The 72,089-nt window shown below is 47.1% G+C and overlaps 1 protein-coding gene and 1 long non-coding RNA gene across 2 annotated transcripts; both read left to right on the top strand.

Moving 5' to 3' along the window:
* The first annotated feature begins 15,259 nt into the window (after window positions 1–15,259).
* LOC144148003 (3-[(3aS,4S,7aS)-7a-methyl-1,5-dioxo-octahydro-1H-inden-4-yl]propanoyl:CoA ligase-like) lies at window positions 15,260–50,566 on the top strand. The gene is made up of 8 exons (XM_077679605.1): window positions 15,260–15,374; window positions 28,072–28,197; window positions 37,990–38,191; window positions 40,788–40,891; window positions 42,586–42,773; window positions 45,519–45,687; window positions 49,830–50,114; window positions 50,459–50,566. Exons 1-8 carry the CDS (start codon window positions 15,351–15,353, stop codon window positions 50,564–50,566), a joined length of 1,206 nt encoding a protein of 401 aa, XP_077535731.1. The 5' UTR covers window positions 15,260–15,350.
* Window positions 50,567–57,345: 6,779 nt separating this feature from the next.
* LOC144148006 (uncharacterized) lies at window positions 57,346–65,901 on the top strand. The gene is made up of 3 exons (XR_013317947.1): window positions 57,346–57,594; window positions 60,222–60,298; window positions 63,210–65,901. It is a non-coding gene; the product is annotated as an uncharacterized LOC144148006 (long non-coding RNA).
* Window positions 65,902–72,089: the final 6,188 nt, after the last annotated feature.

The raw sequence follows: 72,089 nt of genomic DNA, 5'->3' as shown, positions 1-72,089 counted from the left end.
GCGACCCAGGTGTAAATTGACAGACAGCAGAGAAGTATCGTACGGCCTCTTCGGTTGGCACGGCTGCCTGTACCGTAGATAACACGTGTGCGGTGAACATGATACAGTCACGTCTTCCCCTGCTCGGCTTTCGCGTTCCACTCTTATGCACAAAAGAAGAAGTCGTGGCTGTAGATGAATCAAAGGAGCGTCTAATTATCTGTCTCATGCGCATCTGCAGCCGACGTAGCGACAAGGCCGTGCGCACCCGGTGCAGCCAACCCAACAGGCTGTGGCCCACTGTGTGGTTATTCTTCTGTCTTTGACCTTCCAGGAAGCATGTTCTGCGGAAGGGCGGCCAATTGGGCAGCTTATAGGAAGAAAAACACATTAGCGGCCTGTGGATTTTTGTCCTAGCTTCAGCGCCGCAAAGCCTTGGCATTAAAAATAGCCAAATCCTAGCGATGGAACGTTTCCAGAAGGAACGCACTTCCCTCTGCCATTCCTTCGTAAACATAACGAGTCACCGTTACAGCTCCAGTCACTCTTAATGGAACGGTGGCGTTCCTCCGTTCCTCACAAAAGGAACTAGTTCCAGGAACCTTGGAACGCCGTTGCGTACAACACTGACTAAATGCGACTCATGGCGCACACAAAGCTGGAGATGCGAGGAAGGAGGCAATGATGGGATGGCAAATTCCATTAGCAATTGTCATCTTCACCACTTGTGAGAGCGGCAATCGAATAACCACCGCAGTGTTAAGCTTAACATCCGTAGGCGGACATGTAGGTAGACGGGCCGGCTGCTCCCAACTAGCGTCGCTCCACCAACTTCCTCGAGCGTCGCGCGTAGTTCTCTAGCCACGGAAGAAATTTGCACTCGCGGCGTTTGCATAACGTCCACGGTCGCTTTTTAACTAAGCGGCTGACGAGATCAGTACGCAGGGACATTAGCAGAAACTGCCGCCGACGGGGAATCGGCACTGCTAAGGCAGCTCTGCTCTGTGACATCCGTCCGATAGTCACGTGGACAGCTTTGTCTATAGAAAATAAAGCATTTCGCTGCACCCGCTCAAACTGAAACTGCGATCGGCCGCATTAAAAACGTCTCTAATTGAACTACCCTGCGCACTGAAGAAGCACGTAAGGTTTTCACACGTGATAAATAGGTCATTAGCTACTTCTCACAACAACAACAACAAAAAACAAGTTGCGGAAGTTTTGTGCCGGTGCATCTTTAAGCGTCTAGGACTTCAACAGGAAGCGAGTCGAATCTTTCTCGGGGGACAGCATGCCCATAAAAGCATTCTTTACGAGAAGGTTCTATATGAAATAAAATCCGATAATGCTGTGAAAAGCGCGAACATTACTTACACAAGGAAGAATACAGGATGGATCGCTACTAGCAACTGAAAAGTTTATTCGCGAACACACACGCATATGCATACAATCAAAGCCACCGTAAATTTCAGTGTAAATTACAATCTCCCATGCGGCCTGATAGCGGGAAAACCAAAAAACCTTTATGTAATCACACTACCCGTGTACAAAAAGAAGCATAAGTGGGCAGACGCATTTCCGAGTGCACTCATACACCCCCACTCATGAGTGAGTGGTGAGTGAGCCTCTCCATCGATTTGGAACGGCGAGTGTGAGTGCGAGTGAGTGCTATCCCCACGTGCAGTGATCCCCTTTCATCACTTGGGAGTGTGAGCGCCACATCTCGTCGAGCCCCACTTACCACTCGCGAGTGCAAGAGCAACTCGCGGGGAGCCCCGCTCACCACTCGCGAGTGCGAGAGCAACTCGCGGGGAGCCCCGCTCACCACTCGCGAGTGCGAGAGCAACTCGCGGGGAGCCCCGCTCACCACTCGCGGGTGCGGGAGCAACTCGAGGGGAGCCCCGCTCACTACTCGCAAGTGCGGGAGCAACTCGCGGGGAGCCCCGCTCACCACTCGCGAGTGCGAGAGCAACTCGCGGGGAGCCCCGCTCACCACTCGCGAGTGCACTCACGATACTCGTGCCATTCGCGGGGCTTACCGCGGTGAGCGCCACTATTGCGCTTGTACTGGCGGTTGGCTATTCGTCGCAGGAGCCGCTCGCTGTGATGGTTGTTAATGGCGGGATTGCTTTTAGCTTCGGAAATATGTTGTCACTGAGCTCCGGTTATGGGTCACCCTAGAATTAATTCTCTGGTGGCGTGTTAATTTAGGAATATGCATTGAATGGCCTTCTGACGCCATAATGCACTAACACTGTTCGGTTTCTTGAACATGCAAAGTCTACTGCACACACTGGCGTGCGAGAGGAGACGACGAGTCGTGAGTGCGAGCGCGAGTGAGTGCCAGTGGTGACGGCGATTGGAGAGCGTGAGTGTGTGCAAGAGGTTACGAAGAGAGGTGAGCCTGAGCGAGATGAGTGCGAGTGGTGAGGGCGACTGGCGAGTGTGAGTGTGAGTGAGTGCGTGAGGAAAACTATATTTTTCTGTGTGAGTGCGAGTTGGTGGGGTTCAGTTTTGTCGAGGTATGCAGAGAAGCGAACGCAGCGCACACTCCATCAGCCTTTTTCCAACAAAGGAAAAACAGCGTATGATGACATGACAGACGGTTCACATACACATGTATCTCCTTCATTCCTAATGCAAAACTCCTTCATAATCTCTCTTGCGGCTCTCTTTTCCTGTTTGTCCAGAATGAGTGTCTGCGGCAACTCCGGACGGCACGTGGAGTCCTCACGCTTGTTATGGGGCTTATCGTCACTGTGCGTGTGCGCCAGCTCTGCACGGCCCGTGCACTCACTGCAATGCATGGCTGAATTCCAATATGGTACCCCTTTCAACGAGCTCTGATGTTCGCGAAGGCGAAGGTAAAGGCAGCGGCCTGTCTCTCCTGTTTATTTTTTCCTACGCTTGAGGGTGTTGCTGTAAGCAACGACTTCATGGCACCCATCAGATTTTGTACCGTGTTTTACTCCGCAGCCCTCGATCCTTTTACTGCGAAGCAGTGTATGTGCAAACCAGCGGTGCAAAGTTTAGTGGACAAATAAGAAAAATGGACGAAATAATGCGGAGTAAAACTCGGTACAAAGTTTATGGGTGCATTAAGACGCTGTTGATAACCTCCCTCTCAAGTGTAGTAAGAAATACATAGGACAGACTGGCCGATTTTTTAACGTTCACCTTCGCGAACCTCTGAGCTCGTTAAAATGGGTACCATGTTCGCATTTAGCCCTGCATTGCAGAGAGTGCACGGGCCATGCAGAGCTGGCGCACACGCAAATTGATGGTAAGCCCAATCACAAACCACGAGGACTTCACGTGCTATACGGAGCTGCCACAGACACTCATTATTGACGCACATGAAAAGCGAGCCACAAGAGACATTCTGGAAGCGTTTAGTATTAAGAAGGAGAGATATGCGTAAGTCAGCCGCCTGTCATGTTATCGGACGCGGAATTTGCATTTTTGGAAAAAGGCTGATGGAGTGCGCGCTGCGTTTGCTTGTGTGTGGTATGAGTGCATATGCACGCGTGTGTGTGAAGCATAAAGCTTTTTTGTTTCGCCGCTGTCTTGCTGCGTCGTAGATTGTAATTGACACCATGTGTTGACTGAGGTTTTGTATGTATGTATATATGCATTTTTGTTTGCGATTGAACTTTCCACTTTCTGGTAGCGCTATGTCCTGTCTTCTTCCTTGTCCAAGTATTGTTCGCGCTGTTCTCAACGTGAACCTTTGCCAACACGCCCAACTCGCAGTTGGGTGTGTTGGCAACAAGGCCTACAAGAGAGAGAGAGAGATAGTAAACTTCATTAAAGAAAAAGAGCCAAGTGGTCGGTTTCCTCAGTCCAAGACCCCGTTGGAGCGTCCAGCCGTCTCAGCCCGATTATTCAGCCGAAGCTGTTCTTCGGCGCTCGAGATGGCCAGTTCTCCTTCCCACTGCTCAACCGGGGGGTTAGAAATCGCGGAAACTTAGGGGTTGAGCTGGCACTCCCACACCATGTGGTATAGAGTGCAGGGTGCTTTGCAGAATCGACACTGCGGGTGGTATTGCGTAGGCCAGATAAAGTGCAGCTTGGTAGGATGGGGAAAGGTGTTCGTTTGCAGGAGACGCCAGTAGCGCTCCTCTTTCTTGCTGAGAGAGGGGTGTGCAGGGGGAAGCGTAAGCCGGGCTAGCCTGTAGTATTGCGTCACCTCCTGGAATGATGTCAAGGGGATGGCCGTCTCTAGCCAACTCTCTCGCGGCGCTCGGCTGGTTAGAACTCGAGCAGCCTCGTGGGCAAAGACATTGCCACGGAGAGAAGTGTAAGCCGGTGTCCAGACAACTGATACCCTTTTCTTTGGAGGGTTCTGGCTCAAGATCGTCATTGCGGTGTGTGAATTGCGGCCTTCGAGGTAGCTCCTACACGCTGACTGAGAATCCGTGATGACTACTTCCGCAGGTGTTTGCGTTATCGCCAGTGCTATAGCTACCTCTTCGGCCTGCAGCGTCGTTACTTTCGTGAGAGTGAGGCTCGTGACGTGGCTATCTTCGTTACGGTCGCCACCATGACTCCGCGTCTTGCATAATCTGCAGCGTCCGTGTAAAAAACATTTTCGTTGGAGCCACATTTTTTCTCCAGGGCTCTAACTCGCGCCTCTTTCCGTCCCTCGTAGAACTGCGGATGCATGTTTCTTGGCAAGGGGGCCACTGTGATGTTACGGCGTAGTTCACCAGGGATATTGCCTTGTTTTCTCTCCTCGCAATACGCTATTAGACAATGGGGGTTGGACGGCTTTGCATTTCGTTTTACCCTTTCTTGCTCGTTTTTTTTTTGTTATAGTGGGACACGTTTTAGCGCCGTTAGGTGCACTCCTAAGGTCCCATATTATCAACAGCTTCGGGCTTTTCTTTGAACACTTGGAACGCACGTGCAGTGCATTCGCATGTGTGACCAACTGTATACGCTCAGAGATTTTCATTCTTTTACGAGTGCTAGCCTATGCTTTCTTTTTAGCGGTAGTCATGCGTTCCTTAAGGAGAATGAGGCAAGTTTAATGCTTCAAGCGCACTTGACGTGATTACGGTGCATGGGGTTTGGGCTTGCCGTTAGGTGAAGAAGTCCCACGGGGTGCCCTTAGCAGGTTAATACCGGCTTTAATTCCTCAACCCGAGAATAGAAAAAGCTGTGCTGGCGACAAAACCACAAGCCAAAGCAAAGGCGGAAGAAAAAGTAAAAGAAATGAATAAATATGTTTTTGATTTCAAAAGCATGAGCGTCAACTCGCCGAGCGCGTCTGTCATTACGATCATCTTGATGATGATAATCATGTTCTATCTTCCTTCACCCTTGTCGTCTTTGTCGTCTTTTCTCGATACCGTGACCGGATACATATTCGAATTTCCAACCCCAAGAAAAAGACTGCTTTATTCGAGACCAAGTGGAACCCCGCTGATACGTCCCCAGGATTTACGACGACCCGCTTCTTACGACGGATCACCGCGGTACCGGCAAGCTCCCCATAAAAACAATGCATTAAAAACCCCGATGATATGACGCTCGGGTGCACGTGGTCTGCTTCATACGGCGGAACCTGGCGCGGATAAACCGGCGCTTTTCCCGTATTTTACACCGCCTCGCCGCCTCGTCCAGACCTTCTTTATTCTTGACCCCCGCTTGACGCTGCTTGATGTGCAAAGGTCCGCAGGCGGCCCAGGCCACTTACTGAACAGACTCAAGTAAGCAGGTGGGTACTCGTGAGCGGGAGTTAACCTGCGACGGCCCCACGCGGCAGCAGTACGCCAACGCGCCAACCGCCAGGTGTCGAAATTCAGGTGGCAGGTGGAGCGTGAATTCGAAGCTCTCGTTAATTGAGGCGCCGACGAACGCAAAAACACATACGACGCAACCCCTGGCAACCCCACGGCGATGACCGACAGCCGCTTTCCCCGCCCGCTCTATCGAAGTTCCTTCCTTTCGCTCTCTCTTCCTCGCACAACTGCTTTTAAAAACAGCTTTTTCCCACGCACAGTGTCAGAGTGGAACTCATTGCCGCCAGGTGTGTTTGAATCCGGCAAATTTTTAGAAGAACTGGAGCGTCTTTTCTTGTTTGCTTAGGGCTGCACTGAGTTATGAAGTGATTGCTGTCTGTTCTTGTATTGTATGAAGTTTTTTGATGTATTTTATGTACCTCCTACATTGTCTGTGACGATGCTAGAGCTGTTTTGCTTAGTATTTTTGTACTGTTGCCACTCCTGCCTGGGCCTAAATATTGGCCTGCAGTACTAATAAATAATAAATAAATAATAAAAAATATCTCTGCTCTCTGCTTATCAGTGTCTTTCAAAGCCGCGTTGTCACTCCGCTCTTTTATTTGCTAGAGTGCCTCAATTCAGGCGCGTCCGCCGCAAGGGTGGAGCAAAATACATTAGATGATGGGTAGACACGTACCCGTCGCCACCGCCATTTTGGGTCACTCGCTGGCCACCGCAGCAAGTCACTATAGCAAAACCATGCTACAATTTTCGCCGAAACACGATTTACCTTCGGGTGTTCAATTATCTTATCTATTTCGCGTTGCTGGGTTTTGTGGGAAACGAAAACAGCTGTGTAGTGAGCCCTATATGACCCGATAGTGATGGCACGGGACCGTTCAAAGGGTGTCTCCACCATGTACGGCAATGCCGTTTTTGTTCATCTCCGCCCTTGTACTATCGTTCGTTTCGCTTGGCCTTTGCAGTTTCACAGTCGCCGTTTCCCCTCTCAATTTGCTCGACCACACCAACCTTATATCGCGTAATGCGCGGCGTTTGGCTGGTGGGCTAGCTGGCTGGTGGGCTAGCTGGTGGGCTAGCTGCCCCACTCCTTAAACCGGAGTGGGGCACAACATAAGCGTTGGTTTTTTTTTACTTGGGAAATTTGAGGTAATTCTCCGAAAATCACGCCAGAACGTGCTAAATATAGTAGTTTAAATAGGTTCTTAGCCCACCTGTCGCGTGACACCACCTACTAGGTGGGCATGTACCCGCAACCCGGTCGTACGACACCCTGGTCATACGATTCTTTCTCGCGGTCCCTTGAAAGTCGTATTATCAGGGTTCCACTGTAGCAAAATTGCAAAGTATGAAACTACCGTGGCCAGATTATTTACGAGTCCCCTGTACATGCATCTAATACATGTTGATAAGTGAGGGGTCCCAATTCACATTTTATGTCTGCTCTCCTACTTTTATGGGTCGTTTGATTCTCTCTGTTATCACGACTCGGTCCGTGCCCAGTTGGCATAGCCAAGCAAGAAGCACATTTAGCGGGACCATACTTTGCTACTTGCCTAACTGCTACTTTGTACATAGCGTTCTAAAATTACTCAGCCTCATCCCCCGTACATGTGTCTACCCGAATTTGACAACTCGAAGGCGAAAACGCATTTTTTAAAACCACCTCACGTCAACTGGGCTTGCCCACCCTCGGTTGTGTAGGCTGACGCGTGCAGGTCTGCATTCATGAGATTCCTGGTTCATGCGCCTCCCAGACACAAATTTGGTTTACTACTTTTCAACCCAATCACTTATTAGTTGTGTGAGTCCTCGACCAACTTCTGGGCTGCCTTTGTGTAAGAGACGCTTGGTTTTTGGACCTACCGAGTTAAATGCCGCTTTCGCATGGAAAGTAAGGGGGAAGATAGACAGCAATGGTGTTTACGATTCTCCGCATGTATCATGCCACCGTTCTCAAACCAAGTGTTATCATTAAATATCGCGCGTGTAGTCTGGAGCACATCTTTCGAGCGTCATAGTCAAGCGCATTGGCCTCGGATTCGTTGCAAACAAACCTATTGGGAATGGATGGCTTCCGTAATACGCACCTACATGGGCATCGGTACTCGCATAAATAAGTGCCCTGATAGTATCCTTGAGTTTGTCGTGGACGCTCCTGAACGTTTGTTTTTCGCGCATGTGGCAATAAGTTCATTACCATAAAACAGTAAAAACCATGTTCTTAGAGTGCATTGTATATGAACATTTTGCTGCATGAAAATAAAACTAATTTAGTTCCCAAATGTTGAAAAGTTCTGAAATAAAAAAATTATTAGGATTGAATTACCCTGAAAACATTTATCGGCGGGAAATCCCGAGCTAGGTATGAAGGCAAATTTACAATCTGCGCGAAGCAGTGGAGGAGCTTGGACAGCTCCGTACTGTAATCCAGTAGGGTGAAACTGAATTTTGACATTTTGTTGATAGTAACAGGATATGTTATGCGTTTCGCATTCCTCCCATATACAAATGTGGCCTTTCCGTCCTCGACATTACCTACGAAGGACGCAGCCAATGTTTGCTGCCGACTTTCCAAAGATAGTTCGAAACACATGCGAACACTGTACGCGTAAAGAATACAGTGATCGCGAGGGCATCGTTACGAGAGGTATTCACGTTGAATTTCTTTTGGAGCCAACATTGCGATAGGGAAAATTAACACTTGCAAAGACTATAGGTGTAGCACGAATTATATCGTGAGGAATAGCAGCTCCTTTCCTAGTAGCAACTGTGAACCGCCTGTCTTCTTTGTGTTTTTTTTTTGTACCGCTAGATGGCGCTACTGTCCGACAGAAGGGACCCAAGCCTCCTAGTGAGCATCCTCAGCCTTGCATACTCACCACACAGATTTAAACGTGAGTGCGAATTACACGAATGCTTTTAAGATAATTTTATAGAGGCATTGCAAAACTGGTAAGCATAATCATTTAGGACTTCTGGTTTATGAAGCGTGTACAGTACTTTCGCACAGGGCGGCCCCTAATGGATCCCATATCCTTGAAGCATAACAGGAACCCATCGAGCAGCTATAGTATAGCAGAATTCTAGGCACTCAACATTAGGAAGATGAGTCGTGGAAGATGTGCTACCGTAAGAAATGGTGCGTTTGAGCAAAGCGATTATATTCACTGGGCATCTCATTAGCGCATGTCGTACACGATAAACGGTGCTGCCTGGTGAACAAGATTGAATGCGGAAATACTCTCTCACCGATTGAATCTATTCTCTGAGAAAACAGGCAGTCAGGTAGGGCCCGTTGGTGCTGCGGAAGCGCAGGAGGTCTCCCGGAATGTCCTCGCAGATATGCGTGTCGCCCCCACGGGCTCCAGGGTTGCTACCTGGAGAACGCGTAAGGATAATTCTTGTAACGTCGCCCCCGGCCGGTCTTCCTACTCGGCTTCGGCTGCCATTGCGCGCCGCGCAGCTCCGTCGCCTCCAGAGCTCTTCTGCTTCGTCTTCATCGGCGTTTATGTACACAGAAAGAAGATTGACCGGGTGTTCATTTGTTTAGTGCTGGTGACACAACCCCTAAAAACGCACTGCAACTGCCGTACGTCAGGTGCTGTCACGTAGTAACTATCAGCGCGAAGAGAGCTACCTAATTATTTGCAAAAATAAGCCTGCTATACAGTGTCCTGTTAGGGAGGTACAATTGCCGATTTGCCCGTTGAGATTTGACATGGGTAAGCTTGGGGGCGATACATAAAATTTCTTCCTGTTTTCCTAGGGTGCATTTTTGCCGATTACCGTCAAGTGAATTAGCTGTATTTGTTTTTATTAGATTGCTCTAATAGTCATGTAACTGATAAAGGCACCTGAATTAGGATGCTGTTCTCCATACCCATAAATGTTAAGCAGAAAAAGAACAATGCATTTTACGTAGGTATAATGTATAAGTATGGCTCTAACGTGCCCCCGATTGCGACGCCCGGGTAAGTTTACTGATGAAAATTCTGGGAAGAAAATTTGACGCCGATTTTACCACGCAGATGTGCAAAAAATGACATCAGTTGCGTAACACAAGAAATTTTAGTTGACTCACGCAATTGAGGCAGCACAAATTCCTTGTGCTTGGTAACCTTGCTTATCCAGCGCCTGCTTGCATTAAGACTAAATCTGGGAGCATTAAAAGCTGGGGCAGAGTTCTCTAACACACGGGCGTCGTTTTAAAGCAGCGTGGTAGTGGAATACATTCCTAAATTACATTCCTAGATTGCAGTTAATTCCCCCGGGATACATTCTTATATTTCGCGCCCCGGTCTAAAATTGACGTCGTTGTAGTTTGGAACTGTTTTACGCATTGAGTGAGCTGACAGGCAGACCGCGTTTCGGGTGTGGCGGCTGCTCTTTCTGGATGACGCGCTAGTCTGCCGTCGGAGGCCTTCAGCTACAGTACTTCAGCGAGGTGCTTTTGGTGGTGTAAGCCTCGCGCAGGCAGCCAACCGGTCGACTGCAGCGCCTTTACAGTAAAGTGGCCCTTTCTGCTACTGAGACATTTTTCTAAAAATTAAATTGTTGTTTCGGTGTTTTCTCCTGGAAATATTATTTCTTCTCATACTTTTTCGGGTTTGAATAAACTTATTCAGAAATTTTTCAACCATGAACAGTACTGTTGTTGTAGGGGACCCATACAGCTTTATAATAATAATAATAATAATAATTTGTTAATTGATCCATAGTGATAATACAGTTATTGTCGGGTCAGTCCAAGCCAGATAGGCTTGTCGGGCTGTACCCGGCAGTCAGAGGCAGAAACAGAAGGCGTATACATCAGTGCACTGAAACCTGCCGGTAACTAGAAAAAAAATAAAACTGAACTAACACGTAGCAAAGGAAGCATTTCACATTTCAAAACAGGTTTCACGGATAAATAATTTCAAAGATCGTTTTGATTGCACAGCAAATATGGCATCAGGAAGTGAATTGAAAGTGGCGGGAACATAATATTTTCTAACGAAGCGTCCAAATCGGGTGAAGCATCTGGGTACATCGAAGCGCATATGGTGTCGTAATGGCCTTGCAGGTACATGATTAACAAGGAAATCACTGTTCCAGAAATTAGCACAAACCACTGTTTGTAAAAATAAGTTGTCAAAGGAAGGCAAGTGTAACGCTGAAAAGGGATTACTGTCATTTGGAAGATTGATATTATAGGCGACACTACGAAGCATGCTTTTCAAAATGTAGTTGACCTTTAAACGCCACATAGTTGAACAATGATAGTAAACAGTAATGGCATATCATAAACAACTGTAAACAAGGACATGAAGAATCATTTTGCGAGTCTGGAATGTCATAAGATGTCGGCAGTTATAAAAAATGCACGATAATCCCCTGAGCTTACTACAGATATTAGTCAAATGCGTATTCCATGTCATATCATAGTCAAAAGAGATCCCTAAATATTTTACACTGTCGGAATACAAGATCGGGGCACAAGTGCAGGAAACACATGATGAAGGGTGTAGAAAAAGGGGTAGATTGAGTGAAATTTGCTTGTGCGGATTTTAAAAACATACGAGCTTTGTTTTTTGTGAGTTTACCGTGATGGAATTAACATCAAACCAGTTCATAACAGAAGGCACATCTTTTTGAAGTACATTAATTGATTCACAGTAAGCGAGGCGTGTCGACAAAAGGACAGTATCATCAGCGTATTGAAAAATACGGCAATATGTACCACCAAAGGCAGATCATTTGTGTAAAGATTAAACAAAAGGGGCGATAAAACGGAACCTTGAGGCAAGCCAGATTTTAACAATAATTTAGAACTAGAGTAATCACCCACACAAACAATCTGCGTTCTGTAGTCCAAGTAGTCCCTTAACAGTGCATTAAAAGGACCCCGGAACCCCAGAAGATTTAATTTTTCTAGCAAGAGATTATGGTGTACGGAATTGAATGCTTTGCTTACGTCAAGAAAGAGGCCACATTAAAGCTCGTTATTTTCGAACGCCGAATACAGCAAATCAGAAAAGTCTTCCAAAAGTGCAGTTGTGCATTTTCCCGGAGTGAAGCCATATTTTTCTCGCGATAGGACATCAAACTTTTCCAGAAAACTGGTCACGGTTATGAGAATATGTTTTTCAAGAATCTGGACAACGGTAGACACAATGGAAATAGGCCTGTAATTTTCAATTTTTTTGAATGAACCTTCTTTATGTAAAGGCTTTACGAGAGCAGTTTTTAGTTCCTTCGGTATATAAGAGTGTTCTGTGAAACTATTTATCATTTGCAGAAGTACTTCTTCCAACACCAAAAAAATTACGCTGCAGTTCGTGAACACGCACTTTATCGCTAAGGCTAAACAAGATGTCACGAAGGTTTGCTGCCGTATAGTAATATATACCAGAGGGAGATCTGGCCATCTGGCGCTGCAACCAGGGGCTGCCGTTAGTGCACCATTCCAACTAGCGACGTTCCTCGCCTACTTGGCTTGGCTAGCCATGTGGCTTCTTCTTTGTCTGAAGCGAAAATCCGTAAAAAAGGTAAAGTTTTTTTTCTTATTCAACGTGCATGAAGCTTCTAACTAATCACGATGATAATTCTTTTTCGAGGTTCAATTTTAAAATAACGAAACAACTTTGTATAATCTTTTACCTCGATATTGTTAGTTTTTTGCAGCCACAGCCCACTTTTCAGCCTGTTCTGGAACCTCGCCAAGAACAAGTGCAATGTGCCTGCTCGCTGCATGACAGAACACACGCTGAAGCGCGGCTCCCCTAGACAGTGGCGCCAGATTCGCCTAGACAGTGGCACCAGGACCATCACAAGTCCAACACTGACCCATGACACTTGTGGGGCACACTGACACACAGCGTTCCCCGATGATTTTGTAAAGGCTAAGCGCTAAACGCTCACGCAGTGTGTTCAGATGCAGTTATTAGTGTGCCAGAATACCTGGCGATAAAGGCCCTAAATTGAAGCCACCATAACGAAGACATTAGGGCTGATTGTACGCGCAAAATAAAGCTAGCTGCAGCCCTGTTATCGAATTTTTATAAAAGCACTTGCATTCATGGAGGCGGGGTAAGATTATTTCTTAAGGTTGTCCTGAAATTCTAGAAGAGGGTGAGGTATACCGCGACTGTTATTGTACAGTGCCCGTCAGTCATGTATAGGGCACGCGAGCGCGCGGCTCCACAACATGCTAGGGTCATCTGCTAACTTCTGGCTTGGAGATATCTTGTCAGTGAGCGTGCGTGAATCTCGTACAGCCTCGGCTTATCGCCGTTAAGTATAGGCCACTCATTTGGCAGACGCCACCACCCGCGAGGGGCGCCTTTATTTGCAGTGGTAGCCGCAAGCGGTTGCACGGGCGATAAGCGCGTCGTTTGACGCGATGCATTATCAGCGCAGGCAGTTCGGTAATCACACAAAGGTTCGATAGAAAGCGCTGCACGGAATACTTGCTGGGTGCTTTTCGTTTGGTCGGACAACGCCGCCTGTATAAACATTGCCTAACGCGTCGCAGGCTTTTCAATGGGAAGGGTAGGGACGCTTAGTTCAGGCACTCAGCCGCTATGTGGCGCGTGCCAGCGGATTAGAGTACCTGTATATAGCTCCCCTAGGGGAGCGATACACAGGAACTCTAGACATATCGCCCTACTTCACTGCTCGCGAGTCGCGAACGCTGCACCCACTTCTACGACGTGTGTCTGTCAGCATGCCTGTAGGGCTTCAAGGGCCGTTTCGCTCACATCGTAGCCGCGACGGGGCGATAGTTTTGGGTGCACTGGGGATCTCGTTCAGTGTGCGCTCGCTTCATACTTGCTGCATTTTCCCAAAGATAACTGACGGAGGCGGACTGAAATAGTGCAAGAACATATTAATTGTCCGATAGACATATAGCTAACAGAAAAACGATATTTTCGGATGGGGCAGCCATTACTTTACTGATATTTATCTCTCTGGAGTATTTAGAGAAGAAAAAATTGCGTACACATTTTTTTTCACGCGTTCACTTATACCATTACTTTCCAATAATATCACGTCGTTGAAAAATTTCGCAAAATTATAGAAAAAAAAGGATAAGCCGCTGAGGATCCCGCCACGCTGTCCTGGCGCTTCTACAGTACAGTCCTCCATTTTAGAAGCGCGTACCCATGCGGAGTGAGAACAGCAGGGACAAAACGAGGCCGAAATGCGGAGGGGACGGAGGGGGGATGCCATACTCAAAAAATGTCGGGGCCTCTGATCCATGTAAGCGCGCAAAGCCGGCATCACCCTACGGCAGCACAAGTGATTTTGCTTCGTGGAAAAGGCGGTTTTATCAGCGACAGACAAAGACAGACAGGCATGGTGAAAAACAAGAAGGCCTAGGAGCGCCTCCCGGGAAACGCTAAACAAACTTTCCACTTGTTTGCATAGTTTCCGAGAAGCGGCGCTGGTCGGCGGACATGAAAGCACGCAGGAAGGCTACGGAGGGGAAAAGGGTAGGAGAGAGCAACAAGAGAGTGGCTGTTTGGCCATTTTAGGCTCAGGCGTTAGGCAATGTTTATACAGGCGGCGTTGGCTCGGAGTACGATTCAGAAGATTGGCGCAGGTCGTTTCGATCGATTACGTAACTGCCTGCGGTGATAATGAACCGCGTCAAACTACGTGTCTATCTGGCCTATCACCGCTTACGGCTGTTACTGTCGAAGACATGCCCCCCCGTGGGTGGTGGCGTCTGCAAATTAGACTGGTCTATGCGAAAGCCCGCCTGCCGGACATCTGCCCACGCGCAATGGCACGCTATCTCCAACCCAGCAGCCTCCAGCAGATGTCTCCAGCACGCTCAGGGCCCATGCGCTCGCTTTCCCTATACAAGCCAGACACGCACTGTTCAAGGTATTATGAACACAAGACGTTTTTTAATGTTTTCGTATCCACCTTTGCCTCCTGGACAAAATATGCCCCGTCATTCTGACATACACATGAAGTGGCCAAATGAACATTTGTCCTGACGCCATCAAACTACTGTATTGCCTGGGCACATCTGCAGATTTCTGGCTCAGAATTTCTACCTCTCGGGAAAACGTGAAACCATTGCAGACCAGACATATTTCGAAAATATCAGGCAATCAAACCACTTCGGCATTAACACTGTAAAGAACTTTGCAGAACTCTCAATAGTTTTGCTGTATTTTTCGTGAAACGTTGTGGCCCATAACATTCAAAGGGATAGTTTCCATGAGTCTGGAATGTATGCAGGGATGTGCAAAGCTTGGAACTCCGCACAATGAAGGGTTTTACCCTCAGTATTAGCTGCGCGAAAATGCATTGCATTACACTGAACAACTCTAGAGTAATCACATCTGAAAAAACTGCGATAAGCCGGAAAGCTACGCCTGCATCAAGAAAATGTGTACGGCTGCGATCGCACACCTGCAATGAACAGTTTTGTGTCGTCAGCAAATTTATTTTTAGGTTTTCGCGGTCCGACGACCGAACACCTGGAGCAATAATCGCACCGTGCGTCGTTCGCCCTGCAGTTGAAATGATGTTCCGTTTCCGCACATACGTTTCCGTTCGCGTCAGCTCCATATTCACCTCTGGCCAATCTTTGCTGCTCAAAGGACGCAACTCCGCTAAATAATGTCGAAGGTGAAACGAAGCGCAGTAAGTCACCCAAACATTTTGACAGCAGAGCCTGCTTAAATTGTATAATACAGAAGTGCTGGAAACTATTCTTTCGCTAAAGCTGTCGTAATTTAAACTGAGCTCCTACACGAATAAGAACGTTCCATTTTGCTGGAAATTATTAAGAAGGCTGGCGTTTGCTCGCAGTTAGCAGGAGACAGCTGTGCCTAGGCAAAACTGGAAATGTCATTGTTCAATTGCACTATCGACTTTCAGTTTAAAGCAGTCGAACAAATAACGGCGTAGGATATAAGGTACGAAATTTCCACTCGGAGTGGAAAACTGAATGAACGGACTTCAATCACTCCTACTCTTAAAACGCGGTTAGCCTGGTGCTCTCAAAAATAACATGAGTTACGGTACGTACTCTAAGAGAGAGCGCAGTTTATTACACAGGACAACCCTAGGACAAAAAGAACGTACAGGACGTACAGGTCTTGCCGCGCTGTGGTGGTCCCCTGTAGTTTGAACTGAGTTTATTTTACAACAACGTCGCAGGAAGACCAGGAGTAAAGCTGTTGAAACAGCTTGAAGGGTACTGGCAACAATCTTCTTGTCTCCCTTCGAGTAGTCACCGATACTAACGAGCCCAACATCACACCATAACGAGTTATCAAGAGTGTCACTTGTGTGTTGTGGACTGCGTAGCGTGTTCTGTACACAGCTGGTGCAGATGTGTGAAATATTTTTGTTTTGTTTTTTTTCTTGAAACCTGCATGCTAAACTCGCGTATGCGGTTTGAAGGGATTTTTCTTGCCGGTAGTGAGGCATGACAACAACATCAGAAATTGATTGACTCGAAAGATTGATGTGTATTAAAAATACTACTATTACATTTGACGCCAGCTTCGCTCAAATAAGCTATGGAATTAGAAAAACAGGGAATAGTCTTAAGAATTACGAGCTCCTATTCTATACTAGAGATATGACGCATTAAAATATACTACGTGCTTCTAAGATTGGCTGCGTGCAACTTAGAGAGCGGTTATCAGTTTCAATCTGAGGTATGCACGCTTGGAATGTAGTGTATTATATTTTACAGCAGTAAAAATGGCGTGGAAAACAATAGAAGTTCCAAAATAACGTGTAACTATATACGCGCTGTATAGGGAACAGCCACCTGACAACGCTGTGAAACAGCGTCAGTGCGCGAACGATTTTCTAACACAACAGCGGCTGAGTGCAACAAGCGTTGCTGTTTACGCGAACCTCTTTGTAGCGTGATACCCAACGTCTCTTCAAACAATAACTATAAACCGTAACAAAATACGGCACGTGCGCGTCCGACCAGAAGTGAGCAGAGCAGAACAACTCACAAAGCAGCATCACTACTCCACACGGGAAGAGCGACGGGAAGCAAACGAGTTCTCACATGGCGTCCTGCATCGGGAGAAAAATTAGTTTCTGTTTGCGGTCCTAATGAAGTCCGAATGAAGTCAAGATCGTAAGTTTATTTTATATACCTGTCTAGAAAACATAACAGCTTACGGCACGAAACATCCACGTACACGGAATAGTTAAACTTGTAACCGAAATTATTGCATTGTGCATTGTATAAATCTGGACAAGAGCTGAGAATACCATAAAACACCAAATATTTTAACTGAAACGAAGTTTGACACGGTTGTTACTATGTTACCGTGAGCATGGTTCACATTATTCCTAAAAGCTGTATAACTAAACATGGCGATGCCTTTCTTCGCCGCAAGGTGACTTGGAATGTCGCTCGTTCGGGCCAGAATTGTTAAGTTCATTTCATGGCAACTTCCCCACACTCAAAACACCTGCTTGCGGAAACCCATAGACGTAATTACAACAAAGAATACACGAATGCCGCCCGGTACCCGTTAGTGCCATGTTCGTTTATATTTACAATCTGAGGTTTCCTCCCATGGAGTTTCGAATCGACAGGCATTGGTCCGATGTGCTGAGGTTTCTGCTGGCTCTTTCCAGCTTTGCACAGTAACAACGTTTGCGTGTCGCTGTCATGAATATCCAAATTGGCAGGACTTTTCTTTATGTATTTTAACTCCCCTGCATAGCTGTGCATTTACTGTATGGTCGTCACGCGTTCTTTGTTAACTACGCTAAAAAAATCAGAGTCCTTTCACTCTTGAAAGAGGGAATTCCAGCGAAGCTGCGGTGGGGTTGGATTTGCTTTGTTTGGGTTTACCTATTCCGGGGATTTGCTATGTTCAATTATATGTACAGTGGCCCCATGTCTACGCAACAGACTAAGGACACACACGACTATTGGGCAGAGGAAACGATGCTGTATTACTGCGCGGCTAGGCGAATCACGGCGCAGGCTCTAGTGCGCCGCACAGGTGGCGGACGGCATGGAACACACGGCATTGGCAATGTCGGGGGTTCGAAGGCACCACGTGAGGCCTGACCACATGTACTGACTCGGGAGAGAGGGGGCACCGGTCGACGGGAGTATACGCCTCCAGCTTTGCGATCGCTGCGCCGCCTGCCACCGCTTCTCCGCGGAGTTGACAGGATTAGCGCTGGCGGCCCATAGGGGTTCATGCAGTGTTTTGGTTCTCTTTCACTTCTTTTTGCGCTTCCAAGCGCTAAAAAACTTGTTATGGTGACGTAAGTAAGTAAACAGTGCGTTTAGGTCACTTCAAAAGCAGCTGCGTCTTGGTAGGGTGCTCAAACAACAACAATAGCTATCCGGGAACGCGGCTCTGCGTCCTTGTCGGCCGCTGTTACGGGCGTCGGTGACGGTAGCAGCATACCACCACTGTCACCTCCGAATACGTCCGGCACAAGTGAATTTTATTGTCGCCTAGTGAGAGGTGTGTCTTGCTTTGTAGCGCGGACAACGAATGCGGCCTCATTACGAATATATGCGTCGTAGAAAAATATATTTCGGGGATGCGATTACCCAATACCTCATAATAACTTGTGCCTTTTATAAGAATATAAGCCACGCGAAAATGTTAAGTATATTCCAAGGCTCTGCGCTGTGAAAGATGTGCACTCATGCCTTATAGCAAGCACCAAGAAAAGTGAATTAAACTACTGAAAAATTAATGGTCTGCAAGACCGAAAGAAACAAAATAGCTCGTACAGAAGTGAAAAAAAAAACTCAGTGCAGCTTCTGAAATGCTAAAGACGTTCGTATAAACTTAAGCCGGGTTGGACTTACGAGACCAACTAGTGTGCAAAATGCACTGCTATTTCGCGAGACATGGGGAAGAGAGGGGGGAGCGGAGGGGGACGCTTACGTATCGTGTACGATTGCGGAGCGAAATCAAGGAAAGAACGTTTTCGTAATCACACACACAAGCTACTCGTTCACGTCACTCTAGTTTTTACACCTCAACTAACAGCAGATCCCTCGGCGAACGCATTTTTTGAGGTATACAAGTTCAAAACGGATAAAAGGTGTCGTTAGAACAGTGGGATATCTGATAAGGCCTTCTGATTTCCGTTTGTGCTAGATTCTGCAGGCTACCTGCATCATATGACTATGCTTTGTAGAAACGTTTAGTTGCGAACGGGCATTACTGCAGAAGCCCTTCTCCGGCCTGCTCGCGGAGGATATATATATATATGAATGTTTGCGGGCGCTCAGCTCACGACAAGACACCCCAGCATTATTTTTTTTTTGTCGTGCGCAGATCCCGGGTAAAATTTCGGATTATCCATCGTACTTATTTCGTAGAATTTTCATGAAATTTATGTCCAGGGTAGTGATCAATATCTGAGGTATGATATTGGCAAGCATAACTGGCGTGCTGTCAGGTATGAGCGCTCCACTAAGTTATATAAGCGCACAAAACTGATTTACATCGTAGTGTATAGCCATGGCATGACCATCTGGGGAGATTATGCTTACGGAGACACTGTTAGTAAATTTCAGGGCAGTGGAATCACAATCATATTCATATGCATATCCCGGTTTCGCGACGCCGACCTGTGACGCACACCTAGCGCTTGTACAGACCGTATGTACCAGACTAAGATCGCGTCACACACATTTACACTCTCGTAAACACACCACATTTGTGAACAGAGTGACTGCTCCACATAAATATGTATTTCCAACGGCTACAAATGGTAAATCTTAGTCGTGAACGGGCCCCGAAAGCAATGGTGACAGTGGAGAGTGGGCCGGCGACTCCCGCGGCTGCGTTCGAAACTGTCCGCTAGGGGGATTTCAGTGGAGCCCCTACTAACCTTAACCCCTACAGGCCGCGCTCGAGCCGTATAAAGTGAACCTGTAATCATACCCTTAGATGGCCATGCTCTATTGTGCAACACGCAATGTGTGAAAATCAGCTTAGAGACCAATCTACTCAAAGAAGTACTGACACCAAAATTTGATGTTCCTTTTTAATTACGATAGTCTTTCTTGGGCTACTGCAACGCAGAAATTTTGGCCTTTCTCTATTTCTGTTCGTATGTCTGTCTGTGACTCGATTCTGACACCCGACCAAAGTGAAACTGAATCTGCGCAATAGCCTTATATACCCACAGCCAAATCTAGGCGTCTACGTCCGGTGGCAATCTTCGTACTTGTCAACATTGTTGAACAAGAAGAAAACTACGAAATTGTGAGGATGAAAATCAATTCATAAGTGATATTTGCAGTTTTCCTTCGTTAAAAAATTCATGGATGTTTGTTTTTTGCGATATCAAATGAAATCATACATCAACTGAAGAAAATCGTCGCCTGCTGTTGTCCACGCCACTATAGCTCTTGGAGAAATTTTAAGAACTCAAACGGCAACACTAATGAAAGGTTCCACTAGATGGGTTCCGCTTTCTGCTTGGAATTCACTTGGAGCAGTGCAACGTGGTTCTATAAACACTGTAGTAGGGTGCCTCGAATCACGCGCGTCTCCGCTGTACGGCAACGCTGGCATCGAGGCACCTGGCGTGGAGCAGTAGAACGCGGTAAATTCAAATTGACTTGAACAAGCCTCTAGCGTGCTATCTGGGGAGGAACGAGACGGAAGAGGAACGGCGCGAGGGGTGAGCGGGAAAGAAAAGGGAGGCGTTTACATGGCAGGGGTGCCAGTCAACTACCGTGTTGCGTCGGCATATGCAAGAAAGGAGCAGATACGCGGCAATTTTTATTGCTTTAATTAATGCCAAAGGGACTGGTGAACCCAAAACAGCACATTAAATAATTGAGCCCGCTATAATTAATTACATTCAACGGCCTGAAAAATCATAAGTTATGGTTTCCCGCGGTTCCAGCCCTGAACGCGTATGGCAGAATCATGGTATGTCCGCACCGTTTTGTGCGCATGTGAGAACGTTGTGGAGGACGGTGGAGGCGTTCTTTCGACCACCGCGCCGCCGAAGTTAAGCGGCTCAGCTACCTGAAGCCGTGAAGGCCTGCCATTGTGGCCGACATTTGTGCACCGTTTTGAATAAAAGCTCTGTTGGCGATTTCTATTGCGATTCGGGGCTATACTATTGGCGCCTTTTGCACGGGCAAAAAATCGTTTGGCGAGAGTGCCTTTCTGGGCAGCGGTTTATGCTGATAGCTCTGGCTACGTGCGTGAGTTTATGAACGCGCCAGCGCCCAGTCGTCCCAAGCTTGGCCTCACGTGTGAAGTGACGTCACGAGTTTCGGACGAGTGTTGGAGGCACACGGCTTTGTCACTTATTTTTCCTACCACGCAGTGATGCCAGGCCGATGTCCATTTGCGGCGCGCCATTCTGTGTGCTGTTCCGTTAGCGCGATAAATGAGATCAAATTGAAGTATGTTCCACGCGTCGCAGGCCCCTCATATTTCCAGCAGGGTATTCTGTTGAGAGAACTAAGAGAACTGTGTAATAATATTAACACGGAAAATTTGTATCAGTACCCCTCTAACCCCTCTAAGCCTCTAATCCTTTTAAGATAAAAAAGTAGGCCAAATTTTCTGCTGCTTCATTTTTAAATGCAGAGCATTTCAGTAACTCACGATGTCACCCGCGTTGACGTCCGTAGTCGTAGTCCGCACCCCTCCCCCTACACTATATAAAAAAAATACTATCCGGCGCCTGGTTTCGATCCCTCGACCCTGCGGGCGGAACGCAATGTACATGGTGCTCTACCCACTGCGCCACAAAGCCGACACAGAATGGGTGGCTACGAACGCGCCTTATATACTTGACTCATTCAAACTACGTCAAGAAGCTGCTGATACAACGCATTCACAACCACCAACTCCCCAAACACTAAACGTTAACGCAATACACCCACCCCCTATGCGACGCATTTACTCGAGTCCCCCTCGCGGGGAGATGGGCCCAATTTTCAACCCTATATTGTTGTAGTTGTCTGTGAAAAACCACATTTCGTTCCTCTTGCGCGTGTTTTAAGCTTGGTAAGAGTCATTGCATAGTGAAGCTTCGGCAGAAGAATGCCGGTGGGGGTGATTCTTCAATAAAAAGAGGTGCTTCTTGGAGCAGCACAGAAACAGATTTAGGGACGACATTGAATTTGTGTAAGACAGCTACTCGGACGTTGACATTAACCTATATTTTCTACAACATGAAAAGATCGGCCATAGCAACTGTCGTAATATTTCGTAAAAGACTAAAGGTTGCAGACAAAGTCAACAAGTACTTGATGTACTAGTTACGGGAAGACGTCAGGGCTCAAAAAGAAACGTGCGTAGCTTTCTCACTACTCGCTCACTTTCTACGCAATGTTAGAGGGTGTGCGAAATCAGAAAAAATTGCTCGCCATTAGGAAACAGCCAACCACCACGGTTGATTGATATGGACGTGGAGACTGCCGTATGGCACCGGGCGCAACGATCTCTTGTCAGATTTTCTAAATGCGGCAGAGATCCAAAGGCACGTACTCATACTGTGACTGGTCAGTGGCTGATGTTCTTGTCACGTGCATCATAAGTTGGCATTTTTAAGTGCGAATGCACTTCTTGAGCATCCCTGAATCGTCCGCCGCCGTCGTCCGCATAGCAACAGCTGCGGGTGCGCGCGCTCCTCGTCTTCCTCCTCGTCTTCCCTAGCAACGGGGGGAGATGGGCGCGCGCTACTCTCCTCCTTCTCTCTCCGCTCAGTGACTGCGGGTGTTGGGCGCCTCCTCTCCACTTCGGGCGGGAGAGCTCTCGCTCGCGTAGCGGGCGCTCCGCATTCCGACGCGTGAGGGCGCTCGTGTAGCCCTCGCCGTAACGCCGGGCGCTACTCTCCTCCTCCTCTCTCCGCTCAGTGACTTCGGGTGTTGGGCGCCTCCTCTCCACTCCAAGATCACGATATCCACCGTAATCGCGCAATCAACAACCGTGCATTCGCACTTACACACTCTCCCCCTCGGGGAAGTGCGAGGGAATTTTTTTTCTTTTCTCTTGGCGACAAAGAGAGGCCTTCCAAGTGGGCGTGGTAGCAGAACTTGGCTCATCATTCTCAGAACTCGAGAGAGAGAGAGAGAGAGAGAGAGAGAGAGAGAGAGAGAGAGAGAGAGAGAGAGAAACTTTATTGCGTGTCCGGCAGAGTGAATTAGGCCGTGGGGGTCGGCCCCCATCCCGGGCGGGTCGAGTCCGTAATGGCTTGCGCCACCGCAGGTCCTTCCCGCGGAGTTGTGTGTTGTAGTCTGAGGAGGTGATGGCTTCTCGCACTTTTGGTGGCAATTCTTGTGCTTCAGAGTGTGTTTGTAGGTGAGTGCAATCGTTGAGGATGTGCGCAGGACTCGAGATCATGGACGCGAAAATCCTTGAGTGGTTTATGGTTTTTCCATCTAGGGCAAAGCCGTCCGTCGTGCTCTGAAGCAGTCCGCCAACATCCATTGCATACCAAAAGGGGAAGTTGCCACCAGAGAAATTTTCGTGGCGCCTCGTAAAGGTGAACCGGACTATCAGACAAATTAGCCTTTTGCTTTCTTTGACTGAGAGAAGGTTCTAGTAGCTGACAATGAGAGTCCACAGCGCAGTAGACTGGTACCGACCGAGAGATAACCCTCTTAGTGACGCTTTTGGGGTGTGAGCGTGCTCCCCACTTCAGTAATCATTTCTGAGATAAACAGCGCGAAAGAACGGGACAACAGGGGAGTAGACTAACACAGCGCTGACTAACAACTGAAGTATTATTATCGCTAGACAGCAATAAATAGGAAAAAGGAGGGTGACACGCGACGCTAGAGTTAACAAAAAATGATTTACAAACAAAACACAAACAAAATGCCGCGCAATCTAAGCTGTTTATCTCAGAAATATGTACCAACTGGCCCACCTACAATCCGTGTTTCAGTAATCATGTTACAGTGAATACCTGAGTCCCGAGTAGGGAGCGGAATAAAAGCAACGCATCTGTCCGCTTTCTTTTTTTCCATGGAAATTATCTGTGTCCATTGCTGCCAAGAAAAATCTTTCGAAATTAGACTAGACCACACGCACGTTGTTGTAGTCGGAAACGTACCCTAGGAAAAAGAACTGAGTATTCTTGGCATCACTTTCGCGCCAAATACTTTCTTCCACTTCAATTTCGATGAAAATACCACATCCGCCAATATTTACGATTATAGAAGCGCGCAAGCCGGGCGGCAGGAAACACACCCGCGTGCAGCGCGAGCTGCGTTTGTTTAGGGAACTGCCTGTTCTCTGGACCATTGCGCTTAAATAGGTTGATAATTATGATGATGATGATGATGATGATGATGATCACTAACACAGGATAATGCGCAGCATTACTTTGTAGACAAGAACACAGGGTGAAGTTCAGGTTGATTCTGTGGACCGTACATCGGTTTAGTTGATCCCCACCCGTCTAAAGCGACTGAAATGACACGATTCCACACTAACTTACGTAAATATTGCGTAGAATTAATTTAAGAGAACAGGTTACAGCAAAAAAATCACTTGGGAACAAAAAATTACGCCCAGCTCCCCTCGCGGGAACCCTGGTGTGATGCGACGCTGAGGGGCGTTCAAGCGCAAGCGGAGAGCAACCGTCGACTGAAAGGCCGCCGGAGAGCGGCACACCGGTTATATGCGCAGCGCGCCCGAAGGAGAGGAGACCGCGGAAGAGAGAGTACTGCACATGCGCCGGCGCCAGTGCGTCTGCCGCGGCTATGACGCAACACAATCCAACACAATCCACTTTAATCCAATCCAATCCAAGCCAAGCCAAGCCAATCGAATCCAATCCAATGCCCCTTGCGAGAGGGTGCTCGCTATCGGAGAGGAGAGCGGGAGAGTGGCTGCGGACAACGGACGCACGCCGCGGACAACAACGGACGCACGCAGGAAGGACAGGGCCGCCGACAAGAGATGCTCTGAGCGACGCATCTAAAAACGTCACAACTGCTGGGACTTGAACCCAGAGCGTGGGCGCCAAAACTCAGGACTCTACCACTGCGCCACCGAAGCCAACGGGCGGAGCCCTTTTAGCAGTAGTTGAATACAGAACATAACCGTGTCGTCTGCTCCACATGATATTTTTGATTGATTGATTATGGGGTTTAACGCGCCGACGCAACGCACGCGATAAGGCGCGCCGTAATGAAGGGCTCCGAATTACTTTTGACCCTCTGAGGATATTTTAACGTGCGCTGAAATCTCGGACACACGGGCGTTTTAGGTGCAGAGCACTTTATGGGCTCGCCTTGTCGTCTTAGCTCGCCGACGGTCGATGCGACTGCCGCAATCAGGCGGCGCAGTAAGATAACGCCCCCAAGTAGAGCCTTCTGTACCGGGGTCAACGAATCACGCTGAGGCTTCGAAAACCACGCGGTTTAATAGTCATAACCGTTCAAACCTCGTGAACCACTGGCGCTTGTCATACATATCACCGTTAGTTAGCGCAAAGAAAATTGCAGGCACATATCAAGCAAAATCTGTGCATATATCCGGCAGCCCCACGTTCCTTTAGATAGGAACGCTCGTTGGGTTGGTTTTTACGATAGTAATCGAAAAAAGCTACCGCGCAAGAAAGAAATGGCGCATTCAAAATGGCACATAAAGGCTCCATCCGCGCAAGACAAAAAAACTCCCCCCACCTCCCCGAAGGGGATCGTGCGGAAATGCGAATGCATTGGGTGCACCGATGAGTGCGCTGCGGCAAGCAGTAACGGAGAGAGGCGTGCGCTCCACTGCATTTATATAAATTTTCCGAGCGCAGCGAGCGGAGAGAGGGTACGCGGAGAGGAGAGAGAGACCCGCGCAACACGCCCGCCCCGCGCGCGAGCTCTCTCTCCCGCCGAGCTCCGCGGATGCGAGCGCCCTCACACGCCCGAGCGCGCTCCTCCTCTTCACTCACTCTCCGCTACTCCGCCCGAGCTCCGCGATGCGAGCGCCCTCACACGCCCGAGCGCGCTGCTCCTCTCCCCTTGCCCTCCGCTACTCCCGCCCGAGCTACCACCTGCTCCGATTGCTAGGCACGCCACAGCTGTTGCTAGGGGCAAGGAGGAGCGCGAAGAGATAACACCTGCGGGCGCACGCCGACGGAGCACGACAACCCCCGACTAAGAAATGCATTCGCATTTAAAAAATGTCTCCAACCCACGCTGTGAAGGTGGTTGGAAAGCAAAGCTTTAAACGACACTCACAACAATTGCTTATGCGACATCACTTGAATTCACACAAGTGGCTCTGCAAAGAGTGAAACCAGAGATTCAGCCAGCCGTTACATAGCATTCGAGGGGGCGGCGTCCCGAACGCAGCAGCAGCGTCTTCCACGGCCGGGGTAGAGCGGCGGACGCCGCCGCTGTTGCCCGGCCGTGAGTCGGGAGAATGAAGAGGTAGAGGAGCTTCTTTCGAAGAGGAATACAGCGGATGTACTAGCTTGGGGCTACGCCACTGCGCGACACAAGCGCTGACAGCGAAAAAATTCGGCATGTGAACTTAGTGATTCCCATTTATACCTATTTAAACTAACTAGTTTAGTAAGTTTGAGAATTGCGAGAAAGCTGGGGGAAATTTTATGAACGCTATTTATCAGAACCAGTTGCTACTTTCATCTTTTGTAATACCTCTTAAAACACAACCGAATTGGTGATCACCAATTCAGAAAACGGAGACGCATTTGTGGCAAGCAGTGCGCAAAAGGTAGCGTTTCTCTAGCGGCCAGATGTCTGTATGTGGTTTGTACATTTTGTTTTCCCGCCCTGCAAACAAATCCTTAACGTAGTTTTGCCGTACGACCACTTAATTCCGTCGGGTCGGGGTTACCCTCAAGATGTTGTCGAACAAGTTAATGAAGCCGTGCGAAGGCACCGCACAATGGACGCGAAGCTGCACCAAAACGGGCCCAAAACAACCATCGCTAAAGCAGACAACATAGCCTTACCGCCGACGCCGGCGCCGGCGAGCAGGCACTTCCGCGAACGCCGCGCCATCTCTAGTTGGCTCCATGAGTGTAACACCCCGCCTCCCCCAACCCCCGTCGCCTCCGACGCGTTGGAAGTTTGTTGTCCCGCACAACACGAAAGAACTGTTGGCTGGTAGAGCTACAAGCTTGGCTTTAAAATTGCGCATTCGAAATTACCAAAAAAAGCTCCAGCATACGAAATTAAAGCAAGCACAAAAAGGAACAGAGGTCTCACTGGCGCAGTTTTTTGGCGGGGGACGCGCGAGCACTGTGAAGGCGGGAAATTTGAAATGCGGCACTGAGCGGATAACGGCGCTGCAGCCCATTGTGGCGAATCACTCCTTTGCACTTCCGACAGCTTTCACATTGAGTAGAACGGCTTTAATTTTTTATTATTACAAGAGTTAACGCCCTGACACTACACAGGAGATGTGGAGTGCTGTAGTGTAGGGCTCCGGATTAATTTTGACCGCCTGGGGATGTTTAACGTGCGCCACAAGCTCGAACACACGGGCGTTTTCGGTGTTCGCCGCCATCAGATATATGTCCATACAATAAAGCTAAACATCTATGGTCTGATCCACAGAATAGGCAGTGCGTTAGTTATACCATTGCCTGGTAATCCAACAATTTTGTGGTCCATGCTAACATGCGACTTGCTGCGCTTCTCGGCTAATTAGGAAATAACAATATTCACGCGGCACGCTCCTCATATTTCTTCCTACAGGTGTAAAAAAATATCGATTTCCATGTTTAAGACCGGCTTATACAGCGTAACCCAAATTTCCGTCGAGTTCGAGAGCGTCCGTAAACGTCAAAATGATCAATTTCTGTCAACAAAGCGCCACTTGGTGCCCTCTGTCTTTGAATTTAGCGGAAATGAAGAGCTAACGACCTGTTTCTGCTAAATTAAGCGCAGCGCTTTTAAGTTTGGCGCACTTTTTGAATCACAGTTGTTTTGCTTAGGCCCACAATATTGTTGATTTGCGGGTTAAATGGTTGAAGTCGGTGAACCCCTCAGTACGAATGCATTGCTTGTAAGACATTTTTCAAGGGGCCTTATAAAACATATAAAAATATAGAGCCTCTAAGCCGTTTTTCTATGTATTGTGAATCTTTTCACACGGTGAACGCTCGCCGCTGAATAAACTGAGGCGAGCACAAGACTGAACCGCCGGCTACCAACGGACAGTGTACATCTCCAAGAAAAGCTAATTTTCATGCTTCCCCATAGAGAACAATGTCCCCGAGTTTTGGTTCGACACGGGCGTTTTGGTTCGATTGGACATATACACCTTCGCTGTAAAAAGACCTGACAAGTGAAAACCCTTATTCGTTGCTAAGTACACTTTAGTTTAGTGGTGCTACAGTTCGGCGAATGTTTTTTTTATTCTAGATGAAGCCGAAAATTGAAAACGGCATTGTGCAGTCTCCATATCCTGACTGCGCCTCCAAGGAATGCAAGTCTATACTGACAGTGCTGAAGGAGATGGTGGACAAATATGGCCCTAAAATTGCCATGGTAAGCTATATATTTAACGATCCGAATAATGAATGAATGAATTAATTAATTAATGAGGGAATTAAATATTATTATTATTTATTTATTATTTAATTAATTTCAAACTACAAAGAAGGTCGGCTGAAGTTCCCCTATACGGTCGCGAAGTGTCTGGGATGAGACCCAAATTTTCTAAGTGCCATGCATCCAAGCAAAAACGGAAGCGAACGGACACATGTGCCCGCATACCCAGGACATTGCAGGCAGCATTTACCTATTTTCAAGCAATTTATTTCTCTGCTCTACTGCCCTAAATGTCGGCATATAAGGTTGTGGGGGGAGGGAGGGGGGCTGCGTTTCTTTCATTCTCCAGTCCTTAAAACCACTCGGAGCATAAATTAATTGCCCACTTCCGGCAAAAGAGTGTCGGCGTATGCTTTCGGTTGCACTTGGCGCAAAGTTTTATTCGTTTTTTTTTTTTTTTTTTGCAATCTCCGCTTCCTATTGCGCATAAGGGGCAGAATTTTGCGGTGGTTGTGCCAGGGCTGTGCATGCGCCTACGGTTACTACGTGCTTAGATTAGAGATGCAGCTGTGACAGTTACAGTACGCACCTGACAGCAGCGAAGAGAATTAGCCACACGTGGTGGAAACACGAGATAAAGAGAGAGTGTAAAACTACTTTATTGAGCAGAGCATCGGGGGAGTGGAGCCTTGTTACGGGTAGCTTTGTGCCGCCCTGGATGCTATCGCTCTCCCAACCAGCAGGAGCTGACCGCGAAGGCGGGAGCCGGACAGCAGATAGAGGAATTACGAGTAAAGAGGGCGCGTCTACGTTCGTGTGTTCTCTATTCTTTCACTCAGCAGTAGGGGCGCCCGGCGCGTGCCCTATGCGCGTCGGCAATGTCTAGCAACGGCGACGCGCCTTTGCCCTTCTTACTCACTCAACATTCGTTCCCTCAAAAACATTCAGAGAGCTCAGACGCGTCGGAATGTAGGCCTATTTCATTAAAGGTGGGTTGCGTGATCTTACATTAACAAAATGGTACTTGTGGGATAGTTAGGGCGGCGGATGAGTTGCGATCGCAACTCGTCCAATTCTCTGATTAGAGCGTGCATTTAGTTTTTTTTTTTAAAGACGATAGTCTTTCTTGGGCTACTTAAACCCAGAAATTTTGGTCTGTCTGTCTGTCTGTCTGTCTGTCTGTCTGTCTGTCTGTCTGTCCGTCTCTCTGTCTGTAACTCGATGCAGCCACCCGGCCAAAGTAAAATTGATTGATTGATTGATTGATTGATTGATTGTAGGGTTTAACGCGCCGACGCAGCTCAGGCGATGAGGCGCGCCGTAGTGGAGGGCTCCGGATTAATTTTGACCACCTGGGGATCTTTAACATGCGCAGAAATCTCGTACACACGGGCGTGTTTGCTTTTCGCCTCCATCAGAAAAGCGGCCGCCGCGGCCGGGAATCGAACCCGCGACCTCGTGCTCAGCAGCGCAACGCCTTAGCCACTGGGCCACCGCGGCGGGTCAAAGTAAAATTAATGGCGCAATAGTCTTATATACTCACAGCCAAATGTAAACGTTTAAGCCCAGTTTATATGTTCATACTTGTCAATATTGTTGAAGAACAAAAAGACATTACGCATATATAAGACAACAAATTAATACAGAAGTGATATTTGCAGCGTTCCTTTATAAAAAAATCGTACATGTTTGATTTTGGCGAGATTAAATACTCCATCAACTGAAGAAAAAAATATCACTCCGCCGTCGCCTGCTGTCCCCCGCGCCATATAGCTTCTGGCGGCATTTGAAGAAATCAACCGGCAACAGTTAGGAAAGGTTCCACTAGTTAGGTTCCACGTTCTGTTTGGAACGCACGTGGACTAGGGAAACGCGGTTCGTTCTATAAACGTTAAAGTAGGGCGACTCGATTCACGCGCGTCTTCGCCGTACGGCACCGTTGGCATCGAGACACCCAGTTTAGAGCAGTGGAACGCGGGAAATTTAAAATGATTTAAGCAAACCTTTGGCGTCTTTACCTTGGGAGGAGCGCGACGCAAGACGAACATGAGAGGTGAGCGGGAAAGCGAAGGGAAGCATTTACTTGGCAAAAGTCGGTAAAGACTATCGTCTTTTGACGACGTTTGCAACGAAAGGAGCAGATACGCGGCCAATTTTTAATTCTGTCTTGTTAGTCATAACAAGCCCGAACAATCAAACACAGGCACGTATAAAATTTGTCCAATGAGGTGGGTACTTTGGAGCAACTGAAGCCTTTAAGACATCTCTGCATGTATATCGGAGTGTCTGTTTAGCGTCCCTTTTCTCGTGTATATTGTCACGGGACGTGGCGGATAATCCCCGTGGCGCCATGGCCCACCACCAAGGATGGTGACGACGAAGAAGAGCTGTGTGCGCCGCGCTGCCAGGCCGGGCTCCCTTTTGGCATTATGTAAATAGTTCTTTAACCATTATGTAAATACATCGCTTCATCGCTACATGGTCCGTGTCATCTGCCGCCACGTAACAATATTGTTTCTCTGCATTAGAATCGGGGGGTTCTTCACCAACTTAACCAACCAAAGTATTCATGGAAGGCATACATGAAGCCTGACACGAGTTTGTAAGAGGAAGGTGGCTAGAAAGAGGACGGCGCGAGACATTCTTCCCGGCGGCGACGTGCTACGAAATAACCGAGACAACGATTAGATCATCGAAGATAGAGCGAGCAGGAAAGCGGAGGTTGAAGGTATATGGCGAAAAGCGCGATGAACGGTCCTCCGCAACGGCGCGCGACGAGACAACGCCACAGTGTATCACGCACCTTCATGCGTTCGCTAACGCTGCTATCACTACGCTAGACGCAGAAGGTATGCGCCGTCACCCAGAAGACTGCAGCTCACCCCGCGCACACATTTCACATCAGGGATTATTATAATCGTCAGCCAAATTTTTTTAGTGGGGAGCATGAGGTGGAGGCGTATTTCGGGAGCGAACCTGTTTGGCTTTATGCGGCAGGAAGTGTTTTGTTCTTCCTGGGCAAAATTAGGGAAGTGGCGTGTACGGCGTGAGAGGCGGTAATCGTGTAGTATATCATTGCAGCGTGGGAATTAGGATGTGGCGCCTGGTGAGGGTCGATGTGCTCTTCTGGGAACGCCCTGGACGTGACAAGCATCAGCCCCCATATTTATGCGAATAGGACTGACAGCTCCACTAAAAAACTTTTTTGGGATCATTTGACGACTCCGAAACAAGTGGGCAAACAAGTATCGACGGTTAAAAACGCATCTACCGAGCCCTCCCTGTAATTTTCTCAAACAGAGCGTTCCTAAAAATGCCAACACCCCAGAGATGCAAGGCTTATTTGCAAAAGGCTTGTTAAAAAGGACGTTCTGATGAAAAAAAAATGTAGCCCGAATTATACGACATGCGGAAGAACGACGGAACAAGCGTTTGTTCCGTCGTTCTTCGGTGTGTCGGTGTCTACGTCGTGCTCTAACTTGCCAACAGTTTGTTTCAAATCATGTTTTTCCTGTCCTTGTAAATCCCACTTTAGCAAGGACACGTTAACGAATGCCCTTAAAAGGGTAGGGATAGTAAGCGAAGACGGAAGGTTGTTGGGTTGGAAGATGAGGTGGAGGTGCGTTGCAGGAGGGTAAGTATTTGTCTGGAGTCTCTGCCAAGCTGTAGCTCCCTCTAGGGAGAGGCGCCAGTGTGGCCGTAGGAGGCTGCAGCGAGTTTGCTTGCAATGAGCCAGAATGTGTGCGTATAAACTCAAAAGGTGGGGTTGATTTTAGGAGGGCCCCGCACGGGGCACCTTGAGTATTCATGGTGACGGTGTTGGCGACACCGCGGACCCCGAGCCCCCAACATAAACTGTAACCTACCGTGGTGATGTGTTTAAAGGTGAAGGGTAGAAGCCTCAAACGGTGGCCGTCGGAGCCCAGGTCAAGCTCCGGCGGATGGGCTCCCTGTCTGTTCACCAGGCAGGGAGCTCCGGGACCTCTCAAGCTATCAGGGTAAGGTTTGAGAAGAAAGTACCCCCGTCCCCTGCTTCTATTACATGCCATATGGTAAATCGTAACCCCCCCCCCCCCCAAACATGATCGGACCTTGAAAAGGGTCCGCACCGAAGAATCTTTTCCACGTCTTCCTGCCATCAACTCACCGAAACCTGACAACTACCCACGTTTTTTGATAGTTGAATCGGTTGACAAATTCAAGCCTCTTTCCTCACAATCTGTATTTCTTGTATCTAAGTTTCTTGAATCTATCCTAGGCAACACATACAATGCTAAAAAACTAAGAACTGGCGAGGTCCTAGTTGAGGTTAACTCACAGAAGCAAGCCACAACTCTCATGAGCCAAACCCGCATGGCAGACCTGGATATCAGAGTCACACCCCACCGCAGCCTCAACAGCTCCCAGGGTGTGATATCTGAGCCAGACCTCCTAACCGAGACAGAGACCGATCTGCTCGAAGGCCTAAAAGATCAAGGCGTGACAGCAGTAAGGCGCATCGTCATTAGGAGAGATAACAAAGAAATAGCCACCAAACATCTGATTCTGACTTTCGACCGCTGCACACTGCCCGAGCATATCAACGCAGGTTTCATCCGTTGTTCTGTCCGGCCATACATCCCGAACCCGCAGCGCTGTTTCAAGTGCCAGAGGTTCGGGCATGGTACCAACTCCTGTCGTGGCAGAACAACATGTGCCAAATGTGGCCAGCATGATCATCTATCCGACAACTGCACAGCAACCAACCTTACGTGCCCGAATTGCCAGGGTCCACATGCAGCATACTCTCGCGCCTGTGAAAAGTTTCAACTAGAGAAGAAAATAATCAACATCAAAGTCACTGAAAACATCACCTTCCCCGAGGCGCGAAAGAGGTTCGCCTCTTTTCCCCTGGGGAGGTACGCCGACGCAGCTCGCCGGGGGGCGGAGCGGCGTCTGGTTTCGGCGGGGACCCAGTACCGCGAGTCGGACTTGGTCCCGCCCCCGCCCCCCCCCCCCCAGGGTTGCCTCTGGCAGCCCAACCCGCCTCCGCACCGCTCGCTGAGCCAGCAGCGGCTGTGGTGGCATCCACGTCCGGTGGGGATGCTGCTGCACCCACCGTTTCCCCCTCTCCACCGGCCCGAAGCACACGCGAGGGCCCGGACGAGATGGAGACGGAGGCGGTCGCAGCGACCCCTTCCCCCTCCTCACTGCCTGTGCCATCTGGGGTGCTCCCCACGCCTTCGGCACTGGCAGCGCAGGCAAAGAACACCCGAAAGGGTACCATGTCAAGGGGGCCCAGTCCGCTGGGCACCCCCTTGCCTTCAGATGACGACATGGACGTCGAGCCCTTTCGGCTTTCATCGCAGCGGAAGGAACGGGCTGCGACGTCCAGGTCAGTAGAGAAGGTCAGAAAACCCCTTCCAAGAGTGCAAGCCCCGAAAGACCCTACATAAATAGTCACACTCCAGTAGCTCTGAACACATAATAATGGGAAGAGAAAATATTGTTCAATGGAATTGCAGAGGCCTTCTGAATATTCTTGACGACGTTTATGAGATTCTGCATGCCAATCAGCGAAGTATAATGTGTGTCCAGGAAACACATCTGAATTCCAAACACACAAATTTCTTGAATAGTTACATGGTATACAGGAAAGACAGGGATGGCTGCACACACTCTTCTGGCGGTGTTCCCATAATCACCCGCAAATCCTTAGCATGCCACCCTGTCACCTTGAACACCGTCCTTGAGGCTGTAGCCGTCCGCACAATAATATTTAATAGATTGATAACGGTATGCTCCATATACATTCCTCCTGATGTTGCACTTACGAGCTCCGACTTCGAGGCGCTGGTAGACCAGCTGCCCGAACCATACATCCTTACAGGCGACCTTAATGCTCACAACTCTCTTTGGGGCTCTTCCAGAACGGATGCCCGAGGTCGCCTGATAGAGAAATTCCTTACATCTTCTGGAGCATGCCTTTTCAACAATAAACAGCCTACATACCATAACATAGGTCACAACACATACTCATGTATTGACTTGGCTATTGGCTCCGCAGTTCTCTTTCCTCTTGTCGAGTGGGGAGTGGGAACTGACCCATATGGTAGTGACCACTTCCCCACCTCACTTAGATATATAGGTAAAGGCCCAAGCAGTTCATCTTCCCATAATAGGTTCAATGAAGCACGAGCTAACTGGAATACATTTACAGAGACATCCAAACTACACCACACATCCATAGGACACCTACACGTTGAAGAAGCTACCCAACTGCTCACGGCGCACATCCTCGACGCCGCCGAAAAGTCCATTCCCCACGCCTCTGGTGCCCCGCGCAACCAGCGGAGGCCGTGGTGGAATGAGGACTGCAGGCGGGCGCGAGAGGCCCAGAACAAGGCGTGGGGTATCCTTCGTCGGTACACCACGTCGGGAAACCTCCTCTTGTTCAAACGGGCCAAGGCGTTAGGAAAACGTGTGCGCCGTGAGGCAAAACGAGAGAGTTGGCGTATATTCATAACATCAATAAACTCCTACACAGACACAAGGAAAGTATGGACACGAATACGCAAACTCAAGGGACAACAAACACACAGCCTGCCTCTGGTCAGCACTACAGGGGACACACTCGAAGACCAGGCTGACACACTCGCACAACACTTCCAACACGTGTCCAGTTCAGCACACTACACAAACACTTTCCTGAAACATAAAGCCTGTTGTGAAAAGAAGTCCCCACGCGACAACAACAAATCACAGACTTCTTACAACTCCCTGTTTTCATTACATGAACTGAGGGCTGCTCTGAGCACGTGTAAACCCTCAGCTCCAGGCCCAGACAACATTACATACACAATGATACAACACCTACACGCAGACACACTTGAAGCACTTCTACATCTATATAATAAAATATGGCTTTCGAGGCACATTCCACACTCTTGGAGGGAGGCCATTGTAGTGGCTTTCTTGAAGGAGGGAAAGGACCCGTCGTCCCCCTCAAGTTATCGTCCAATAGCCCTGACGAGCTGCCTGTGCAAGCTCTTCGAGAAGATGATCAATCGCAGGCTCGTGTACTTCCTTGAGTACAATGGTCTTCTCGAGAGCTGCCAGGCAGGCTTTAGGGTGGGGCGATCGACAAACGATCAACTGGTTGCACTTGATTCATACATCAAGGATGCCTTCGTGCATAAGCAGTATTGCGTAACTGTCTTTTTCGATCTCGAGAAGGCCTACGACACCGCTTGGCGTTATGGGATCCTTAGTGACCTGAGGTCATTCGGTCTTTCGGGTAATATGTTGAACACCCTTGTAAGTTATTTGTCGGAGAGAACGTTCAGAGTAAGAGTTGGTTGTGCACTCTCAAAGGTTCACGTCCAAGAAAACGGCGTGCCGCAAGGTGGCGTGTTGAGTTGCACTCTCTTCATAGTAAAGATGAACTCTCTTGGAAAGGCACTGCCACCAACAATCTCTTATTCCATGTATGTAGACTACGTGCAAATATCTTTTAAATCATGTAATATGTCAATATGCGAACGTCAAGTCCAGCTCGGTGTCAAGAAGCTTGCCGGCTGGGCAGACAGGAATGGGTTTAGATTGAATCCTGCAAAAAGCTCCTGCGTTGTGTTCTCCAGGAAGCGCGGGGTCCATCCGGACCCAGACATTACCCTCAATGGCGTGTCGCTTCCTGTGAACAAGGAGCACAAGTTCTTAGGTGTTGTGTTTGACCAGAAACTCACATTCATTCCACACATCAAGAAACTTAAACATAAATGTCTGAAAACAATGAATATACTTAAGGTTCTCTCCCATCAATCGTATGGTTCCAACAAAGAACTCCTACTACGGCTCTATACTGCTTTGGTTGGGTCTCGTTTGGACTATGGCAGTGTGGTGTATGGGTCGGCGAGCAAAACGGCGTTACGAATGCTTGACCCAGTACTACACTTGGGGCTACGGCTTGCGTCGGCTGCTTTTCGCACTAGCCCTGTCAAGAGTATGTATGTTGAATGTGATAAGTGGAGCCTTGAGAACCAACGGACGTACATGGACTTACTTTATGCTTTTAAAATTTCATCGCTGAATAACCATCCTTTTTATCCTGTCTTTAACGACACATCCACATCTGTGCTTTTTGTAAATCGCCCATCCGTTCCTCTGCCCTTTTCACTTCGAGTGAGAGAGCGAGCCTCGGATCTGAGCGCTTCGTTTTTAGACGTGTACAGATCATCCTTTTCAGACATTTTACCTCCTTGGAAAGTTCGTCCTGTTTCCTCCGACCTTTCTTTTATGAAACTTGACAAAAATCGGGTACCGCGAGCTGCTATACTGCAGCACTTTCTGTCTCTGCAGTTTAAATACCCACTTGCAGAATTTTACAGTGACGCGTCTAAAACCTCCACCATGGTCTCCTGTGCTGCTCATGGTCCGAATTTCAGTGCAGCCAGAACCATGAGCGTCCACACAACAATTTTCTCAGCAGAAGCATATGGAATTTTATTTATTGTACGACACATACTTGAAAATCAAATTCCAAAGTCTATCATCTACACAGATTCCTTGAGTGTTGTTCGCGCACTGTCATCGCATACACCCCCCAAAAACCACATAGTTAATCTTGTATTTAAATCTATCATGTCTGTGTATCCGCGGAAGCATCAGCTGCTCCTCTGCTGGGTCCCAGGACACGCTGGGATCGCTGGAAACGAGTTGGCAGACGAGAGGGCAGCTGCTGCTGCACTCAGGAACACTGTAGACATAACAACCGTACCATATACAGACCTCAAGCCACACATAAGACAACACTTGCGTAGAACATGGCAAACACACTGGGATGAACAGACAGACAACAAACTACATGTAATAAAGCCACACTTGGGACGGTACACATCTGACTCACACAACAGACACACGGAAGTCGCCTTGGGTAGGCTGCGGATAGGGCACACCCATGCGACGCACTCGTATCTGCTGACGGGATCTTCTAGACCCCAGTGCAGCAGGTGCGGAGAGGCCCTATCCGTAGTGCACATACTAATCACATGCAAGGCACTTCACACAACACGACACAAACACTTCAGAGAACTCTACAGACAACATATTCCCCTACATCCATCGTTTTTTCTAGGTGACGAAGCCATTGTTTCTGTTAAACGTGTGTTTGAGTATTTGTCAGAAGTCAAGTTTTTAAACCTCATTTCCTATCGCGCATCATGAAATCTGGCCCTATACACCAGCCATGCTCATTGTAGTTTTGTGACTTTACTTTTGTTTTTGCTGATTTTACTTAGTATTTAAGGTTTCACCCCTATCATCGACTATTGTTTTGGCGCTCTTTGCCCCAGTTGGCCTTGCGCCATAAACATCCAACGATCATCATCATCGATTTTAGGAGGGGGGGGGGCAGATTGGCCGCAGTCGGCAAGGGCTCGGTGTATCATATCGCGATGCGCGGCGTGGGGCGCTACATTGTCAGGGATGGCGGCATGTCCAAGGGCCCACACCGAACATTCGCTCAAAGAAAAACAACAAATACAGAGTTTCCCGAACTTCGTCGGTGTACAGGCGCTCCCGGACGAACTAATTTGTTTTTTTTGCCGTAAAAATAAACAAGATTTGTTGTTACATTTCTAAATCTCACTGTGATAAGGACGGAGAAAAAAGTGTGAAAAGTTCATTGGGCTGAATTCTGATTGCTTCGGTCATCCCCTTTTTATTTCCAAGAATTATTTTTTTCAATCACATTGTTTGTACCAAATTTGTCTATTTTGCTTTTGTTCTACACGACCACCACATCGTGTGCAGACCCACAAGGAAGATCAACTGACGTACCCTGAACTCTTGACAAGGATCCAAACATGCGCCGCCGGCTTTCTCAGCGAAGGCATTGGCGCAGGTGACCGAGTTTACGTGCATGTCGACAACGGCATCGAAAGCTTCTCAGCAATCTGCGGCATGCTCGTCGTGGGAGCAACGTTCGTAACCTCAGCCGTCTGGTTGGACGCTGGTAATCAGCCGGCATTTTAAAGCATTCACCTGTTGCAACCAGTACATTAAATATACGTTTTTCTGAACACGGTTTTGGGGCGGCTGTTTGGCACCCCAGGTTGTACTTTGATATTCAGAAAACGTTTTATTCCTGCGTTATTCTGTCAATAATTAAAGTAATGTCACATTTTTAGTAAAGTCCTTTCGTTGGCGGTGAAACTTATGTTATTTCAGCAAGAATGCCGCGTATGGCATTTACGTGTCTCCGGGAGTCGAGCATATTGTCACGGGGCATAGTGGAGGGCAATACCACTCAGCGACATTAAACAGGACCAGTGACGACAACGAAGATAAAGGGGCTGGTAGACCCTGCGCTGGCTGTCTGATCGCCATTATGTAAATAATGTAAACACATTGTACCCCTTCTTCATGGTTCGTCTCATCTGCTCTGCCGCCAGGTCACAATATTCTGTCTGGTGAGAACTTTGAAGGCCGAGCTGTTCTATATGGTGTACGACAGTGTCTGTGGGGTTAGAATACTTCTCGAAGGAAATAAAGGTCCCTACAGAGGTGGGACGCGGTGTTTAGCCCGACATCTGCAAGTTGAGGGTAAGATGGCATTCGCTCACTACTGTTTAACAAATGGGGAATTTATGAAGGTTATTCGACCGCATTCATCGCTTTTACAAGTACGCTAGTTATCGCCGAAGAAAACGAGCACTCGTAACCAGCGCCTTGGAAGCAGCGTAGATTGCCGGCCTCCGGGACATAGGAGGCTAAGAACACCCCCTACCTCCACCTTACGCTGAATAAAACGTCTGTAGCACTCACTGAAAGGCCAGCACTAGCATGCAGCCGGAACAGAAGATTGCGTCTTCTGCACTCTCGTCGATAAATCTGCCGTAACATAGACCACGTGAATGAAAACACTATTTTACCCGCTACCCATATCCTGTACCAGCCACGTAGGGTTATGTACCGAAGTTGTGCAAAAAGAGCAAGCGTATGCACCCAACGTACATGTAGCAATGTAATAGATGCTTCCAATTCGTCTGCGCTCGCTAAACTGCAGGTTCCACCTGTGCAGAGATGGTTGCTTGGGTTTGGGGGAGCAGAGCAGGTATTCGGTTATTTGCTCGTCTATTTGCGCGGGGGACAGAGAGTGTACACAAAGAGTCCAGCTTTCCATGCAGTCGCACCAACAGGTTTGGAATCGCCAAAGAATTCTACCCGTTGTTCTTAATGGCTTCCCGCGCACTAAACAACATTGAACGTGTTTAGGGAGCTCGAGCCTATCTAAACCACATTAAAACCATGTTTGCATATTCTAAGAGACCTAATAATCCAATATTACATCAAATAGACCTAATGCAAAAAACCCTAATTAAGAGCCACCGCCCCCCTTCACCGAGTGGCCCCCCGTCCTGAGAACGCGTAGTGCGTTGCATCATTGTCCGGCGTTACTCATGCCACCGCTTAAACATGGATGTATTAGATTATGTTCCCAGACAGAAAACTGTTCAGCGGAAATTCATGTTTCTAGGAATATCAAAAATATTTGGGCCCAGTGGCAGCCCAATCAGCGATGGCGTTTTCTTTCTTGCAAATTTTGAGGCGCCTGTACACTTTGCATGCCTCTATTTTTGCTTTCAACAACGAAATCAAAGCTGTCAGAGCAAAACGAGCAACGTCGCGCAGGTAAACCAATGCGCATTCCCGGGGGAAGGAAAAGCAGACACGCGTTTCTTGTTCCGTCAACGCAATATCGCGTTTCTTGTCCCACCTTCTCTCGCCACAACGCTAGCACACAGCTTCACGAACTCATCTTCCAAAACAATTTACTAAGCGTTTCCCCTTTAACAGATGTTACCAAAGACGAAGCCATCCCGCGTGCGGCGGGCGTCGGGTGCTGTGTTTTCAGCCTTCGTCGCTTCTTTTTCAGTATACAAGTTAGTCGGTTTACGTTAGTGTAGACAGCATGTAACTTGTTTATTCCGGGGACACGTCATAAACACTCCAAGAAGTTTTTTCGACAACATAAGTACTTATCGGCCTTTAATATATAGCAGATCAATGTTAAATTCCAATCAATTTATATGTCCCGCACTTGCAGTGTTCATTTTTTTTCGGAACCGATGAAGGGACACAAAATGAGATAAAAAGTGCCACAACTTGCCTAGCGGGTTATTGTTCCTTTCGAAGCTAAGGGCACTACATAGTGTGGTTGTAGCTAGAACTGACCCTTTCTGGTCTCAAACTACCTCACCGACTATGTGAAGGAGTGCCACTGAAATGAAGACACCCACACAGCCGGCATAACACGCGCGTGCCTTTTCCATCTGACATAAGCATCGCAGCCAAGAGTACCGCATCCGACACGCTTGATTGACATTTAACACAGGTAGAGCCTTTAGGATTTTGTTCCATCTGCACAATGAGGCAGCAACAATAACAGGGCTCCGTGCAGGCGCCGTCTGCGGCTTTCACACGTTCTTACATTGCTGTTAGATTACATTCTTATGTAAAAACCCTCCACATTGAAAGCCTTCACTCCGACGTGATCTGCAATGATTGAGAGAACCCTAAATAATGGTTGTTCGAACACAACGTTGCAGACGAAATACACAGACGAATGAAAGAAGCCTGTGCAACACATGTGGTTACTGAAGAAAAATATGCACACCTTTTTTCCTGGATAAAGGAGCACCACCCCCTAACGGTAAGTACTTCGCATGTTCATTATTAAAGGTGTTCATTGGCTCCGCCAGGGCATACAATGTAATCTTTTTGTCTGAAAATGCACAACTACACATTTTCAGCCTTGTGATATGATCACATCTAACCAAGGTACTGGCGGAGGAAATATTATTTTACTCCCCAAACCGTCATTATGTTTGTTTTACTCCCCTTTCGGAAACCGCCTACCGGAAACCGCAAATCACCATTACTCTCGCAGCCCCCACAACGCCGGGCGGCTACGTCACGGTAATAACAGATTGTCAGCAAGCATGCCGCAATAGCCACACAGCCGCATATCCTCCCCCGCTGTCAAGCTTCTTCAAACAGTTCCAGTGCTCCTCTACATCCTAATCGCATGGACATTAGGATACCTCTCCCTCCCAGGAAATGACGCGGCTGACGCCGCTGCCCGCGACGTCATTTGCCGGGATTTCTTATTGAGGGCGTACGACTCGGCAGTCCTACCCCTCAGCCGTTTCCGCTTGCTAGACTAAAATTCTCTACCACTACCGACACAGCCGCTTCCACTATCTTTCACCCTACCCACCCCGTAACCCTCACGACACCCGCATTTTCCGGATCAAAAACATAATTTAATACCTCATCGTATACCATTACTCTCATATCCGATACCTCTACAGCTGCCCTTCTTGCCGGACTCCCTGCACCATGCACCTCGTTGTGTGGCAATGCCCCTAACGTCCAACGCCCCTTGCATTCAGTCTCTAGAGCAGTAGGAGGGCGGACTTCCCAGTTCGCGCCCTGAATTTTAAGAACATCCGATCCTATACGGTCCCTGTAAGCGGGGGCAACTCTCAGCTGTCTGGATTCAGGACAGTGCATCCGCCTTCTGTTTCTGTTATTTATTTGTACTCGGCTCCAGTAAAAGTTTGCTCACTCACTTCTCTATGCGAGCATTTTTTTCCCACCCAGAATAAAACTTTATGTGTGGCCTTTTTAGCCTGTGACAAAGATATTGTCTCCGTGACCGTCACAATGGTGGTGTAAGAATAAATAAATCATTGAATGTCGAAAACCTACGTATGCGCGAATATGTACATAAAATGTGCACCGGTACCACCATTCTGGACAAAAACATGATTCAGTTTTTTATCGGAAAGGAGTGGCGGAAGGAGAGAAAAATATCTGAAGTTAGTTACGGCGTGCTTACCATAGTCTTTAGAAACTCCACTTGAAAAAATTAAGATAACGAATAAATTTAGCACCCTTGGTCCATATCAAATTTTCAAATGATATTTTACGTTTCATTGGTCACGCAGGTAGTTCTGCAAAATGCTTCGGAAACTCAATTCAGAAAGTATCGCTACGGTTATAAAAATTGACACAAGCATGCAACCAAAATTTTGTTAAATTAACACGCAGAAAAACGCCTTTTCAAGTTATGTGATGATACACGGCAACAGGTGCATAATTATTACTTTCAAATACAAATTGCTTGTGATAACCCAAAATGTCGAAAAGAAATTAGGGAAACATTTTTCGCGCTGGGCTGGGATTAAAATTATTTTATACAGTACTCATTTCCGCATTCCGCTTGCTGCACCGGCTCCGTTCAAAGTATTCAAAACGTATTTGAAAAATTGTTTAGAAAAGTAACACCAGTAGTGCTTTTTTTTTTCACATACTGACAATATTCTACGTGATCTTCCCCAGGGCGCGTTTACCGTACGTGAGCGAATACCGGGTTTCAAGTGTGTAAGGGACTTTTATCTCACAGCAAGAGTACAAGACATACGAGAAGGGGCCTGCACTTTTGTGGACTGGTCGTCTGGAACTACGGGCCTATCGAAGTGGTCAGAACGCCCTGAGAAATACTTTCTGCAGCAAATTATGTGCAGCGAGTAAGTATTCTTCATGGAATCTTCACAAATCTTTGTCCCCAGCAAAAATACCCTGAAAGCAACACTGATTGAAATAGCGCAAGATGGTTGTAATCGCTGAACGGGCATAAGAAAGCAGGCTGCACAACATTACCGCCAGCAAAAGCGTGCTTACTGCCGGGTCGAGGCCTCCCAGGCAAACATGAAAAACTACCATTCAGTGCTGTCTGAACTCACTTTCTGTATAGCCCCCTTTTTCTTCATCTCACCCCGAAATTGAGGACTCTGTATTTTTCTATTTGCCGTCCCTCACTAGGTAACCAACCTATTACCCATACGGTCTATGTGCATTTCTTAGCGTTCCGTGCCATCCCAACTCTACTTTTTTCTACTAATGCGACACCTACAGATCATATATTTTACCTATGTGAAAATGAAGCTGTCTGAGGTTGTACATGAGCGGCACTTCAGAGCGCTGATTCAGCCGTTATGTCGCTTGCTTAGCAAACGAAACTGCAGCTGGTTTTGAGGGAGCCAGTGAAGGTTTGAGTAGATGCGGTGGTTTGTTTGCTCTGCATACTTGGACGAGAAGCAGGGAAAGTGCAAAAAAAATCAGGGAAGCTTGTACTCGAGCGCAAGTCTCAATGGCGAAGCTGTTGCAGGTGAGCGATACATATGTACGTTTTGGTATCATTGTTTATTTGCATAGTTGCGGTGCTACTAATCGTCGTCATATGCATCGAAGAGGTTGTCCTCTTCTTCGCAGTGATTGGTAGATGCAAAGCCATCAAGAGCATTGTAGACCGCCTTCAGCTCAACTGGGGAAGTTTGTACTTGGCCGCGCAAGGCTTTAGCCAAAGCCAAGACGCAGGATTCCTTTGTACGGGAGAACTGAAGGACACATCACCACGCACTTGTAAAATTTTTAAATTGGTTATTTAGATCGTTATTTAGTTATTTAGCGTGGCACAGGCGGCCGCTCCGACCGGAAATCCAGCTATGACGTCTACCGGTCGGTTTTCGTCTCCCCTCTTCGGTATTCTTGCATCGCGTGCCCAGATGGAGGCGGGACATCCGGTCCCTTTTGTTTACGTATTGCACCTCTTCTATTGCAGGTATTGCGAAAATATTCCGTTCACGGGAACCATTCAATTCGTACTGGCAGCTAGCCAACTTTTTTCTGACTTCTGAAACCTCTTCCCTTCCCTTTAACTTTGACTTTTGGTTTGATTTGTACGAAATGCCGAAAAGCTTGGTCCCACCCCTGTTATCGTTAGGGGAAGGGTTGGTTGGCTTCTTTAACTAAGGAAATAAACAGGGCTTACTTGACGAGGCACACATTGAACGGACAGAATCATCAGACATACCACTCAAACAAAGGCAGTTTCGTTTCAATGGACACAATGACGCACTAGTGCCGCCCTCATAGTACCGCAGGGTGGTTTTCCTTAAGTCTATCACGCCAGTATGTTAGACTGCTTCTTAACTGTGATATTCCACTACTTGCCACTTTGCGCGCCCCATTACGCCGAGAAATGAAGACACGCCCAAGTCTGGTTTTGGTTTATCACGTGTTTATTTAAATGCCGACCATGCGGCTTCGTAAAACTACCGTCAATGGACGGGCTGCAGAGTAGAACGGACGTTGACGCTTGCACTAGGCCTCGCTGTCCCCTTTTCCGCAGAGTTGCCGGCATAGCGGGGGCGGGCAGTCTCTCGGCGATGGTCGCGGCGCTGTTCTTCAAACGCGACGTTAATTCTGCATTTCCTCCATTACACTTTTTACGTGTGCACTCCCAGCATACTTTGTAGCGTCCCATCGATGCTGCGAAAGCGCCAGACGTCCCTTTTCTTTTACTCCCTCAGCCTTGAATCGTGTACTCTGCGTGCCGAAGCTGCGAAAGTATATGTAGGTCCCCACCGCGTGCCCCACCGAGATCAGACCGCAAGTACTCCTCCTTATCTTGCTCCCAGCTGCTCTACTACTGTTTTTTTTTTTTGCTCATGCGCACTGATTTATGCACTGCTGGGAACTCACAGATGTTTGTTCTGGCATATACAGCTGCGCTTGTTAGGCACCTTGTTAGGCACATTATTAAAGTCATCTAATCGTAAGGATTAGTACAGGCCGTAAAATATAACTGTTCGGGAACAATGATAGCAGACTTCAAGAGCTCATTTCCGAGCCACCACTTTCCCTACTAACTGCGACGTCGACATACGAGTAAATAATGTACATATTCTAACCGAAGGCCATTGTCCAATGACAATGAAATCATGTGCACGCCAGTGGACTACGACGCAATATACGAACCTGGAATTCTGACCGACGGGATAAGGGGGATTGCCCTTGGCGATGGCAGCATCAGCCAGGGCTTATCGCCGATTTACCAATTTTTATGGCCAGAGAAGGCATGGCTCGACGAGTAGTGATGTTCGCGTGTTGTCAATCATACGAGAAGGATTAGTTAAGCTCGTTAATTTTCGATAGTTTTGGAATACCCCTTGATTTGTGAGTCACGTGTGGCGCTTTGATGGCACACGACATTATTTAAGATTTGGTTTCACTTCATTCTTTCGTGACATCTGCTGTCTTGTGGAGAGCTCCGTCTGTAAGCGAAATAATAAATACAGAAATACTAGATAAAGTACTGCCTATATTTCCGAGAGGGGTCCGTGACAGCCATGTTATGTGCTGTGTGAATTTGTTGGCGCGTCGTTTTAAGAGTTCAGTGTTTTGTGAGTCACTTCTTGGTTTTATTCTAGAGCTGCCCAAGTGCTCAGCGCCGATGACACATTTCTTGGGTCGCTCAACATTTCCTCCTGCCTTGGGTTTGCTCTGTATTTCCTTGCACTTTATGTGGGTGCTCCAGTGACGATAGTGGAGTCCTTCTCGGCTGTTCAAGAAATCTACGAGGCCGCTAAAAACCTCCAGGTAGGTTTTAGAGAAAATACAGCAGATTTCCTTCAGCGACTTAAAGGAGCACTGACACCAATTTTCGGCTTTAATATTATTGCACAGTTCGCTTCCTTCACTCAACAGAATACCCTGGCTGAAATATGAGCGGCCTGCGGCGCGAAGAACATAGTTCAATTGGATCTCATTTATCGCGCCGACGGAGCAGCACGCGGAGCGGCACTCAGCAAATGGACATCAGCGCGACATCACTCCAGGAGAGGAAAAAGAAGTGACGCGACAGCGCTCGTCAAAAACTCGTGACGTCACTTCACGCACGCGGCCGCACCGTGCGGCGAGCGGGCGGAACACCCTCTCAAGCGGGCGCCAGTGACGTCCGCACACAGCGGTGAGGTCAGGCAGGGAGTCTGTCATATGCGCCGTTCGGGATGAAAGCGCGGGAATTTGAAACAAACGATTTTCAGGCCGTTCAGTGTAATTAACTATCGCGCGCTGAAGTATTTTAAGTGCTGTTTCAGGTTGGCCAGACCATTAAGCATCGATAAAAGCAATAAAAGTGTAACATAAAATTTTCGTGTCAGTGCTCCTTTAACAACTTCTAGCAACCTGTTTTACGATAGAATAGCTTGGAGGGAATATTTGGAAGCCGGTTTTATATGTTATATACTTAGCCCCAAGCTGCCTTGCGCGGACGTTTTAGCATTGTAACCGTTGCAGCGGCGCGTACAAGCCTTTTACAGGGTATGAATACGATTATACTTTGGAGCATCGTGTATTACTGGGGGAAAAATTAAATGCATTTCTTTCTAGTGGTTTTAGCTGCGTTGCATTTGTTGCTCCTTCAAAGGGAGCTTGAAGAAGACAATAGTGACACTGCGTGTGTCACAGCGGCAATAAACTACGGGAGAGGCTCAGTTCCCTGGAGCGGGGCAGTAACTAACAATGCCCTTCAGCGACTTTGCATATTCACAGTTAGTGTGGTGTTCGTTTTTTTTATTCAATATGAATAAGTGCTTTTGAAAAAGTGTATGGATGTATAAATGTATTTGTATTCTCTGTTCTGTACATGTTGCATGTCCCCCCTACAAAAATGCCCTTGTGGCGATGTAGGTATCTTGTAAATAAATAAATAAACCCGTTCAAATACAATTATAAATTGGGCACAACGAACCATTTGGAATTTCATCACGACTGCGGCATGAACCCCATCGAGCAAACCTTACTCGCGTGAATATCACTGGCCTCTTTTCATTTCTGTTAGGAGAGCATGCGCGTGGGTAAAGCGCTTTTGAACTGATCTTAGGGCAAAGACACTGCACAGTAGGCCCCGAAGCGCTGAGGGATGTGACACAATTTATTGTGTCCACAGCCAGCCGTGAACTCACCACTTACTTTTTTAGTGCGATCCCTCTTAGTGGCTAGGGCTGTCGGCGTCTCTTGTCGTCGTCATCGTTTCGTGTAGTCATGGTACTGAAACACCTGGACACTCGTTTTTCAACGCCTCGCGCTTGAACGTTTCATCTCCATGGGCAAAAACGCGTACTAAAAGAACACATCGGGACACTCGTTTTCCAACGCCTCGCGCTAGAACGCTTCGTGCTTCAAAGACACGAGACTTACAGCAGAGCTGTATACCTCTACCCACCGACGGTTTCATCTCCGTTTGCAAAAATTCCAAGGCACCAATTATACACTTATTCACTGCATGCTTCACCCCTCCCCAGGTTTCAGGTTAGTGAAGTTGGCCCAGAACTTTTTTATGCAAAAATGCAAAGAAGTAGTGCGCATCGGCTTTCAAATACAATTCCCTCCTTTTGCTTTACGTTCCAATGAAAGTTGCTGGGAAGTACACGGACGAAGGTGCTTGCCCTCCCTTTTCGCTGCCGCAGCTGCTCTTACTCCCGCCTGTCTTTTAGCATCGTAGAGGTTGCTTCCTTCCATTGCACAAGGGTTTTTGATTAATCATTGCCGCCTTCGGCTACCACTTTTATGGACAGGATTGAACCAACTGATATCAGGGAAAGCTTGACCAGGTGGCACGCAGAGCCCCCTTACCGATATAAGGGTTCTGCAACACTATACCATCCCTTCATTTACCGGTATCGTTCTTCTGTCACACAGCTGGGAATGGGCACACCCGTACCTGATTTCTTTCTACGAGCAACAAGAACATGTGTTTCACAACGGGGAACGCCGTATTGGTCGTCCCGGAAGCGGCCCTCATAACGCCACTTGGGCGCCTTTGAATGTGAACCCTTAAATGTTCGAATTTCCTTGGGGCATGCCCACATAGCAGCCCGAAATTTATAAGTTAAAAATGAATAATTGAAAACTTAGTTGCTACGGATGATACCCGTGAAATTGCCTCTTTTGAACACGGTTTTTACACACGCGCACATGGGGTAATAACCGGGATAACAAACTCTGCATTTCAGATGTCGATGCCGGCCGCACAAAACTCGTTCTAGTCGAGGAAAGATTGTAACGGCGGAAAGTCAGATAATTTTATTCCAGTAGACATGCGATGCAGCGAATCCCACGTATTGACGCCCTGCCACGGGAAAACTGCTCGACAGATGCCGAGACGTCACAAACCGGTAGACAGCATGGTAATGCTAGATCTATTAGAAAGAAACGATAAGTAAATCCAATCTGTGAAGAGGGGTAGCCAGCAAAGCTCAGGGGACACAGTATTTTGAACACATTCATGTGAACTCGGAGTGACGATAGATTCTTTTTCTGCTGCTGGAGTTGCAGTGGTGGAACAACGCCGACCCTTACCGTACCACGCGGGCCGTACTGCTTGAAATGTTAGCGGCGGCGACGACACCAGTTGATCGGCACCATCGTCGCCTGCTCGAACGGCAGAGGTCAAGATGAATGCCCTATTTAAACAAACATTTTATGAAGAAATGAACGAACCAACGTTGGAGGTAATTCTGCACCTGGCGGGTGCCTCTTTTGACAGCCGCCGCCTATAAATAGGCAAACAAGCACGCTAACAAACCAACCAACCAACCAATCAACCAACCAATCAACACAAAGATAAACAAACCAACAAATAAGTGCATATTCGCCAACAGATTCCGCGCTTCAAGTACACAGGTCCCCGGGAATGCGCTCCAGCTCATCCAACTACCGCTACCTTGGAGGTGTCAGAGGAAATTATGCACACACGTGAACGAAGTGCGGATAAACACATGGCAGTGTTTTTGCTGACGCCGAGATGTTGACGTAAAACAAAAATTCAGAGTACTCTAGCCATAGATAGCTTTGTTGCGGAAAGATTTGTTGGTTCTTGGTCCCGAATGGCCAGTCACCTGATGCCTTCGCGGAACTTCTTACACCCAGAAACAGTGGCGTATAAAAAATAGATTTTATCAGAAAGGGCAGAACAAAGCCAATAATTGTTCGTATCATACAGCAGATATCGATAATAATTACTGGGTGACCGTGACGGGCAACTTGGCTCACTGTGGGTTTCTGAAGAAATTTCGGTTAAAGATCCTCATACCCTGTCTCATCATTCGAGGTTTGTGACGTCACAAGTCGTGGCACGGTAAAATGTAGCGATGCCTGTTTTGACAACTTTCGCATTTTCTGCGTTCGTCATTTTGGTAGTTTCCCACTATTTTCGCATTATCCGTGACTGTTATATTTGCATTCACGGGTTTTTAATATACTCCTAGAGATGAAGTTTTTTGCAGTAATTATTTGTACATGATGGTGTCGATTTGACAAACCCAGTATGGCTGCTATGATTAACCAAATTTATGAACGCATATATGCCTTTTTTATGTTTTCATCTTGTCTGCGTTGTGCACCACACAGTTCACACACACTGTGTTATCAAGGTTACCTGACTTAGATGTATTATCCAGAAATTTTTCCCTGTGTGTGTAAAAAGCCACCGTGAATATCGTGAATGGAAATTCAAAGTGCACTCATTGGTCAAATATTTATTATGCGTGGGACAGGAAAACTGGTATAAAATTGACTTAGTGCATTAGGCGTTACCACAAAATATTAAAGCTAATGTACCCGGCTTCAGGAGACGCTACTATGAAAATGTTTTTACAAAGCGAACCTAGTAAAGGTGACACAATTGTGCGAAATGTACATATTCTGGGCTGAAAGTTGTGCTTGTGGTCGTATTCAAGGTGACGGCGATATTTGGTTCGCCTTGGAAATTACGCTGCTTGCTCGACGAAATTGGGAACTCCGCATTTATTTTGGATGCTCTACGTAAAAGCACCACGAAGATACTCCTGACCGGCTGCCCGGCCCAGCAAGAGGTCGTACACGAACTGACTGAGACGTTTCGGTTAAAAGAGCTACGCTGCATTTATGGAATGACTGATGTGGGAGCCTTCCTCACAGTCCCTCCGAGTGGCGAAATATGCGGCACAGGAGTTGGATTCCCAGCTCCATTGTCAAAGATGAAGGTACGTTTAAACGCACGCTAACAAACGCAAGAAATCAATGCCAAGCAGTAAAGCTTATTTCTGGAATTTCGCATAGGTTTCATTTGAAGAGGGGATGATAACAACTTGCCATGTCTAAAATATTTGAATGAATAAGTTTCTCATGAATCAGATGTGGTGATTTGTACTGTCTGTGAACGTGAAGGCCAAATTATAGCGGAAATTTTTGCCATGTTGCAGTTGAACTTTCTGTCCAACTTTGTTGCTGCGCCCTTCGCCACCCTCCTCCGCCCCCATGCTTGCTTCGTTCGTTCGCTATCTCCGGGGGCTTCCTGCCCGCCCTACGCAGTACCTTCACCTCTCAGAGGAGCTTGTATTGGACGTGCGGCGTGGGCCTACCGTCCTCCTACGCTGCTGTCTACCTGTCCCGGCACATCCCCCAGCTCCCTGACAATAGCTCCTCTTTTCTCTAGCTCGCGGTTTGCAGTAACTCACAACGCATTCCATGAAACACGGAGACTTACGGGTTTAAGGCAGCCATTCAGTACTTTGAACGCGTCCCGAAAGTTAATGTAGTTTGCATTTAAAAAGCAGGCTTGTTTTCCCTACCGGGCAAAACTCATTGATAAAGAACAGCGCGGTCTCCCCAAACGCCTCCTATTGGTTGAGACATCAAAGAAAGCCTCGCCTTTGAGAAATCTTTAAATAACGGAAACCAATGAAACCTGGAGTCCTCCGCAATTTTTAAATACGGAGAATTTTGGGGTATCGACGTCCAAGTCTCGAATTCGGGCGGGTATTCTGTACAATAGATTATTCTAGGAAGATGCTTGAACTTCGGTCTTTGCGGTGCAGGTATATGCAGATTTTGAGATAATGCATGGATTACCGGCGCTGGAAGTCGAGGAATTGCAAAAAAGGGTCGCCAAAATTGGAACAAGATTGAAGGGCAGACGAGCCCTTAAAATTGCCTCGGGCATACAACGAAAACGTTTATTTCGCTGCAAAGAGTTTTTTTTCGAAAGGGCAGGCCATTTATTCGTTTACTACAGAGCAAACTATTCGAATCTTTGTGGAAGTAAAGTGAAATTTTCGAAACTTAGCCCTCATTTCCGCCTGCCGCTGGAGCTTATTTATACGTCATAGAGTGCTGTTGGGCGAGCTAGCAATACAAATGCTGTTTTATGTTATTTATATTGTTACGTGGCGGCAGGACAATGATGAGGCGAAATGGGCGACGATGAAGTGATGTATTTACAAGATGTTGCCGCAGAGCGATGCAATCTATTTACAAGCGGCCATGATTGCTCGGGCGAGCCGCATCCTCTTCGTCGTCTTCGGTGACGGGTTATGGTGCTATGGGGCGTTGTCCACGTAGGTGTTCCGTGACATCACCCCCCCGGCGGAGGACGACCGTCCCGGTCGAGGCCAGGGTAAAGACAGGGTGGCGAAGCGGATGAGCAAAGCGACGAGAACATGTACAATGATGTCCTTGCCGCCACTGATGATGGTGATGGTCGCGATGAGCACCGCCCCGGAACAGCTGGGACCACCGCCGACCCCACGAGGCAGCGTCCAAAGCTTTCGGAGAAGCGCCGGAGATCTGGGCGGGGGGACGTCGTCGGGTATACGTCTGGCCGTGGCTGGTCAGTTCGTCTGGTCTCAGCGGGGCATGGGCAGGGGACACGGGGCTGGGGAATATCGCGTCCGTGGCTCACCGGGGCTGGGGCGGGGCCGACGCTTTCCAGGAGCCAGGATGAGACTGCTTCATGAGCCGAGACGGGGTGAAGCTGGGGGCCGGGATGGGACTGAAACCCGCACCATCCACCAAAATGTTACGTGGCGGCAGGACAATGATGAGGCGAAATGGGCGACGATGAAGTGATGTATTTACAAGATGTTGCCGCAGAGCGATGCAATCTATTTACAAGCGGCCATGATTGCTCGGGCGAGCCGCATCCTCTTCGTCGTCTTCGGTGACGGGTTATGGTGCTATGGGGCGTTGTCCACGTAGGTGTTCCGTGACAATATACCATGGTTTTATTAGGGTGTTTATGTGCACTGCGCTACATACTGGAACACACGTTGTGTCCGAATTTATTGCGGCTCTTACGAGTACCGGGTCGTTTCTTAGTTTTGTGACATTCAAATTGGACGGTGGCATACTTTTTTTGCGCGTAATATTATCTAAAGAAGCAAAAAGAACGAGCATTTTTGTTATAATTCTAAATTTGATTGATGAGATGAGTTATATAATGAAATGATGAAATGAACGACGGTATGAGTTTTGTACTTGTGTAACCTATCAGTATCTGTTGTTCTGGGAGGCAATGTTCACGAGTTTTACACTACTTGAAAGGTTATTATAACAGAAACAGTGACATCGAAACTACTTGAAACACATAAAACTGCTCTAATTATAGTAGGAATATTGAATATTTTGGTTTCTTTAACATTTTTCTGAGACGGTGCGTACTGCGTCGTGAACCAAGAACAAACGTTTGAACAGTGGTGTTATAGTTTATAGAAACTCTGCACGAAAGGCTGCTGTCATGTTTATTCTGAGGGAACTATGTTTTGCCGTTTTGCCTGCCTAGCGGTTATTTACTTCTCCTAATGTATCTGCGTGCATAGTAGATGAAAAAAAGCAACGTTTGTGCCTAAGCTAGAAAGCACCTAAGTTTTTTTCAAGCTCGCGATTTGGCAGGATGAAGCAATGTGCTAGTTCAGACAGATAAATGTAGAAACCTCTGTATGGTGAACAATGCACTTTGATTGTTTTTGAGAAAAAACATTTTTCTGTAACGACAGCACAATCAATTTTTTTTTAATCTACAGCTTTTGCATAAAAAACGCCGATTGCAGTAGCAAACAAGGGTTTGAAACTACACATGGCTACGTAAAAAACGACAACCTTATGCACCAGAGCAGAAACTTTAACCATTCTGCCATTTGTTTAAAGATAGTTGATCCGGACACCAAGAATGTTTTGGCGCCCACAGAAGTCGGGGAGGTACTTTTTTATATTGACTATCTGGAATCTGACCGCTACGGTGACGTCCAAAGCCCTGATGATTTCTTTATTGACCATGAAGGCTGGATTCATACAGGTGAGCTCGTGTGATTTGCAAGGACGAAAATGACGTTTTTCCGAAGAATTCTGGTTAAAAACGGTAATTTACAAAAAATTGCATTTTAAATCTTGCTGGAAGCTTAAAATCTTTTCCGAAAGAACATTTATGACGCGCTGGCGATTTAACTATCAACCGCAGTCTTAGTTGCGAACAAATGTACAACCCATTGAGTGGCGCTAGATAATAAAATGTTCCGTTCTACAACGCTATTCATTATTCGTTACGTGAAGAAGACAGATTGCCAGAATTCCTCCCGCCCCTAATGCATAAACTTGCTTGGCCCACTTCAGTAACGCAGGACCTCACCCCCGGAAATAGTAGATGGTGCTTTGGTGCGCAGACTCCAAACGCTACTTTTTAGCTTTTTTTGTCATCCAAACGTCCCTGCACATACCGACAGGTCTTAATTTATATTGAGATGCGGTAACCTTGAAGGGGCCTACCGAGGAACTGGAGCAATGCTTTTTCTCTTTTTTTTTTTGCGTGGAAGCACCGGTATACCTATTGTCATTCCCATCGCACTGCAGAAATTTTTAACCGCGTCTTTATCACTGAAATAGAGTTATGTTAGTTTCCCCTTTGCTTTGGTAGGTAGTTACTTTAAGCGAAGGCTAGATGGGCTGAGTTCCGTGTATGGAATTTGCGAACAAACGCTCCCGAGGGTGCACGTGTGTTAAAAGCGTCAGCCCTTTCAAAGTGGGAGGCATCGAAAAAGGACCGTTCCTGTGTGGGTCCGTTCATGTTTTAAACTGCCTATCATTTTGATGGTGACCGCAGAGTCATTGAACACATGAGGATGCTCGTCTTCCTAACGAAAGGAGCTCCGGGCTCGGACTGCTCAGGCTGCACACGCCCCGAAGAAGTAGTAAAAAAAATTCTTTTATTGATGCTACTTAACGTATAGAATGAAGTAGCCCGAGCGAGAATTGGAGAGAGGCCAAGATTCGGGGGCATTATTTTTCGGCTTGTACGAAAACGCTTTGCGGTAACGGAAATTTACCGTGAATGCTCAGCAGGAAACGGCTGTAACTCTGCGTCTTCCTTATGGATGAGCGCCGTCAACGCAATGCAGAAATAGAACTCCGCACACCTCTCTATTGAACTCTGCGTAACCTCTGTAATACGCATAAAGGCTTCGCTGGTCATCCACAAGGGCGCGACGGCTCATAATTTCCTATACTGGCACTCAAATGCGGTTCTCTTGTAACTGATAGTGACCTGGTCAGCATTGATGGTAGTGTTTGAGGGTGCAAGATAGAGATAAGGATCTTAAGGGCGTGTTCTCACAAAATTATCCAGCTTGAGCGAAAAGATTGAATGACGGTTGAGAATAAACCACGTAGGCAATGGTAAATATAATAAAAACAGTGGATTAAAAAAAACGTAGAATGTTTCCTGTGAGACATGTCCGATAATGTATAGAGACTGACAGTCAGGTCAATGTAACAGATCACTGTGCATAGCAGGACGGCTAGAAGAAATGCCAACTCATTATCTGACAATTTTCACTGGAAACTTTCTGCGTTTCTTCCTTTGCACGCATGAAGCAAGTCATCATATCCCCAATAGTACTGAAGAGCTACTTATGAAGATTTATGATGCATGTACATCAGTAATATTTGGCAAGGTTTGTTGTGTCGCCATCCAGTCTATTGATTGGGCGCCCCAATCGAGAGTGTTTAAAATCGTTTGAGGCGTTTAAAAGCTTTTCTTTCGGGTTTCGTTTCTAGGAACTGTAAAGATGACATGGAACATAGCTTCAGTCGGCGGATATGTGGCAGAATAGTCGATATGTCAAGTTGCCACAAAGTTTATGTAAATGCGTTAGGTCTTCGGTTACCACAAAGATAATGGGCAGCGCCTTAAGGCCTTCTGTCGCTCAGGGACTGCTGATCTTGGGTATATCACCGCGTGGGCTATACATTCTTGACCATGTCGCAAAACGCTAGCGCGAGGTGGAGCTCGACTGGAGCTCGGTCTCGTCGAGGTATGTGTTGCCACATTTGAAAAAAATGTTAGGATTTCCGGGCGCCCCTTTCTTAATAAAACACGGAGTCCTGGTTCGCCTAATGTTTTCCACTTTCACCAATTTATAACCTCCGGTCCGGTGTTTATTATCCGAAGCAAAGGCAGCATTTTTGGTACGCTATTACACACATAGCGTACTCAAAGAGGGCGTAATTAAAACGAGTAAATGCCGATTTCAGTTTTATGGGTGTCTGAGCCTGTTTGGTCAACAGTACCCCAATGCGACCGCCCATTTATTGACGGAAACAACTTCTCTCCAGATTTAACAGCGGCTGACGCTATATAGAACATAGCAAATGTTAGAACCAAGAGACGACTGTCGCGGAACGAGCGTTAGCATATAGTCACTAAAAATTTGGCTAGTCTGCCGTCCGGGCCAGTTTTGCATTACAATGGTGTGTCGCCAACAGGAGTGACCGCGCGCGAAAAATACCTCCGTGGTTTACCAGGGCGCCCTCTCAAAGCGCCATGCAACGCACTCGCCGCGCTTGCTCTTAATTGCTGTTAAATTGCTGCTAAAATAACTTTCTATTAGAACTTGCTTGTTTCCTTACTTTTTCTTCCCTGAATTGTTTTTTATCAATTAAAAGTGAAAGATTACCGTCGACTGTTTCCACGCCGCGTTCAGCTGTCGTCGTCTGCACTCTGGGGTGAGAAAACGAAGAGGGGCGTACACAGTATACTGTTCGCACTTTAAACATTGCTTAATACAGTTATTCAGACTCGAAAAAAGATGCAAAGAAATAATGTTGCTAGGAGAAGGTATCAAAACGACTATTTGGTTTTTAGAAAAAATTCCCAGTAGCAAAACGGGCAGTTTACTGAAAAGGCGCTGCAGTCGACCGGTGTGCTGTCTTCCCGGGGTTTTCATCGCCAAAAATGCACCGCCTGAGGCCTCAAACGGCAGGCTAGTCAAATTTCCAAGGACTATGGTCAGAGGGCGGGCGAAGAGGCGGGCACCTACTGTGTGCAGTGATTTGCGACGGTGTGGAGAGGAAGTCATGTCCTTTCCGCGCTCCCAGGCTGCAGCGTGGTAGTGTCGGATAGTGGACTGTAAAAACGTGCGCTGAATGCACTGTTCGTGAGAACAGTGATCACGCAGCAAGGCTTGATCCTTCACAGAAAGCTGTAAGAAAGAACGCGAGTGATTCCGTATGTCAATGTAGAAACTCGGATGGTAACATGAAGAGCCATAAACTTGCTGAAGTTCTTCTTAAAAAATAAGAGGTGAACCTTCGCCCTGTGGTAGCAGTTATATAGGAAACGGGTACTTCGCGGCCTAATAAAAAAGGCCGTCTGTTTTGTGAACATCGTTACCTGTCGAACGGCGTAGTGAGCTGCGAACTGCTCAATCAATAAAATAAAGGAAATATTTTTTACATATATTCAGTCAAACCCGCTTATAACGAAATCTAAAGTGTCTCAAGAAGTGGTCGTTATATCAGTAGTTCGTCGTATTTGGACTGGCCCTTGAAAACGTGCGCAAATTAGCGAACATGTCGAACATACCGCTTCATGAAGGGACGCCCGATTCTTGCTTACGAACGAACTAAACTGTGTTTGTGTCCAACCTGCCGCTACCTGCACAATGCCCGGGAAGAAATTCTTTCGGACGCCTTCAGAATCTCCACTCGCCGTAATGGCTTCGATAGCTATCAGCCGCGGCAGGCTGAGCAGGCTGAGCTGAGTGGCGTCGCTGCGGCCGAAGAAGAGCGAAGTTTGACAGTTTGAATATCATCACGATTCCTTATCAGCATCTGTGCAAGCGGGGTGTCGGCCAACCGCGATCTCTATACTCGGTTACAACTCAAGAACGGCACCACCTCACGTAGTGTATCACTCCGCCAAAGCGCCGGACCCGTGACGTTACACTCTAAGAAAAAAGGTGGTCAAAAGAGAGTCCCCGGCGCCGCGACTACCTTTAACGCTTGGTGAGTCAAACGGGAGTCACAGAACATAGTCATAATTTTGGCGACTCTTCTTTGACTCGGGTTGGGGCGCAACTTTGCGGGAGAGGGGAACAGATACGAGGAGCATAGAAAACAAAAAAAAAAGATGCCGCTCTGATTGGTCGCCGCAGATGTGACGTCAGGCGTTTCCCGCGAGCAGGCGAGCAGGCGCCGCGGAGTGGAAATTTTTGAACTGCCGGCGTGCTCCGCCGGGAGGGGCGTTCTTTGTGTTGTGGCCGTTAGGGTAGTTTTCGTAACTACGTGGTCTCGCTGGTCAGTGTCGTGACAATTTTACAGTGCTTTTGCCGTGCTCCACGTGAGGACAGCGTCCATGATATGGGAAGATATACGGACGGAGCTGCGGCAACACAGAAACTGCATCTGATAGAGGTAAGTGAAGTATTCACCGCGGCGAGAGATTTTCCCTCGTGAAAATACTTCGTGCACTCTGCGAATAACGCTCAATTGTGTAATATGCTGCTTGAATACTATGCGGACAGTCGTGGCAGAAGCGTCTAACCGCATGTCTGCGTGAGTGGCAGGTTTTTCGACGGCCTGAGTATGCGAACAGGGCAGCATGACCGTTGGCGCTAGCCGCCGCCGATGGCTCACCGCCGACGAAACGGCGACCTTGAACACGATGGCCGCTCCACGGTCTAGGCGCAGTGAAAGTTTGTTTTACTTCTTCTGGCGCTTTTATTTGACCCTGAACACGGAACGCTGAGTGCGCTTTGATGAATTTGGCTCAGGCTGACAGAGGGGCGAAATGTCAACATGAAAAGAAACGAGTAGGTGTTCGACAGCGGCTTATTTCGGCGCCGAGCAGCAGTCACTTCGTACAAATGCGGGACGCGTATGTATTGGTAGAATATAATTTTGCGCTAACAGTAATGAACAATTCAAATACGAACCGCGGAGCGCACGGCCGAAGATCCCGGTGCCGTCACCTGGCAGCGGCCGAGGAAAACGTACAGACATGCGTAGTTGAGATGTCGGGAGCGAGGCTGCGTGTCCCACTGCGATATGTTGCTGTCTGCTCGCTCGCATGTTTGCTTTGTCGCCATGCCGCCAGAGCGCTGACAACAATTGTTAGTGATCCGGCGCGAGATTGTATGGTATCTACGGCCACTGTGTGCTCGGCTCACAGGAGCGCCTGCTCCCCCTGTGTGCTGGCGTCACATTGCCGACATAGCTTTGCATGTAGGGTGCAGTAACTTGAGCAAATAACGATGGACACCTGGGTCGCGCCCAAACCATGCTCAGTACTGCCCGCTCCGCAGATTTTACTAGCACTAATGGGCCTGCCCTCCTCCCCTCCCCCAGCCCTCACTCTCACTATAATGTTTGTGAAGGTGAACTAGTGTTAAATAAGTTCCCTTTGATAACGGTTGAAGGTGTATCAACTGTTCCATTGCAGTGGCCATCAACCAAAGGAAACGCCGGGTACCTCGAGGAAGCTTGATTGATTGAAGGGTTTAACGCACCAACGCAACGCAGGCAATGAGGAACGCTGTAGTGGAGGGTTCCGGGTTAATTTTGACCATCTGGGGATCTTTAACGTGCGCCGAAATCCTGTATACTCGGACCTCGAGGAAGCTGGCGTAGCTTTGGGGTTAAATGGTACGGCGAGGCATAGTGAAATGCGGTTTTTATTTTTCAGGTTATCATGTCTGAATACCGCGTCGGTAAACTTACGGTGGCTGGTGCTAGAGGAATATAGGAGGTGCGCAGAACGCTTTTAATGCTACTCCATCGCAGAGATGTGCTCGTTATGAGACCATTTCTATGTTTTGCTCGCAAGCCTGGTCTCGCCTGCTCCAGCAACGCGTAGATGTTTTGTTTTTTGTATAAACATGAAATTGCGCACCATCCTGCTGCAGCTTGCGCACCGTAAGCGTTTTGTTCATAGGCCGCCGGTCTAACGAAAGGTATATTAGCATTGTGTGGGCTTTGGAGTGAACTATTATTATGCGTTAGGGTGGCGCAGGAGCGTTTGCAAGGCCACATTCGGGAGCATAAGGCGGGGAATATCGGACCTTAACAAGCACACGTACGTGGAAATCAGGCACAAGGAAGCAGGCAAGGAAATTTGTGTGCACGCCATGTCCGGCTATACCTAAGTATACTGAGCGTTATCTTGCAGTAGATGACAATTTCTTTGTAGTACTATAGCTCCACACCGCTTTTGACTCTATTATTGTCTGCTTCACGGCGAATTGCAAATTCGGCCGCTTCGCGCTAGCTGAGCCGTCAAATAAACGTTTCTAGCGCTAGCCAGCACATCTACACTTCGGAAAAAAAGTCTATAAAGCGCGAGCGGTACAAACTCAAAGAACGAAAAAAAAAAAACCTGGTGGACAGGCCACGATAATTTTAATCATGGGGGTGCGACAACTCGCCTTAGACGGCGCAGGTGCGTTACGATAGAGAGGGAGAGCGAGGAGGGAAGGAGCCGCCAACTGCCGATGAGCGGCCGGGATAAATGTGCCGGCAGTATTTCTCTTTCGCCTTGAGGAAAAGCCAACTAGGTGGGGGGGGGGGGGGGGGGGGGGGGGGGGCATTCTTGCGTCATTTGCCGTTCGATATAGCGGGTTTCGCTTGTATTTTCATACGATATAGACGTAATTTTTGCTGTATGTTTCACTGCAATTATACTGTTACCGGGAGGAGTTCGACATACTGGATAAATCGATGCAAATGGTTTCCATCAGTTGGGTTCGGCTGTGCAACTTTAGTTTGTTCTCTTTACAGATGCAAAAGGCGTCAGCGCTGCTGTTTGGTTGCCCTATTTGGCGAAGGAAAGAGAGGATGACATCTTCACGATACTGGTGAGAACATTGGCCGTTCGATATAGCTGGTTTCGCTTGTATTTTCATACGATATAGACGTAATTTTTGCTATATGTTTCACTGCAATTATACTGTTACCGGAAGGAGTTCGACATACTGGATAAATCGATGCAAATGATTTCCATCAGTTGGGTTCGGCTGTGCAACTTTAGTTTGTTCTCTTTACAGATGCAAAAGGTGTCAGCGCTGCTGTTTGGTTGCCCTATTTGGCGAAGGAAAGAGAGGATGACATCTTCACGATACTGGTGAGAACAGTGAGCTTAATTTGCGAATTAGATGGCAACATTAGCAAAGGGCTCTTGGCTTGAGTTGCCCTCGGCATTAAAAATATTAGGGTGTACCCAATCTTAAACTAAAAGAAATGATTACATGTAAGAGACAGCAGCTGGGAAAAAAATGTTGCTCTTTAAAAGGCTGGCTGACGTGTTTAGGCTTAACGTTCATGGTTACTTTGACCAGAGGTAGCGAAATAGCCCTGACCCTGTTCTTTTTTTGCTTTCCTAAAGGTGAAGTGCACTCAAAATTTCGGTTTCTTGATAACCTCAATTTTGTAACTTACCATAAAGAGAAGCCTTAAGGGGAGCTCCAGACCCTGGGAAGGAACCAGTGTGTTTAAGATATCAGCCAGCAAAGTCAAGCTTTCGAAAGATCCACAGTGGGGTAGTTGCTAGTGTTTTTTAACATCTTGAAGTAGCACAGACTAGATACAGACATGTGAAGTCGAAAATGGACAAACAGCGCTTTGTAAATGGTTCGGCGCAACATGGTATTTACTGTGTAACTTGTCCTCATGTAATTTGTGAGTGCGTGACCTAAGCACCTATTCCAGGAAAAAAAATTTACTTCCACAATATGTGCCCTCCAAAAACGTTTTGCTGTGTTAGCTGTGTACACACACAGCCATGGGATAAAGCTGAACATAGCAAAAGTGCGAGAAGAATGCAAATGCAGTGGGTGAAGCAGGGCATTTTCTGAAGCAGGACATTTGCTAAATAGGTTATTCGTGAACAAAGAAGCAACGAATGTAGATGGAAGGGTCGGCGGTAGCTCAGCGCTTTTTCGGTCTCTTCGGTTATTTTGATCTTATCACCAAGCGTTAGTGGCATTTGTGGCATTTGTTTGTTGTGCTCAGCCAGAAAAATAAAAATTGACCTTGTGGCTCTGAGCACCCTTCACCGATTGTGAACAAAAAAACAGGCACGACCGGCTGCAGTCGCGATTGCTTGAGATAATGCCTTGAGCATACTGGGGTAGTAAAGAAACGAGTAGAAAAAGAGTAGTGCCTCAAAGAGACAAGCCGGGAGATAGCGCAATGTTAAAGGAAAGGCTGTGGCTAGCGTTCCGTCCGGACGGAACGATATACAAGTGCTAAAATTCCATCCAGACGGAGAGCGCTATCCTTCTGTCCAGACGGAATACAACTGAGAGCTTAGCGTTCCGTCCAGATGGAGCCGGCATACAGTTTGTACAGTTCCGTCCAGGCGAAAGTAAAACCGGCTGAGTAGACGCGACCTCGAGTATTCATATTTGGTGTAGGGGTTGCGCCTCGGATAATGGCACGATCGTACCAGGTTGGATTCCCCCCGGACATTTTTTTTTTTTTGCGTGGTTGGGCCAGTGTTTTGTAACAGCTAACTTAGCGCCCAATTTACAATTGATGTGGTGAGAGCGGTCGGTCTTCACTTTGTACTCAACAGTACTCAACAGAGCCAAGACCGGCGTAGCCATCGCTAGATACGCCCGATCTCCTGTAATTATTACCAGTGATTAATTAACAGTGATTCAGGCTAGTCAGTGAGTGGAAGCGGTTTGGCCGGTTGGTTAAAGATAAAAAAGACTGCTCTCAACGCGAGTTATGTTTCCTCTGGACAGAACTTTAGTGACAGTTGCCATTCCGTCTGGACGGAACGCGAAGAGAAAAGTGTCGAGTTCCGTCCAGACGGAAAGGGTCACTAAAGTTCCGTCCTAAGGAAACACAACCCGCGTTGAGAGCAGTCTTTTTTTTATTTACACCCAACCTGCCAAATCGCTTCCGCTCACTGACTAGACAGAGTCACTGTTAATTATTACGCGAAGAGAAAAGTGTCGAGTTCCGTGCAGACGGTAAGGCAGCTGTCACTAAAGTTCCGTCCAGAGGAAACACAGCTCACGTTGAGAGCAGTCTTTTTTTTTTTTCTTCTTACACAACAGGCCAAACCGCTTCCGCTCACTGACTAGCCAGAATCAATGTTTATTATTAGTCATTATTAGTAATCACAGATGATCGTACTAACTCTATCTCAATCCGAACGGATCTCCAAGCCGCTACCCGCCACCCGCTTCACAATATTTCAGCGACAGCAGTCGGTATTGATTTTTACCCAACCGGCCAAACCGCTACCACTCACTGAGACTAGCCTGAGTCCCTAGCTGTTAATTAATCACTGGTAATAATTACAGGAGATCGAGCGTAACTAGCGATGGCTACGTCGTCCTTGGCTCTGTTGAGTACGAAATTTAAACCGACTTGGCGCAAAGTTAGCTGTTACAAGACGCTGGCACAACCATGCAAAAAAAAAGCAGGATCCAGGAGAATCGAACCCGGCACGATTGCGCCATTATCCGAGGCGCAACCACTACACCCAATATGAATACTCAAGATGGCGTCTAATCAGCCGGTTTTGCTTTCGTCTGGACGGAACTGTACAAATTTCACGCCGGCTCCGTCTGGACGGAACGCTACGCTCTCAGTTGTATTCCGTCTGGACGGAACGCTAGCCACAGCCTAAAGGAAAATGTGGCAAAAAAGCGGCATGAAAGGTGGGAAGTATGCAGGTTTTTTAACCGCAATAGGGGTGTCAGGTTGCGAGTCGTGCATCACATGAAGCTAGCTGCGTGTACTTGTGCGTTATACAACCGGTGTATTTAATGCGTAGGTTCCAGGGGCAGGTTGCTGCGACCCCAATGATTAATCATATGAAGGGGGTCTTCGCATAACCGGAGGGTGTACTATAACTGAGCTTGCCCTGTAACTTATCATCGCAGGTATTTTCTTTTTCAGTCCACGTGGCATAGTAAAGACAGTCAGAGTAATAATTTATACATATTGATGACTGTTCACATAAAGAACTTTTTTTACAGCAAATAATTTCAGCATTATTTGTCTTTTTTTTACAGGACCGAAATACTGCATCCTCGTACCCGACTCTGCTGTACACGGGGAGCAGCCCACTCGGGTCCGACTCAATTAAGATGGTGTGCGAACATGTATCCGTTAACGTCTTTGACTTCACGTCAGGAATCGCTCTTGTATGTGCCATGTACTGGGCATACAACCTGCAGTACGTGAAGTCTGCAAAGCAGACCTTTACAGTTTCGGAGGAACTGATGGTGGTGCAAACGGGCGCATGCTTGAGCATCTTAATGCCGGCGACAAAGGTAGTCACTACCTTGAGAGCTCGTGCAGGGAAAGCCAGGGAATAAATACATTGTCCAGCGACAGCAGATCACCTGGTGGGTGTTGGAACATATAGCCTCCGAGTAAATTTCTGTGTTCCAAAATGAACAAAATATTCTCAGGAAAATTATAACAATCATCAATTCATAATTCTTTAACACCCTTTTTTAATGTTCATTTGCATTGCGTATGAGTGGTCAAAGTGGCCTTATTATAAAGCCGAACCTAGTTGTATGCATTAACGGCCGCGGCGGCCGCTTTTCTGATGGAGGCGAAAAGCAAAAACGCCCGTGTGTACGAGATTTCGGCGCACGATAAAGATCCCCAGGTAGTCAAAATTAATCCGGAGCCCTCCACTACGGCGCGCCTCATCGCCTGCGTTGCGTCGGCGCGTTAAATCCTACAACCATCATCATCATCGGCTGTATGCATTAAATAGGAATGTGTTCAAGATTACAATTTTATTAAGCAATAACACTCTCCCGAACTCTGCTTTGTGTATTTTATTGTCCTGTTTTCAATTTGCGAGTTGTATTGTTCTAGAATTTTTTAACTTCAGTTGTCTAAAGTGACATTTTCAAATATTTGTTATAATGTGGTTTTAAAAAAATTGTGTTTTCATATTCACTTGACATTTTGTTAAGTTGTGAGCCAGCAGCTGATGGCTGATCACTGTTGTATGGTTGTGTTTTGTATATGTGAGCTCAAGTGTTGCTTGACCCGTTGAATGTTACAATTTGTTATTTGAGACACGAATGTTGTCTAAGGTGATAAGTTTGAATCTTGTATTTTTCACGTTTCTTCTATTCATGTATATGTTGTCTAAGACGAACTCGTGATTTTTATTTCTTGTAACATTTTTTCTATAAATGTGGTTTTAAGAAAATTTGTGTTTTCATATTTACTTATCATTTTGTTAAGTTATTGAGCGAGCAGCTGGTGGCTGATCACTGTTGTAGGGTTGTGTTTTGTATATGTGAACTCAGTGTTGCTTGTCCCGTTCGATGTAACAAGTTTTTGTTATGTGAGACACAAATGTTGTCTAGGGTGATAATTTTGAATCTTGTATTTCTCACGTTTCTTATAGTCGACTATATGTTGTCTAAGACAAAAACTCGTCATTTTTATTTTGTATCAATTTTTTCTAGTCATTGAGCCAATGCATAATTTAAAATTTAAAACGGTTGTAGGCTTTATTTCAATAAAATAGTTGTGTTGGTACTTTGCATTGATGTTTCTTGCATGTATGCATGGCTGTCCTTATAGGGTCATAATAGTATCTGTATGGTATTTTTTACCCTATCGACTCTGAAGGGATTCTGTTTGCTCGAGTCGGAAAATAGTCGACTGGACTTTTTCTTTGCAGATTTTCAGTGTCGGTGACGGTGCTGCAGAGTCCTGCATGCCCTATCTCAGGGGTCACGGGATTCCCTTTCAGCAGGTCAGGGCGACTTGGCTGGGTTCATGTAGTAGCCAAAGTAGCCAAGCGGGCTCTCTGTAGCCAAACGGAGAGTCTGAGTGACTACTTTTACTAGTCGCAAAGTAGTCATGAAGACTCCCTTCGTTTGAAAATTAGGAGTCGAGGTGACTTCCCTTACAGAGTCCTGCATACGCTTTTTTGACTCGGTCTAACAGAGTCACAAGACTCTTTTCCAAACAGAGTCAGGACGACTCTCATTGCTGGGCCATAACGTAGTCAAGCAGACTCTTTTTGTTTACTATTTCGGAGTCACCGTGACTAATTATCAGGAGTCCTGCAGACTCACTTTTGACTCTTCGTCATGACTCCCTCCCTAAGAGTCCCAGGACTCTGTTTGAAAGAGAGTCTGGTGACCCTCCCCACAAGAGTCCAAAGGTAGTCAATTCTGTAGCAAGCCAATGACTCTGTAAAATGAGTCAATACTGACTACCATTTTTCTTAGAGTGTAGTGCGCGCGCGTTTTGAAAGGGGTTTGCTATGAATGCGTGATATCGTCTGCCTTGTCTCACGCAGTTTGTTTGTCGTCACTGGAGTCGTTTATAAGCATATTCAGTCCAAAAAATCACGGGAACGGCCCACGCCATGTTCAAAATATTCCCAGTAACGCCCTACTTGCGCCGCGCGGAGAAACATCCGGCTACGGTGATAAGTAGAGACCGGATTTTAGGCAAATGCCTATTTCTTTCCTTGCGTTCCTATCGCCCAATTTCGACATATGAGCATGAATTGGAGGTCAAGGAAGGCTTTTATGGTGGTTTTATAGTGCCTATAAATGCCTATTTTGGGTGTTGGTGCCTAAACTCCGATAAATGCCTATAAATGCCTTTTTTCTCAAATTGGCGCCTAAATCAGCACTATGTAGCATCAAGTTTCGCTTTCGAGTTGCAATTTGATACCTTTATTCATTCTACATGGAAATATTTACTGTTCTGAATTCTATGGGTTTGAACCTGGTCCTCTTTTTAACACTCCCCCCCCCCCCCCCTCCCTTTGCGCCGGTGCAACCGGAGCGGCGGCTTCTGCATGCTTTGCGGGTGGCTTTCCCGCAGGACTTGGCGGTGGACGCACAACTCTACTCCCCAGGGGATATATGATACCGTCAGGGGCAAAGAAAGTGATGGGGAAAAATTACGCCCACCTCCCCTCGCGGGAACCCTAGTGTGATGAAACGCATCTGGGTGATTCCATTGGTGTTTCCGTTGGGTTGATTCTCTAAAGGAACCGTAGCATCAAGCAATCGTCGAGTACTGCGAGAGAGTGCAAACGGAGCACTGACGACCGTCGACTGAGACCGCGCTCGCTATCGGAGAGAGGAGAGACGCACCTGTGCCGACGCTTGCGCTTTTATAAATCAGTATTACCATATTTCAAGTATTGTTTCTCCTGTCTGTTTCACAATATGCGACGCTTGAGTGACTATCGCATCTGAACATGTATGTAAGCAATGCGCTTGTGAAATTAAGCCAATTGATCGCCATTAGCCCAGAGGTAGTACGGGGCGATTACACGCCTAAGGTCAATGTATAGAACTTGTTATGAGAGAAAAATAAAGAATTGAATTGAATTGACCTGTTACTGCCATTGTGGCCTCATAGCAATGACATTTTTGGATTTCCTGTCTTGCTTACAGTTCGCTCACGTCTTCACTTGAAATTATTAGCATTTATCTAAAAATTTATTGCGCCTATTTTATTCTTTTTAGTGCCTAAAACGTTGTTTTTGCCGCCTATTTTTGGCGCCTAAAACGCGCTTCTTTAGTGCCTAAAAATCCGGCCTCTAGTGATAAGGCACAGCGGCAACTTCTGGTGCCGTTCTTAAGTTGTCACCGAGTATAGAAGGCAGCTAAGTAACCACCGGCGCTTTCTGCAGCGAGCGGCGCCACGTTCGCGTTGGCTGGGGCGGTGTGAAGATAACACCGACGATAGCAACGCTTGAGCGGCAGTTGATACGGAGTGGCGTATAATGTTCATTTATAGCATCTTGCGTATGTTCACACCCCATTACATTTACCGCGGCGTACAATTTAGGGCTGATAATTACCACAATAAAAACAGATTAACCGACATCTAAAGAAAAAAATAATGACTGCCGGACAAAATTAATTTATTGTTTACAATGAACACGAGGTGGAATGTACCCCGGAATGAGAATTTCATGTTGCGGATCTTGAAGTATATATGCTTTCGCTGGTTGATTTCCATCTGACCGCCAGGCTTCATGCTCCCTCCTTATTATTTTCTTTTTGTCATTTTCACTTCCATTCGGCCTCTGAGGAAGTGGCTGGAAAGGGAGTGACTTTAGTTGCTGCGTCCGAAATGTGCGGGCGGTGCTTGCCGATATAGGGCATATTGGTCGTGAGTAAAACTGAAGCCGTTAACGCACCAGCACGCCACCTTTCTCGTGCTTTAAAGACTGTTTTGATTTTTTTCACTTCGTGTGAGCGATTTTTTTTTTTTACCGTGACCGCGCCGGAAGTGTTCGTTGCAAAAGTAGGACGCTTTGAAAAACGTTAGGCATACATAGACGCAGTTTCCATGGGTGGCATATAAATGGCATAAGTGTACCGAAATATGGTCTTTATACCCGAGAGATCGCCTAATCTGGGATCGTTTTAAGTGGGTTCGACTGAACGACGGCCCCTTTAAACGAGCACTTGATGCTTGGAGGTATTCTTGGGTTTGCGGAGGTGTTGGCTGTTTACGTTAATGTGGCGAGATGAAAAGCCAGTGTTTACAAGGTTTCAGAGTCGGCAAATAGCTTTTAGCTATTCCGAACTAGCCGGCACCACAAAACGTTGGTGCGGCGGTAAGCAGACGCGGATGACACCGTAAGTGTGATAAATGCTCGTGTCTTTAATCAACCCTTTCTTCAACGGCTGGTGTCTGAAACGGCAAAAGAGCGTGGGGTCACTTTTTCGTTGTTAAGTACTACGTACTAGCTTTAAAATAACAAGACAAGGGTGTAGCAGAGCATAAAAGTTCGTCTTCACACAAACAACTTTTGAGCAATCGAACTGCTCAGGTTTTTGCAAATGTTGGTATTTACTTTTGTCAGAATATTGTAGGTTCGTTAAATAACGGGCTTAGCATGACAGGACCACCTATTTGATCTTATTGAGATTAGTACGTTATCTAGGGAATTATCATAGAATTACCTGCTTTTGCAACTTTGAGGGTTTCATTTGTGGCATCACCAAGCAGACTAAGTTTGCACTGATATTGCCACATGCACTGGCGCAATGCGAGTCGCACCTGCCCGTGCTCTCCTAGTGTCGCAGCGGGATCGCGAGCGCTCTGAGGCGAAGGAGGTCGCGTGAGCACGCGCTGAGATGTCTAGGAGAAGAAAAAGAAGTGGAGGATCACGCGGGAGCAGTTGGGTAGTGCTTCGCAACGTGAACGCCACGCTGGTTCTTTTTGTCTTGTTTAGGGCACAAGTTCGCCCCTAATAAACGTCCTTTGGTTAATTGCATTCGTTTGTCCGTGACAATATTCCTTTTCAGGTGACCTCGGGTATTACGACCATGACGGAAGGCTGTTCCTATGCGGCCGGCTAAAGACCATTATAAGGTGTTTGGGCAAAACAGTGCTTCCTTCAGAAATTGAGCAGTGCCTGCTACAACACGCCGTTGTGAAAGATGTGGGAGTTGTAGGCGTGGCTGCACCTCATTTCGGTGATGCTCCGACGGCAGTGGTCGTCACAAAGGCAGACTGTTCAGACAATAAGCTTGCCGAGGACCTGATTTGCTACGTGAAGGGTAATAAAACTTTTTTAAACATTAGCTTAGCGGGTATTAAGGTCAGTCATCACATTCACATACTACTGAGAAAAAAAAATATTTCGAACGTACAGCTCCCAAGTAAGGCTCAGCCTAAGAGTCGCTTTTAAATGAAGAACCATTGGTTTATTTATAGTCTTTCCGACACATTTATTGCTTTCTGTCTTCGCTATAACTGCAGCCAGACTACGCATAGAGCCATATCCTCTTGACCAGCGATAAACATATACGAGGCTTGGATAATCGCAACGTATTTCGAGCTTTACTATTACATCGAAACAGACAACTGGGCGAGTTGGTTTACATTCCTCATCACTCGGCGCAAAAAGACACGGATGAAGGACTGCGGTAAACAGAAACACAGTACCCTGTTTGTGTTTGCCTCAGGCCTTAGTCGGTGTCTTTTTGCGCCGAGTGATGATGAATTTACTATTTCGCCTTTGCGACATCATTTAGAAAGGCCATCAAGACAAAACACAACTTTAACATTAAAGAGCTAGGCTTCAGTACTTCACTAAGCCCCATTCCAGCCACGAAAGACGTTTTTTATGCGACAAAAAAGCAAGAAATATTCAACAACTTTAAATGCGACAAAAAGGCAAGAAATATTTAACAACTTTAAAATTTCGCGCTACGCTGACCTGTTATGGGCACGAGTGGCGTCATACGGGCCAGCACTAAAAACAATATTTTCCGTGAATTCACTGCCCGTTACCATTGGTGTGGTGCGATCAAACGGTGCTAGAGGCCCCACTACAATCGTTCAGTCATGTGCCCTGGAGATTGGTTAGCTCTGCCGCCGTCAATCGCACAAGCAAAGTTCTGTGACGTCATAGAAAAGTTTCCCGGAACTTGCTAGGGAGTGGCCACTAATTCTCGTGTCTTCTTTAATATCTCCGTTATTTCTTTTTTGAAGTTTGCGATAAAACTGGTGTCATTGTTATTGGGACAAAGCAGTCATTCTAATGAAACAAATTTGCATTTTGTCTTCATGACGTGTTTATTGAACTTCAAAGGCACTGGCAAGAAAAACGCAAAAAAAAAGATTGCGGAATGTTTTTCTTCTTTTTTTGCCTTTTACAAGCTTTACAAAGGAACAACTCGCCTAGTTCAGTCATACGCTGCATAGGTAATGGTTGTATGTTTTGTTTGCGTCGACGGCTGTACAAATATTTTTGTTCTTTTTCATTTTTGTGATTTTTATAGCAGATTGGTTTTATTCAGTCGATGTGCATCTGGCGGTGGTTTTCACTTTTTGAACCGGTTTTATAGCTTGGTTTTTCGTGAGAGTTAACATGATATATTCTGGACCATACCTTTGTGCGTGTTTTAAAAAAATGCCATTGGAGTAGCCCCGTCTTGTCTGCCTCTTTCTTGAACCGTTTTTGTTGAACACTGTTCTTACCAAGAAGAACCAACTTCGGGTTATTATTTTGGTTCTGCGGTGCAGCCAAGATATGTTTGTAGGGGTGAATGCATAATTGTCCTAAAATGAAGCATATTGTGCAGAGGTGGCACTGTCGGTGATAAAAATACAAGAAATGCTGCTAAATGCTTTCACTGCGGTGCCTTCAAAAGAGCCGCAAGCCAGCCCAACGTTCTAATGAACTCCTATTAGAGACAAATTATTTAAGAGTAATATAAAGACCATGGCCTCAATGTTCTGTGCCTTCACCAACAGTAACTCATATGCTTTTAGTTTTACATTGGAGGTGTGGACACTTGCCTAAACATCCCATTCTCAAGCAAGTCCGCTTTGGCGGGGTTCGGTGACGTTCGAATTGTTGTTTTAGTAAGGGTGACTGCGTAGCCGATAAGCTGGGTAGGTACGAACAAAGAAGTTGTGTTCATGGTAAAGACTTGAGAAGGAAAGTTCGACATCCACCTAAATGCAGCTATACGGCTACAAAGGAAAGCTATACAGCTTTCTCAGAAACTTCGCATTTGAAGAAAAATTTGCCTTGTCCAGGATTCGAACCCGGGACCACCGCTTTACCGAAACGGTCGCTCTACCAACTGGGCTAACCAGGAGGCTAGTCGTTTGTAGCGCGAGAGCGAATTGATCAACAACTCGAAGTGAACGACACGTGCTAATCGACCAGATTTAGGGGAAATCCCCAACGTGGAGTTAGTTTCCCTGAAGGAAAGTTTGACATCCACCTAAATGCAGCAATATGGCTACAGAGGAAAGCCATACAGTTTTCTCAGAAACAGCGTTCAGAAACAGCTCTCATACAGCTTTCCTTTGTAGCCGTATGGCTGCATTTAGGTGAATGTCAAACTTTCCTTCGCAGAAACTTACTCCACCTTGGGGATTTCCCCTAAATCTGGTCGATTAACACCTGTCGTTCACTTCGAGTTGCTGATCAATTTGCTCTCGCGCTAAAAACGACTACCTTCCTGGTTACCTCAGTTGGCAGAGCGGCCGCTCCGGTTAAGCAGTGGTCCCGGGTTAGAATCCTGGTCCAGGACGAATTTTTCTTCAACTGCGAAGTTTCTGAGAAAGATGTATAGCTTTTCTTTGTAGCCATTTGGCTGCATTTAGGTGGATGTCAAACTTTCTTTCACAGAACCTTACTCCACTTTGGGGACTTCCCCTAAATATGGTCGATGTTAAAGACTTCAAAAGCTTGAGGGACACTAAACGTGTACATTTTTAGTGCCGATTTTCAGTGCTCCTCGAACGAGATTCCTTTCCTCCAGGAGGTCTTCTCTGAGCACGAATACATAACAGTTGCATAGGCGACCTTCTCAAGCATGGCTCCTCGTGACTGGTAAAGCACGCGTAGCGTATTTACACCTGCACCGAAGCCAGGCCACAGCCGCCTCCATGACTGGGCACCCACTCCGGCAACATAGCTTTAATGGAATGGTTGTGTCGTAAGTGTGGTAGCTGGTAGCACTGCTATGGGAAAGCAATACTGTTCCAAGCATTGGGAATTGGGTCCACTTCACTTGCTGCGGGTACGTCAGCTTTACAAGATGTGCACGTTACAAGGACAGGAGTGGGGCATTGGGGCATCAAGTAGCGAATCTACTCTGTGCAACCAAGAGCCTGCTAAATGACAGAAGACAAGATTGGTATCGTCATCCACAGAGACATGGGAAAGAAGCTGGCAGAATTTTAAAGAATTGGCGAAAGAGCTGCAGCCGTTATGAATAATCTAAAAAAGGCAATTGTAAAGGTCTTACAATCCCATGCGTCAACTTCTAGCTATGACTGTGAGGATGTCCGCCGTTTTCACGCGTAGTCCAGACCGTTAACTTATAAAGAAAGACCAAGGAATAGGAGCGGTAACCTCTAACTTTCAAATAGGAAAGACGTAAGGAGGTGAATGAGAAGTG

This window comes from Haemaphysalis longicornis, unplaced genomic scaffold (genome assembly GCF_048455015.1).
Source record: "Haemaphysalis longicornis isolate Haplotype H1 unplaced genomic scaffold, Haemaphysalis longicornis Haplotype H1 scaffold_70, whole genome shotgun sequence".
Lineage (NCBI taxonomy): Eukaryota > Metazoa > Arthropoda > Arachnida > Ixodida > Ixodidae > Haemaphysalis > Haemaphysalis longicornis.
Note: the sequence above shows the minus strand (reverse complement) of the source record. Positions and strands in the feature narration are given on the sequence as shown.

Excerpts from the sequence above, each read along its gene's own strand:
- LOC144148003 (XM_077679605.1), top strand. The coding sequence starts at position 15,351 with ATGTCGAAGGTGAAACGAAGCGCA. Across the intron at positions 40,892-42,585 it reads AGGAGCACCACCCCCTAACG|GGCGCGTTTACCGTACGTGA; the intron begins GTAAGTACTTCG and ends GATCTTCCCCAG. Across the intron at positions 42,774-45,518 it reads CAGCAAATTATGTGCAGCGA|AGCTGCCCAAGTGCTCAGCG; the intron begins GTAAGTATTCTT and ends GTTTTATTCTAG.